Below are 60,948 nucleotides of genomic sequence, written 5' to 3' on the forward strand. Positions count from 1 at the left end.
CACTTCATTTATGACATTGCGATCCCATTCAGAACTGTTTACTCCAGAATATAAAGAATTATAAAGCTGTTTTTCTGCCATTTTTTTTTCATGTTTTTATTGTACAGAAAGCATGCACACACATATGATGTCATAAAGATGGAAGTCACTGCAGCAGTGTTACAACATTAGTGTCCAGCTTGAAACTAATCATTATGTATGTTAAATTTTTTAATAAAATCAGACCCTGGGTTATATATTGTATTGAGTGCTCATCAATTTAATATTTGCCATACTTACATTCTGTGGGACTTTTTTTTTTGTCAGAACCCAATCTAAAACATCCTATAAAATATGAGCATTGTGTTCTAGAAGGGTAGTTTTAGTTAGCCAAGACAAACCCAGTTTTCATTAGAAGTGGGAACTCAACAAAGCAAAGACTGATTAGTGTGTGTCTCGTTATAAAATGACCATCATACGCATCGATCTTGAAACTTTTTTTTACATTTTTTTATCACTGATCACTTAATTTGGTCAATAATAGATTTTAGATAAAAAATGAATAGTGATTCAAATATGTAAAACATCTGAATATGTAAACATGGAGTCAATAGTGATATAATGCAGCTTCGTTTGCACCCTTCACAGTTACCAGATTTCACTGGATCATGCTCACTTTCCATTCCATCCGTTACTCTGATGGTTTTTATGAGCGGGTTTCCAAGCACCTCGTGTGTGGTCTGTCCTCAGGGCAGTCTCTGAATATCACTATCACGTAATCAGTCATCCTGTTGTTATTCTAAAGCTGTATTACTAGGGCTGGATGATATGACCTCAAATCAAAACCTCAATTAATTGAAAACATTTTTTATTTTATTTTTATAATTATTATTTTTTTTCTTTTTGCCCTCATAGTTCAGTGACAAGGTTTGTACTGTAAATAGGCTCAACTATTAAAAGGTGGGATATTTTTTTTTTCAAATGAATGAGTGCATTGTGATTTCAAAATAATGGAGGGAAAAACTAACTATTTATGTTTATTTATTGAACATTTCAAACAACTGAAATCAAAGCACAAAGAACATTGCTTGAATGTAAAACATCACATTCCAGTTTTAATGTAAAAACCAGTTTCCTAAAATAGTAGAAAATTAGAGAAGATTATTTTAAATATTGCCATGTCAAAAGAAGAAAATAACTTGTATCTCTTGTAAATAAATTTTATTTTAAATAATGCAATGTGAAGTAGAAAATAATAACTTGAATCTCCTGTACACGTATATTTCAAATAATACCATGTTCAAAACTGTAAACACAACACTGCTGCCATCAGTGGGGAGAGAGATTTGTTGACAGCCTCTAACAGTGGTCTCAAACTCAATTCCTGGAGGGCCACAGCTCTGCAGAGTTTAGCTCCAACCAGCTCCAACTCACACCTGCTTAGAATTTTCTAGTGATCCTGCAGAACTTGATTAGCTGGATCAGGTGTGTTTGATTAGGGTTGGAGCAAAACTGTGCAGAGCTGTGGCCCTCCAGGAACTGAGTTTGAGACATCAGGTCAGCCCAAGATGGAACTTACCCTGCGTCTCAGTGTTCATACTATCCATCGTAAATAGTATCTGAGATTAGAATAAGTGTGTCCCAAAGCATAGTATGTTGAAAAGAGTATGCCAAAAGTCCCCGGATGGTCTACTATTTCAGGTTGATTTTTGAAGTGTGGATCTGTGCACACTCTAATGGCTAAAATTGCCCACAATCCATTGCGATTTGGCGAAGGATTCGGTCAAGAACTGCAAACACGAATAAAACGTGTTAGAAAAACTACAAATGTGGCGGATGCGCGAGATCGATGGTTAGAGAGGTTTACAAAAAGGGTTTGAGTTACTAATAATCAACATTTAACCTTGTTAAAAAAATTTTTATTTATTGTTATCCATGTTATATTTCATCTGCAACAGCAATGTGAACTTTTATAAACATCCATTTGGTCATTAACTTTTAAATGCATCATTATGCAGAAAATGAGCAGAGTTCTCTGCATGAAAGACCCCGCAACTGGCAGATCAACAAGCTACTTATTTTCTCTCCACTACGGTAGGAAGTTATTTTAAATTAAATGTGAAGGATGTTAACTGTGACGAGATGATTGACAGGCCAGTTAACAGTGACATGCTGCGTGTAACGGGTGTGACAGAGCGGTCCTTTAAAGATGCAATTGTTTGACGTGATAGTATGTCCCAAAGCTTGCCTACTCTTCTACTACACACTCAAAAGTGTCTACTTTTTCTTCACCAAAAGAGTACATACTTTAAGAGTGTAGTATAAGTAGTAGGGTGACCAAACGTGCCATTTTCCCAGGACATGTCCTGGCCAGGATTTCTATATTGCCTAAAATATCCATGTTTTGGCTTGTTTGTGCCGCGCAGACCAATTGTTGTATGACAAAGTACCATGAGAGCTGTAGAGAGCAGACGGCTTCTTGTGCTTTTAAATCACTCTCACAGTACTTTGATGTTATACACCGACCGGTGTGCTCAGTGCTGCTTTAAGTCCAACACTAATATGTACACATATTTTTTTTTTGCATCGCTTTGACCATTCTCTGTAGATCCAACCTTCTCACGCACCACGATTAGTCAATTACGTACAATATCTGCATGTTATTGGTCAAACGATCATTACCCTCATTAAGTATGAAAACAGAAAAAAATAAGCCAAAACCTGGATATTTTAGGCAATATAGAAATCCTGAAAATGGCATGTTTGGTCACCCTAAAAGTAGGCACATTGAGACGCAGGGAAGGTGTCTTGATTTTTTTTTTTTTTATCATCAGCAAGGACCTGTGTGATGGGTTTTCTTTTGCTCAAGGACCCTTGCAGTCATCATTTGCATTGATCCCCATGGTGACACATGCCATTTTCAGCTTGAGTTGTTGCAGTTTCAGCTCTTTTTGCGCCTTCACTAATGCTTTTTTTTTTTTTTTTTTTTTACTATACGAAAAGGCACTGACTATGTTTTTGCATACCCTCTTTGCCAGCTCCACATGCTGATCTTTCATTCCATATTCTGAAAAAAAAAAAAAAAAAAAATAATAAAAAAAATTACTATTATATTATTGATGGTTTCACTTACATCTGAAAGCTTTTTAGAAACTGAAGCAAAATGAATAAGAGGAGAAATGCCTCTTAAACTCCTTAATACTGTAATATCAAGCACATTGCAACATTAAAAAAGTAACTATACAAACAAATATCAATCACACATTTGATACATGTAAGTTTACACTGTAATATCAAGCACATTGCAACATTAAAAGAGGTGCTATATGAACAGTGTTTAATGTTACAGTATTTATTTAGTGTGCTGAAGTAAAATATTATTTATACTGCACCTTTTTTACCACATGTAACAAACAAGAACACCTGTAACACATGCTTAACAAGAACACTAGTACATAAAAGTGTCCATCCATTGAGCTGTGCAGCTTTGACAACATTAGCGCTGTTGTGTCATAATGCTCACGAGCTTCTCTTCCATGAGATCCCACACAGAAAGTATAACTCTCAGGCCCTGTGCAATCATCTCTGTCATGTGACTGAGTGGAAAATATGCTGTCTCAGGGCATTTGTTGCGCAACTTCCATTCATCGTCAATGTAGTGCAAAGTAAGGCTCAACTCCGGGTCCATCCATCGTCCTACTTGACCTGAGATCAGATGTAGCTGCAAAAGTGCTGAAACAGACTACAGACTTCAGAAATGTTTTGTACATGTTGGGCAGTGCAGTTTGGAAAAATGTGGATCATGATGACACAGTGTTTAAACGCACTGTCCCAGATAGCACAGGTTCATCTGCAAGATGTCTGTTAAAGATCACTTCATCTGGAAAGCATCTGCTGTGTACAAACATCTGATAGATGTCTTTAAGATGTCAGTTTTACAAGCATTCTAAATCATAAACATCTTCTAAATGTCTATTTGACATCTGATAGGAAACACAATATAAACATACTGCAGATGAGCAAATACTCTTAAAAAATACAGATGTAAGTGCAGATGTAAATGCAGACGTCAAATAGATGTACGTATGTTATCAGAGGTAGCTGTAGGAGCCATTTCCTCGTGGTAACAGATGGTGTTAGTTTTTTCCATCTCCTTGAATCATTTTCAGACTGTGTAGGATGTGTAAATGCTTGTGTTATCGACACCTGCTTGGAGGCACTTGTTGCTGGTCACTTGTCAGTCTCTTTCTCTTTTTGAGCCATGCACTGTTCATATTCAGTTACGTGATTGCTCTCCAAGTGTTCAAATAGATTGGCGGTATTAGGCTACTTTTGGTTCTTAAAACCTTTTTTTTCTGCAGTGTTTACATTTGACTTAATTTTGTTCAGTGTCTACTTTACTGAAGCCAAAATGTGTTTATTTTCATTCAGTGAATGCATGTGACACTCAAGCAGCTCCATATATAAGTTAAACTGAAACACTGTGGTTGGATTTCTTAAGATCTGGAAAGAAATAGAGTTTCATCTTCTGGTGGACAAACAACTTGCTCAAGCCAATCTATAGCTAGACATTTGGTTAATGTGTGTTAGTCTGTGGCTATTGTGCGTGGGAGTGAGTGAGTGAGTGAGCAGAATACAGTTATAAACACTTCCGCAATTTAACTTCCTTGTTTTTAATGTGAAATAAACTTTAACTCTTAACTAAATGCTCATGCATCACAAAAAAAGATTCTGTCAAATCAAGTCGTTACTATAAAATATGAACATATGTATATGTGATATATTAAGAATGATATTCTATGGCATATGCATCCATCTCTCACTCTTTAAATAGATAAACTGTATTAGTTTCCATAGTTATTTTCTGCACTAGCAAAACATTGCATAAGTTCATTATAATTATTCTATTCTGTTCTAACTGTTCTAATTGTTTTTTTTTCTGAAGAACTTATCTTATATTTACCTGTCAACATCAAGGACAAAAACAAATTAAAAATTTTAAGAACAAATGCAACATCTGACTTGCTGCAAGCTGTAAAACTTTATGGTGTATTTTTTTTTTTTTTTTTTGTATTTGCATGATAGTTGTTTTCAAAGTAGTGAAGCTTTCCCAGTAATATATATATAAATTTTTACCACTTCCTCAATTTATGCAATAGCACATGAGTCATAATTTCATGTAACAGATCACTCATGGATCGCGGAAGCGTGGGGCCGCCTGGCCAGGTTACTTTTGAATTCTGATACAAAAATGACATATGAAAAAATAAACCTATATCACAAATGAAGCATATAATATATCTTGCATCTAACATATACTCTTATTAGCAGTTTTTTTTTATATTAATAAGTGTGTTAACAAATATCAAAAATATTAAATAAATCGCCATTGGTTCATTCAGCCCGCGGTCATTGAAAAACTACCAATTATCGTGTATGTTGTGTCTAGAGTGCGTAAGCCATTATAGCGCTATTACATTTTTCACCATCAGGGCCGAGCAGAGACCTTTGGAGGGGCATGTGCTCAAATTATAAAAGGGGCACATAGAACGCGGCTTTTAATAGGACCGTGCTCCTAAAGTAATAATAAAAAATTATTCATAATCATAACTTAAGATAACCTTAACCAGAAATCCAGCTCATAAAGCTTAAAATATAACGTGCATACACAATAGTAAATAGTAATATTCATTTAAATGTTTTGACTGAACAGTTGTTGCACGTTCATCATGTTAAAATGTTTATCTGTTAAATAAACTTCATTCCATCAAATTCGCCCCCTCATTCAAGTCATCGGTTCACTCGTGCTCATAATATCAGCACAGCATCAGTTTTAGCATCAGTCGAGTGCCCTCACAACTCACACTCAACACTTTTGTTTGTGTTTCCAGGTGTGTCTATGTGATGACAGTCAGTGATGGAGGGAGATTCAGTCACACTAAACACTGATATCACCAAAAAATAACATGACAAGATGCTGTGGTAGTTTGAAGACACTCGCACAGTTCTGATCAATGGACGTCCCCAGGCTCTGATTAATGCACAGGCTTGCCTAGGCTGCAGCCTAGGGGCCCCACATGTGCAGGGGCCTTGGATTGTCAGGACTATTTTTTATTATTCTAAATTTTCTTCAGTGCAAACAAAAAAAGACCCTCATTGGCCCATAAGAAACATCAAAGGAGGATTCATTGCAGAGTGTCTGACAAAATTAATGTCTTGTATTGTAGAATGCATGCTCAGCAGTGCCAAGAGTTTGCGTGATCGTTAAATCGAAAGAGCAAGTAAAACTCCCACGTGCATTAGAAAACGATTTTAGGGCTACATAACATATCTAGGCTGTTATTAGTATAACAGGTTCTACATAACATATCTAGGCTGTTATTAGTATAACAGGTTGTGTAGTTGTATAGCTCTGTATCATGCTTAAAAAACTGGTCTCTATTTGCACTTTGAATATGTATAGAGAGGGCACTTATTGAAAGAAATAACTTATTTATACTGTTTTTTTTTTTCTATGTTCAATTTGTGAACAGGAGTTCAGTTAGGAGGTCAAACGTTATAGAAGCTCATAATTCATCTACAGTTCTAAGGTCTGAAGAGACTCACATGAAATAAAACACAATAGAATCCAACCAGTTGAACACAACCTTTTGCAGAGCTTGAGTGTTGTTGTTTTTACTGCATATGATGCATTGGGAATATTTTTTTTAAAAATGTGTAAAAATCTTGTGCCTCATCTCGTGTCTTGAGTTAAGTGTTGACATTAATGATAATCAAACAACAAAAGACTCATGACAGAATGGCATTTGTAGTTTATATAAGAATGTATATAGTGTAAATTGTTCCCTACCATCACATTCACATCTATATATATATATATATATTATACAAGCTGCTTATATAATGTTGAAGGCGGGAGATTCAGAGACAGACTGAAGGTGGACTATGAGACTGGATCTCTGACCATCACAGAAACCAGACCTGAACACGCTGGACGTTATGAAGCAGAGATCATCAGAAGAGAGAGTTCAGGAAAAAGGCAAAGCTTAAACAGAAACCGCAAGTGCGACAGCACAAAAATCACCAAAAAAATCAGCATCACTCATGATGACACCATAAAAACTTTCAGTATGATCGTGACTGGTGAGTAGCTCAGTGTTATTTACCCTTAAGTATTTTTTTTTCTCGAATAAATTAAATATTAGAAAATTAATCAGTGATTTTTCTGTTATAATAATAAAATAAATAAATAAATATCTTATATATATATATATATAATATGATTAAATATATGTCATTACTGAAATCCTGTGAGCTTACATAACACAAGTGGATTAGATTTGTAGATCTTAAATGGATGGATGTTATTGACGTTACAAATTAACTGGTCTTTTAAGAACCTTTTTATGATGACCTAACATACTATCATTTATCACTGGTGGTTCATGTTTCTTCAAAGATTATTTCAATTTTTTATGGACTTTTGCAGTAAGTGATTTTTCCATGCATGTCGTTATTATTATTATTATTATTATTATTATTATTGCTTAATTAATGTGCCCTCATAATCTTTAATCCCTAATTTTTTTTATTTTTTCTTTTTTGAGTCATTTCACTCTCACACAGGAAAGAAAATACCACAACTTTCAGTGTACAGCATATGCAGCTATTATTATTAATGTGGCATGGAGAATGTTTTCTAAAAGGTTTTCCTGCAGTTATACAAAAGAACAGAACATAATTTTTCAACATCAATTCAACATCAATGTTTTATTTTGTATTTCTTTATTTTTATTACTTTGTTTTTCAGCTTCTCTGTCGGATCAAGTCAGGACTGATAAAGAGCCCCATGTGGAGAAGAGGAAGTTTGACTTGAGTATCTTTGCTGTACAAACAAATTTAAAGTATGATGGCATTTTACATGTGACAATTACATCATGAGGTCACAGAGAGTCAAAAGGCGTCTCTTGACATTTCTGGAGGCCAACCTCATAGTCTTCCTAAACCTTACATGAACTATTCCAATATGGAATAATCCCTATTTTTTAACAAAGGAATACGCCCTTTGGACATTCAAAAGTGTCCATAGAGAGAATATATTCAGTGAATGTATAAACACACTGTGAAATTCTTTCACACTCATGACTGTCTCTCTATATCACTCCAGATTCAGGTCTGTCTTCAGCTGCTGTAGCAGGAATATGTGCTGCTGCTGTTCTGCTGCTGGTGACTGTTGTAGCTGCTGCTGGAGTGATTTACTATTGCCACAAGAGCTCCAGAAATGGTGAGTATTACATGCAGATACTATAGTGAGAGGAAAACATCATGTGCTTTATGCAAAATGAATATTTAGCTCTCTGGAATACTTGATTCTGATTGGTCAGTTGCAGCATTCCAGATATTTCCTGATAATGACCGTCATCATTTAAATGTGTGCGTGTGTGATTTGTTATTTTTTTTTCACAGTAGAAAGGCAGAAAAACCAGTATAAAGGATTGCCCACAGATGAGGTAAGATACTGTACATCACACTAAGATCTGTGTTTGATTTTACCTGCACAGACAAATCATCCTAATGCCAAATAAAGCTTTTCAACTGAATCTAATTCACTGATAGATGACAGATGTGTGGACTGGGTCTGATTGTGACTGCAAACAGCACTGTTTGTCTCTCTAACTTTACCCTCTGTGATTCATTGTTTTCTAACAGACGATCCCAAAAGTGTGATTATAAAATGAGAAAGAATTGCTGCAGAAACAATCTTCACTGTAAAGCATAAAACTTTTCTGGGTTTTGTTTAACTTGATGAAACACTAATTGCAACACTGGAACACACAAATTGTAAGGCAATTAATGCTACCTCTTAGCTTCAAGAGAGTAATTATATCCTCCTGGGACCCACGCATAGACTTGTGTCCTCTGTGATTCTTTATAAACCACAGACACAGTGTAGTTACTTATTACAAATTACATGAAAAATGTTTTAGTTTGTAATGTAATCTAGATTACTTATTTTAGGCAATGTATTCTGACTACTTTAAGATTACGTTTGAATCAACTTAAAAAGTCTCAGGGGATTTCAACTAAGTATTTTAGGTCAAAGGAGTTTGTCTGAAAAAAAAAAAGTTTGGGAATTCCTGCATTACATGAAAACAGCAATGACAGCAACGAGTAATTGAATGATTTTGTCCAGATCAATGATAAGTGAAAGTCAGTGGATGCCATTGTATGAATAATATGTAATATATTCATAAAACCTGTACTCTGATTATGAGGATTTTAAAATGTAATATAATGGAATCGGATTATGTAATCCAGATTACATGAAAAAATACAACAAAAATCAATCAGAGGAACATGAAGTTTTGTATCACTTGTTCGTTATGTGTTCTTTTACCTACTAGGTCTTGTTTTTCTTGTACAAATGTGTTTTTTCCGTCAAATCAAAGTTTGTAATGTTGTACTTCATCTGTATGCATATGCTTCAGAAGACATTTTTAATGAATTCTTTATGGAGAAAATGAATGGGACAAATACTTGAAGAACAAAAATTACTCTGTAGAGAGCGCTGGTCATTCACTCCTCCACCTAGAATCCCTGCCAATACCGAAACTTGAACCCGTGACCTTTGGGTTACAAGTCCCACTCTCTAACCATTTGACTTGATTTCTTTCATACGTCTACAAAAATTCTTATTGAGAAAGACCACTGGGAGGTGGGGAAGGGGGGGCACCAGAGGGAGACTGGAACAGAGATTCACCTTTTTCTCGACTAATTTGGTCTAGGCCTATATTACTTTTGTATTGCTTTTGTATATTAACATGCTTTTTAGAAATATTTTATTTGTTATTTATACTAGTAGCCTATTTTGATGATTTTTTCACGACCCAGATTTTTTGGTGCCCCCCCAAGCACTTGGTGCCCTACGCGCAGTGCGTGATGTGCGTGTGCGGAGCGCCGGCCCTGATAGTAAATGAATGTAGGGAACAGTAAAGGGTTTAACAGCTTTGTAATGTGAAAATTTTCTTTAAATAACATGTTTTTGGGTATTCATAGTTACATTATTTATAGTTACATTTATTTATTAATTTTATTAATATTTTCTGTATTTCAAAACTACAGTAAAATCTGTAAAATTAACAAGAAATCTACTGAAAAATCATTATCTTATTTTATTTTTTTATTGTGTAGTAGTACATTTCAAAGATCTTCCCTCATCATAACCATAAGCTGGTACAGACAAACTAAGTAAAAACATTCAATTTTAGTTTATATTGTATCGTTAGGTAGGAAAGTGATAGTTTAATTTTATGGTGTTTTATTGGCATGACAAATATTTCTACATTTGTGTTTCTAATAATCATATTATTTACATTAGCAGTCAGAAATAGAGAAAAAAATACATAAAGCACATCATACACACATTTCTATCACACACCCCAGTTTTCTATTATAGATTTCAAAATCTTTACAAAATAATCTTTACAAAATCTTTAAAATGTACAGGTGTATGAAATATTGCCTTTTTCCACTGTGTGTTTTTAATGTTTAATGCTGTTTTTATTCATCTGTCATTCAGTCTGATTCTGAATTCATAGTTTATTCTTATTATGACACCCCTTCAATTAAAATTTAGGCATTTATATGATTCATAGATCTTTCATCTTTCACCAGTTTGTAATATTCAGTTTTCAACAAAAATTTTACCCTTCAAACACAAATTTTACCTTTGTATTTGTTGGGTTGCTGCATATAGTAATAAAACAAAATGAAAATACAGCATAACAAATTAATAAAAAATTAACAGTGTAGTTGAAAAATAAATGTAAAATAGGTGGCATTAAAAAAAATGAAATAAAATATTAAAGAATATTCATCGTTTTGTCTACCAGATGATGATCTCTAATACACCAGATTCGGGTAATGAACCTTTTCCGATTGAGTTCAGAGGAAAGCATTGTTAAGCAAAGCTTCATTTCACAATCACCAAACAATGAGACCACACATATATTTTCATCTTTACGATTAAAACTCCAACATATGTCAGAATATTTATATCTGTTCTGTTTTCTTCTTTTCACCTCTTGTAAATCTGATGTCATTGATCAGAAGCACAGCAGCAGCCGCAGCAGCCACGCCCATCAGAACAGTGACGACCAATCGGATCACAGCTTCGACAGTATCACAACAATAGACAGGGACTTCTGGAAAAGTGAGTAATGATAAAACATAATTGTGATATTAAACAAACAGATTTTAGGTGATTTTAGGAACTGAGTTGAAATTGAAATTAATCAATCAATCAGGAAGAAAATAATCAAACCTGTTTAGAAAGACATAAATAAGGTAATTGATGACATATGCAGTGTTGCCAACTTAGCAATTTTGTTGCTAAATTTAGCAGCTTTTCAGACTACCCTAGCAACTTTTTCTTCTGAAAGCACCTAACAACAAATTTGGCAATTTAAAAAAAAAAAAATATCTGGCAACTTTTAGCAACTTTTAATAAGTGACTCAGACAATAAAAAGGAACAAGTTTTCCATCCAAATTTCACAAAAAGAGGAAACCGAAGATGCCTAGCAGTACACACATCACATGAATTAAGTTAGCTGCTATTTGCAATTGTTCAATTTAATAATAATAATAATAATAATAACATTATCCATTATCCACTGTAACCCGAAAACACAATGCGTAATTTAAAATGCAGGTAAACAAAAACAATACGGAAAATTATTTCATATTACCATACTAGATCATGCCCTATTTTTACAGACATTTCGTAGAGTGTAGCATACTAACTAACTACTAATACACTGCTTAAAGCATAATTGTTGAGAATGTGTAGTATTACTAGTTTACTAGCAATTAAAAAAACTTAAATTATAATTTTAAAAAATGTGTGTTCAATAATTCAATGTATTTAAAAATTGTTTTACAAACAAATCTAAATTGACATATATAAAATATAGTTTTTTTTTTTGCTGAGATTTGATGTCGTGAAACAATTTTGCATCGTAATTACACAATGACGTCATCGCGCAATGACATCACAACGTCATATAGCAACTTTTGGCAAAAAATCGAACTTCCTTTAGCAACTTTCTCTGAAAATTAGTTGGATAATATCCAGATTTCAGATAATAGTGTTAATTTACCTGGTTATTGAAAGTGACGTGACATACAGCCAAGCATGGTGACCCATACTCAGAATTCGTGCTCTGCATTTAACCCATCCAAAGTGCACACAGCAGTGAACACACACACACCGTGAACACACACCCAGATCAGTAGGCAGCCATTTATGCTGCGGCGCCCGGGGAGCAGTTGGGGGTTCGGTGCCTTGCTCAAGGGCTCCTCAGTCGTGGTATTGAGGGTGGAGAGAGCGCTGTACATTCACTCCCCCCACCTACAATTCCTGCCAGGCCGAGACTCGAACTTGCAACCTTTGGATTACAAGTCCGACTCTCTAACCATTAGGCCATCACTAGGAGCCTTAAGAAAGCCTTAAGAAAGTTCACCTGAGTCCCAGGATCCTTCTGGAATTCTACCACTGTACCATTGAGAGCATACTCACAAACTGCATCTCAGTATGGTACAGCAATTGCTCCGCATCTGACCACAAAGCACTCCAGCGGGTAGTGAAAACTGCTCAACGGATCACTGGCACCCAGTTAAAGACCATTGAGAACATTTATCACAATCACTGCCTGAGCAGGGCAAGGAACATCATCAAGGATGCCTCTCACCCTAACCATGGACTTTTCACCCTCCTTCCATCCGGCAGGCCTTACAGGAGCCTACTATATTTTGCATAGAATACATTAACAATACTATACACACAACCAACTGTATTTATTACCACTGTTCTTACGTTGCTGCTGTTCTTAATATACATATAATCCCTACATTACATTCCTATTTTTATTCTGTACATATTCTGTTTAATACTGTATATAGCAACTCCACTGTACATTCTGTAAATCATAGCGTCACTTACTCTGCACTTATCTTTATATAAAACACTATATTCTTGAACTTTTGGTTAGGTGCTAACTGCATTTCATTAGCTCTGTACTTGTACTCTGCATAATGACAATAACGTTGAATCTAATCTAATCTAATTATTAGTTCTTATCTATCTTAAATTATTAATATCTATAAAATCAACAAAATTACTCAGTGAATAATGCAAGTATAAGCGCTGCTGTACCTGCACATGTGTGACAGAGTTGAGTGATGTCCAGATGTTGAGTCTGATTAGTGAATGAATTTTTGAGCACACAGCTGTAGGTGTTTTTATCCTGATATTCCACCTCCAGAGGTAGAGAGAGACTGATGCTGAGATCATACACACTGATGCTGGACAATAAACTGTTTCCTTTGTACCAGTAGAGAGTCACATGACCCACATTCACCACTGAACACACCAGTGAACATGATGATGATGATGATGATGATGATGAAGAACAGTCTCTGCTGATGACAGGAACAGACAGACGAGCTGAAAACATGAGAGAAATAAGAATAGATCTGAAAAATGTGGAGCTAATCTCGGAAAGGTGAATTCCTGTATAGAACACAAGATGACGCTCTAGTAGTATAGTCTAGTAGACGTCACGTCCATGGACTGTTGGCTAAAGTGGAAACACTTCAGGAGTGTCGAAGTCGTCATCGGATTGGTTGAATTCTACAGGATTTCCGGGAGATGTGTGTGTCGCATTCTTTTACGCGGGACTACTAGTAGTATAGTATGCATGCATACTCTTCCCTCTAGTGGTCAAATGCTGCTTGTTTAATTTCTGAGGTTATGCCAAAGCCAGCATAATAACACCTTTTACAATACCATTGCAAATGCTTTATAGAAAGCATATTAAATGCAATAAACAAATTATTAAACAGACCTGTTTTTTGGAGGGTTTAAGATTCAAGATTGAAGATTTTATTTGTCACATACAAGTTGTATAACATACAACAAGCAGTGAAATGTAGGTCTGGCATAATCTTTAATAAACTGTGCAAAAATCAAGAAGAAAATTAAATACAAAAAAATAAATATACACAATATATTAAAAAGAAACTGCTGCACAGATGATGTGCAGAGATGTAAACAATGTGCAGTGAGGATGAGTAACATACCTAGCTCATCTCAAAAAAAGAGCAGTGTGCAGAGTGTTAGTGAGTAACCCTACCAGAGTCTCTAAAGTGCAGTGTGTTTAATATCCATGTTTAATAGTCTGATAGCGTGAGGGAAGAAACTCCTTCTGAGCCTCTCCGTTTTTGCCATCAGGATGCGGAAGCGTCTGCCTGACTGTAGCAGATGAAACAGTGGATTTCCAGGGTGGGGAGTCTTTGAGGATCTTAACAGCCCTAGCTTTACATCTTTTAGTGTGGATGTCTTGCAGAGACAGGGAGATTATTTCTGGAGTCAATATACTTTCTATAGCCCCGATATAGAAAGTTTTCAGGATTCCAAGGATTCCAGGGGAAACCCTGAATTTTCTCACGAGTCTCAGGTGGTACAGTCCTTGTCTGGCCTTTTTTAAAGGGGTAATATGATGCTGCTAAAAAGAACATTATTTTGTGTATTTGGTGTAATGAAATGTGTTTATGCGGTTTAAGGTTCAAAAAACACATTATTTTCCACATTATTGTTTCTCCTCTATGCCCCACCTTTCTGAAACGTGCAAATTTTTACAAAGTTCATCGTTCTGAAAAAGCAAGGTGTGCTCTGATTGGCCAGCTATCCAGTTCATTGAGATTGGCCGAATGTCTCAAGCGTGTGACGGAAATGTTACACCCCTTAACATACTGTGCTGTCACCCAGGCCAGCAGCACGAGACTCAGTCCAGCTGCTCTGCTCGTGCACATCCCATCATCGATTTCTTTTATCATTTCAGACAATGCACTGTTAGGAGTAACTAAATAACTCGGGATATTGGTTTATTTCGCATCAGAGGGAGTGTAAGGCACGTTTATAAACCGAATAACTTAAGTAATTTGTGGATTAGTGTGTATTGGAGACGCAAAATTTTTCAAACGATTCAGATAGATTTGGTGAACTGGTTCAACCTGTTCATTAAGAAGATCCGGTTAAATATAAAGATTCGTTCACGATCCAGACATCACTAGACGAGACAAAACCAATAAAACCCATTACAAACGAGGCATTTATTGTATACAGTGGTGACATAATTACTGATTATAATGACTTATACTGTCTTTTTACCCATTGCTTTGCATATCACGTTGCGTATCGTGCTGTGTAAACATAAAACCATGTCTGCATTTGTGATCTGAGAAACAAGAAACAACAAGCCTACTCTATTGCTCAAAACTTGCGTTTGAATCATCATTGTCAAATTATTTAAATATAAAAAAACTTATGTGCAGGCTGTGAGTCAGAAGCGCCAGACTGTCCTTGCAAAGTTTGAACTGCCCCACTTTATAGAAACAGCCTTTGTGCCACAGATGCATTGCAGGCTTTTGGTTCAGGAAACAGTCCTCATCCTCTATAAAATGTGCAGCATTCACCTGAATATCTGGGTTGAACTGTTCTGGAACAGTGTTGAAATTTGACCACAACTAAACCAATGATTTCTAGTTGTGTCCTCTTTTGGAAGGCCAAACAAAGTAGTTTCGCTTTCACAATGCAACACACAGCGATTCGACAACATGGCAGCAGTGGCAACATAGAGAATAAAAGTTACGACTTCTTTCTTTGCGTGAACATTTGGGCGGCGTTATGCAAATCTTCCCACATAGTGACGTAGAGATGTGGGGGTGTGTTAGAACGAGCCGTTTTAGGAGGTTGTGGTTGATCTCTTTAGATTTGAGACTTTAGTCTTTGCAACTTTACAGATCTTCTTTATGCATCAAGAGCTTGTAACACTCCAAAGAGAAAGGAAAAATTTAAATCGTATCATATGACCCCTTTAACTTGAGCTTGAATGTGATTAGTCCAGGTCAGGTCCCCTGAGATGTGTACACCAAGGTATTTGAAGCTGCTCACTCTCTCCACTGGGGTCCCATTAATTAATGAGTGGGGTGTAGATCCACTGCTGCCTCCTCCTGAAGTCCACAACCAGCTCCTTGGTTTTGCTGACATACAGAAAGAGACAGTTTGTTTGGCACCATGATGTCAGTCTTTCTACCTCATCAAGGTAGGCAGCCTCATTGTTGTTGGAGATGAGGCCCATCACCACTGTATCATTCGCATGATGATAGAAGTGGAGGTGTGAGAGGACACACAGTCATATGTGCAGAGGAATTAGAGCAGCGGGCTCAAAACACATCCTTGTGGGGCTCCTGTACTCAGGGTGATTATGTTGGAGGTGGTCTGACCCACCTTCACTACCTGAGGTCTGCATGATAGAAAATCAAGAACCCAGTTACAGAGTGGGGCATTCAGTCCGAGGTTTCTGAGCTTGGAGACCAGATTGTGGGGGACTATAGTGTTGAAGGCTGTGCTATAATCTATAAACAGCAGCCTCACATAATTCCCTTTATTGCTGTCAGTGTGGGTGAGAGTGGTGTGCAGGAGATGGGAGACAGCAGATTCAGTAGACCTATTAGGGCGATAGGCGAACTGGAGTGGGTCAGTGCTGTTAGGGATAGAGAAGGAGATAGTGTTCTTGATAAGCCTCTCAAAGACCTTCATAATTACTGATGTGAGTGCCACTGGTCGATGGTCATTTAGGCAAGATGGATTGTTTTTTGGTACAAGAACGATGATAGATTTTTAAAAGCATGTAGGGACAACTGACTGAGCAAGGGTTCATTAAAGATGGACGTAAACAATCCAGTCAGCTGATCAGCGCATGATCTTAATACATATGACCAGAAATTCAGTTTTTCCTGAAGTTCACAGAGCTCGACGAACCTCATCCTCCGATACAGTGACTGTGCACGCATCACTGACGCAGCAGTTCTTTTCCTCTGTGCATGTCGGCTGACTGACGATGGTTAAGTTAGTTTGACATTTGACATTCATTAGACATGCATTTTTTTTTTTTATAATATAAAACCAATACTAAAATGTTCGGAAAAACATTCATGTTATTGCACAAAGCCCTGTTTTTGGAATTACCATTTTATGTGTTTTATAATTATTTTAAAATGTTTAATGTATTCAATAATATAAATCCATTAAACGACAACACCAGTTGATCTAAAGGTATCAAACCAACTCTAAAATATTCAGAATATTATTCCCTATAATGCACAAGGCTTGTTTTTGTTTTGTTTTTTTCAGATTATGCCTTTATTGTTTTTATATACAGTACTGAAACCATATTTTTCAAGTTTTTATATACAGTACCCACTTAAACTGACACAGTATCAAAATCAGTAACATCTCTAAAAATTGTAGCAACCTCAGTTTTATATGGTTAAATTTATTCTGACCAAGTTTTTTTTTTTATTTATTTATTTTTAAATTAAGCATCGTTCTTAATCATGATAAACACAATTAAAACCACACCTCAATACCATGGTAAAAATATAACTATATGGTTTTTGAAAAACAGTAGTCTAAAAACATTCAGTATAAATGCACACATGCTATTGCTTAATCACAAATACATACTACAATTTTATACTCCTTTAATAAAATTCAGTGTGAATATCCCACATTTCAGCCACAATGCCATGTTACTACAGTACATCCATGGTAAATGATGGTGATGTGTAGATGTGTCTCGTTGCACACAGTGTTTCTCCTGTTCAGCTTTAAACTGTTTTAACTCACGGAGTCATTTGTGTTCATCGCTGAATACAAGCGCTTCACACTGGATCTCACAGCGCTGCTTAATGCTCACGTGACCGAGTAAACACATCTGTTCTAGTGAGCTCACGCAGCGCGGAACTGGAAGTTTGAACTTTGATCCCAGATGATAAACGGACTGTGATGCAATTCAAATGAGTCACGCTGTTTCGTTCCGCTTTTGGCGCATAACCATTAAACTGAACATTTATCGAACTCTTCATATCGTTTTATCGCGATAATTATCGTTATCGAATTATCGCCCAGACCTAATTCTAATTAACTCATGCAATGTTTTGCTATTGCTGAAAATAACTATGTAAACTAATACAGCTTATCTATTTAAAGAGTGAGAGACGGATGCATATGCCATAGAATATCATTCTTAATATATCACATACAAATATGATAGGCCTATGACATATTTTACAGTAATATAACGGCTAGATTTTTTTGTCAAGCATGAGCATTTAGTTAGTTAGTAACTTTATTTATCCCCTTGGGGAAATTTTGTTTCAGTGTCTTGTTTCAATATGTGGTTCTCACAAAAGAAAATACAACATACATTTCACAGTAGAACAATACAAATTTCACAGCAATTAATCAATAAATACTAATACTGAATGAGACCTGCTTATTTAAAGAGGGAAGAGAAAAAAAAAAACTTTTTCTTTCCTATCTTTCATTTAAGAACTTCACTGCCTGTGATATAAAAGATTTTTTCCCTCTATGTTTAAAAAACACTGGTATCTTCTACCTGAAGGCAAAAGCTCAAACTCATTATACAGTGGGTGCCTACCGTCAGATATAATTTTCTAAACTTTACCAAGATATCTAGTCTGATAAATTTGTTTTAAACCCAACACAGGGATAGAAACTAATTTACTCGCAGCACTTAGAATTAAGGGAAACACTTACAATAATGATCCATTAGTTAATTTTAGTTAATGCATTAACTTTTGATTTTAATATTTTCATAATTTTAAATAATTATTTTAAAAAAATATATAAAAATAATAATTGTTAAAATGAACACTAAGAATCATAAGTGCTTTACAAGTGTTTTTTCATTGTTTATGTTAGCTAATGTTAAATAATGGAGCCTCACTGCAAAGTGTTACCAAATTAAGCATTTTGTGAAATTCTTTGAGGGATAGTATTATTTAAGGACAGATGACAAACACACTAAACTTTTCATAGTTTATGAAGTGATGACCATCAGTTTGTCATTGAAAATTACAGTGTCAGATTTTCATGGACATTATTTGTGTTTATTCTTGTTAGTGCTGCAGAGACAGAGTCCATCAAGTGTTTTTGAGCTGGGGCTCATTATCTCTGCTATCAGTGTTAAAAAGACTACCATTAGTGTAGTTTTACTAATGTGTAGGCTACTGTACAGAACAGGCAAACCTGTAATTGTGACTCACCATAGACAGTAACGTTGAATCTGTTTGTGGTGATTTTCCCACTCTTGATGGACACTTCATAAAGTCCAGAGTCTGTGGTTCTGGTGTCTGTGATGGTCAGAGATCCAGTCTTCTGATCCAGCTGCAGTCTGCCTTTGAATCTCCCATCAGGAACAACAGATGTGTTGAAGATTTTAGCCTCTTTATTAATGTAAGATATAATAGTCTCTGGTTGTCCAAATTTCCATGTTATAAAATAATCTGTCTTGATTTCAGTAAGACCAGATTCTAGAGTGACTGAATCTCCCTCTGTCACTGACTTCACTGTATCTGAACCAGCAAACACACCTGAAGAACAGAGACACATTTCTCATGAATCAAGCTGTAACTCTAAGCTTGTAGTTTTAAAATTATTACAAGTTTTGGAAATAATTAAGATCGTCTTAAATGACAAAAGTGATAATTTGAGCTGGTTTGAGTCTAGTTCAGCACATAAATCTGTGTGGGAAGGATCTTTAGACATCAGAAGTGAAATACAGCTTCATGCAGTCGTTACAGAACCACAGCAGCTGTTCTGAGTACATTTAACTGAACAGCAGCATCTCTGGGGAGGATTTTAGGCCACCAAATACTTACAATAAAACTTCAGATGTTGTCAGGACATTGTGACAATTATACAATTATACAAAGTTCTGTGTGAAGCATTGCAAAGATATATCATCATGATCAGTCATAATCTTATAGTTTGTGTGAACATCGTGACAAACTGAAGTCAAAGCAGCTGTTGTGCTTTTTATCTTTCACACAGCCACAGTTTCAACACATGAGATGATTATGTTCATCAAAACACTACAGAATGATCTTCTTTCAGACTGAGTTACAATGATCAGTTATTTCAATAGAAAATAACCTAAGAGGTGTTGAATGAACTGTATTACAGTAAACACATATACTGTACATTACCTGGCTAATGTCATATAAATCTTATACTGTATTAACTACCTTTGACTTTAAAAAAATATGAAGGGAAATCTTTGTTTTACTTGTTTAAATAATTTATGCCCTTTCCAGATTGAAATTTTGATGGGACATAAACTTTATTTGTTGAAGATATACCTTCAGATGGAAACAGTCAACTGATGCGAAGACGTCAGATATCATTTAATATGCAATAAGATAATAGAAAACTAATTCACTCAGTGTGAGAGCAGAGTAGATCTCACAGTGATATCATAGTTTGATTTATGTTTCTGGTACAATTGAAAATCAAATTTTTTTTCAAACTTACCAACCAGATGCCAAAAGCACAAACAGCAAAAAATAAACGAGTGAAACATTTTCTTCAGCAGTTCAGAAAAGGAGAAATGTTGAAAAGTCCTGTTGTGAATCTATAATCACGGAGATGAAAACTACTTCTGTGTTAGTACGTGTCTGTTGTGTGTTGTACTCCAATTCTGCCTCTTTTTTTCTTTCTAAACCACAGTCTCTCATGTTTTCACAGAGCTGTGTGTCTTTGCAAAAATCCACTGTAAGAAAAAAAATGTGTAGAAAAACAGACAATGTCCTGTCAGAAAATTACTAGCATTCTCTATTAAATTTACAAACATTTCTTTAAACCCAAAAACATAACACAGTACAATACATTATTTAAAATACAGGTAAAAATACTTCATATTAACATATATATTTCAATGAACAGATGACGCACAGGAGTAAATTAACTTCTACATTTAACAGAAGAAAATACACATTTTGAAGCATATGAAAATTCTGATAAACTGAAACAATGTTTTGCAAAGAGAAATTGTGCAAGATTCCTCCTGACTGTTGTGTTGCAATTACAGGAAACATTTAGTGGAAGTTACAGGACCATTTGTGAAAATGTATTAATATGTTTCTAACTATGTTTGTCTATTGTGTGCATGGCTTTTGTATTTGACTGTCAGTTAAATAAACTAAATATAATTTGACCTTATTGAGAAATCTGACATAAATAAACTAAATCCATGCACGTATAGGCATTAAGGGAGATTAAAGGGTAGACAAAATAGCCATACAAGCTTTGAAAAAATAAATTATAGATACAGATATCAGGCTTTTGAGATCAGAAGGGAAGATTGCTGTGTGGGAAAGAATAATTAAAAAATGGCAAAAACAGTGGGATCAAGAATCAAAATGTAGACATCTCTACATCAAAATGAGTTGGCACTGTGAAGAGTAAGGGAAGAAACATTTCATGTTACAGGAAAACATCCAACTGGATTCTGAGATCATCATGAACGACTGTGCTTGTTATTTGTAGGGAATATGAAACACACACACACACACACACACACACACAGAGGACATGATAAAAACATGGAAGAAAATTAATAACAGGATGTTGAGTAAAGAACATACTTTAATGTAGGTGGGAGTGGACAAGGAAGGAAATACCTCATGGACTACTGATGAGAATGTGACGTGTATATATATTGTGGACTTGATTGCTCAGACTAAATCGAACTGGATGATGACGTCACTGAATCAATTAGTGATGGGAAGTTCGGATCATTTTACCGACTCAGACCTTTGAGTCTCGATCAGCAAAATGAACTAATCTTTTTTCAAGTCATTTCGTTCATTTTTGCAAAATATAATTAAAATTACGTGTTACTTCCCTAACACATCAACTACTTACGCAAACGTTGATCACACTACAAACAATACAAAACTATAATTCTATAAGAAACAGAAAAGATTAATTCATTGTTTACCTGGATCTATGATTAGCTCACCTCACCTCTTATCTGACAAGTCCTCGGGTTTGAGTCATTCGTACATTGTAATATCAAGCACATTCTAACATTAAAAAAGGTGCTTTATGAACAGTGTTTATTGTTACAGTATTTATTTAGTGTGCTGAAGTACAATATTATTTATATTACACCTTTTTAAACACATATAACAAAGTGCTTAAAAAGAACACCAGCACATTAAAGAAAAGGAGAATAAAAAACAAGTAATATATAAAAACATGCAGACATTTTCATTTATGACACATAAAAGCACAAAGAATATAGTAGCCAGTCATCACTCATCACTTAAGCTGATGTGCAGTAACCAACATCTAAACAGTGCACCGAAACACTGTTGCCGTGTCCATCCTTTGAGCTGTGCAGCTTTGACAACATTAGCGCTGTTGTGTCGTAATGCCCATGAGATCCCACACAGAAAGTTTAACTCTCAGGCCCTGTGCAATCATCTCTGTCATGTGACTGAGTGGAAAATATGCTGTCTCAAGGCATCTGTTGCGCAACTTCCATTCATCGTCATTGTAGTGCAAAGTAAGGCTCAAGTCCGGATCCATCCATCGTCCTACTTGACCAGAGATCAGATGTAGCTGCAAAGTGCTGAACATACTTCAGATTTCAGACATGTTTTGTACATGTTGGGCAGTACAGTTTGGAAAAATATGGTCATGATGACACAGTGTATCTTCTGTCGAAAGTTTTAACGCGGTGTTTAAACGCACTGTCCCAGATAGCACAGGTTCATCTGCAAGATGTCTGTTAAAGATCACTTCATCTGGAAAGCATGTGCTGTGTACAAACATCTGATAGACGTCTTTAAGATGTCAGTTTTACATGCAGTCTAAATCATAAACATCTTAAAGACATCTTCTAAACATCTATTTGACATCTGATAGGAAACGTCATAGACGTATTGCAGATGATCAAACAATACAATATGTCTTGGAGATGTAAATGCAGATGTCAAACAGATGTCTCCGTGATGTACGTCTGTTATCAGAGGTAGCTATAGGTGCCATATCCTTCGTGATGTAGTAACAGATGGTGTCAGTTCTTTTCCTCTCCTTGAATCATTTTCAGACTGTGTAGGATGTGTAAATGCTTGTGTTATCGACACCTGCTTGGAGGAACTTGTTGCTGGTCACTTGTCAGTCTCTCTTTTTTTGAGCCGTGAACTATTCATATTCGGTTACGTGATTGCGCTCCAAGTGTTTAAATAGATTGGAGGTATTATCTTTGGTTAAAACTTTTTTTTTTTTCTGCAGTGTTTACATTTGACTTAATTTTGTTCAGTGTCTACTTTACTGAAGCCATTTTCATTCAGTGAATGCATGTGACACTCAAGCAGCTCCATATATAAGTTAAACTCTAACTAGCTGTGGTTGGATTTCTTTAGATCTTTAAATAAATGGAGTTTCATCTTCTGGTGGACAAACAACTTTCTCAAGCCAATCTACAGCTAGACATGTGGTTAATGTGTGTTAGTCTGTGGATAGTGTGCGTGGGAGCGAGTGAGTGAGCAGAATACAGTTATAAGCACTTCCGCAATTTAACTTCCTTGTTTGTAATGTGAAATAAACTTTAACTCTTTTAACTAGCTCATGTTTGACAAAAAAGATTCTGTGAAATCAAGCCGTTACTGTAAAATATGAAAATAGGCCTATCACATGTGTATGTGATATATTAAGAATGATATTCTATGGCATATGCATCTGTCTCTCACTCTTTAAATAGATAAACTGTATTAGTTTAAGTAGTTATTTTTAGCACTAGCAAAACATTGCATGAGTTCATTAGAATGATTCTATTCTGTTCTAACCACATTCTGTTTTCTGAAGAACTTGATGTTTCCCTGTCAACATCAAGGGACAAAAAAAATTAATAATTTTAAGAAAAAATGCAACACCACTTACTGCAAGCTGTAAAACTTTATGGTATTTTATTATTATTATTATTATTATTATTATTATTATTATTCATTTGCATGATTTGTTTTTAAAGTAGTGAAGCTTTCCCAGTAATATTATTTTTTACCACTACCTCATTTTTATTTATTCACAACCACATAATGTCATGCAACTGATCACTCTATATAAAACAGCTTTCATCAGAAGCCTATTTTAGAGCCATAAATAAATACATTCCAAAAACCCCATGACTGCATTTAAACGGCCGTAAAGGGAAAGGGTTTTTTTTTTCAGCAAAAGTGGTATAATTACCTCTCTTTGCTAACAAGGCCATATTACCCAGCTAAACCGTGACTGCTGGATGTAATATCATGGATTACATTGTTAGACTAGCGCTCTCTAGTGTTCACAACAAGAATTCACCAAAAATAGGGGGCGTTTATATCTCTCTCAATATTTATTCATAACCTGCTAAAGACGCTCTTCATCACTGACAGAAAACAGAATAAAATGATACGATATTTTAGTTCAAATGACAGCAGGTAAGGATTCACTTCATCTAGCCCTCATTTTGCTCTCTACATTAAATAAAGTAATTAAATAACTCAAAACTATTTGGCTACTAAAAAGTGTGATTTAAACACTAGTGACGCTACCACTGATATGTGAAGTTAAAGGACGACGCTGACTGGTTGTCAATAAAAGGCTGATAAATTTATTCTTACGTGAGTTGCTAACTCTCAAGAAAAAGCCAGCTGAACCCCAATACCTGTTTGCACTTCTCCCTTCAGACAGACGCTAGATCTCTGTGCACTAACATCTAGGCATAAAAACAGTTTTCCCCTAATGCCTTCTCCAGCTTAAACAGATAACACATGAATCATTACCTGTGTTCTGTTATTCATTTCCGTAATTCATTCTACATCCTTAATTTTTGTCTCTTCCTCAATTATAATGTAAATACATATGCATATCTCTTTATTTTTCTCTCTTATTTATCTATTTACAGTTCTATAAAGAGTAATTAATTCACAAATCTGTACATCTGCTCTTCCAGATTCATACACATTATGTTTTGTTAAGTCTTACTATTAAATTTTTTTTTTTTTCTGTTCTCATGTCAGATGTGTATGTATGTATGCATGTATGTACCAGGAGCACCTTAAAGCGGTCATATGACCTTGCTAAAATTAACATTATTTTGTGTATTTGGTGTGATGCGATGTGTTTATGCGGTTTTTACAAAGCTCATCGTTCTGAAAAGCGAGGTGTGCTGTGATTGGCCAGCTATCCAGTATGTTGTGATTGGCCGAATACTTCAAGTGTGTGACGCAAATGTTACGCGCCTTAACACTATTGTCTCAAAGCTCTTCATGAAGTACCCCCAGCACTGCACGTTTTGTATGTCTCTCTATATCTGACATGTCCACTTGAGGTCTTGAAGTGTCCACTAATGAGCTGATGAGTTAAATCAGGTGTGATAGATGAGAGACATATACAAAATGTGCAGGACTGGGGGTACTAACCTCTCCTGGCACAACAAGACAAAAACAATAAAACCCATTTCAATCAAGGCATGTGTTGCATCCAGTGGGGACATAATTACTGATTATAATGACTTCTATGGTCTTTTTACACATTGAGTTGCATTGCGTACAGCACTGCGTAAACATAAAACCATGTCTGCATTTGTGATCGGAGAAAACAACAAACAACTAGCGCTACTCTACTCTACTCAAAACTCGCGTTTGAATTTTTGAAAAGGTTACAAGTTTGTTATAAGACAAAAGAGTGCAAAAGTTGACAGGACAATTTTCAAGTGGCCTTTGGAAGTATTTTCCCATTTGTTTTGTCAATAGAGATTTCAAAAAATAGTTCCCATTTTTCAAAACGCTTATAAACCATACAGAATGAGTTTTTTTGAGAAAGTAAAAATGCACAAAGTTTCCTGTAAGGGGTAGGGTTAGGTGTAGGGCAATAGCACATACAGTTTGTAAAGTATAAAAACCATTACGCCTATGGAATGTCCCCACAATTCACAAAAACAAACATGTGTGTGTGTGTGTGTGTGTGTGTGTGTGTGTGTGTTATCTTACATTGTACTTTATTTTGTTACTGATGAGTCTGTGGTTGATTTGTTTTAAAGGTATTTATAGAATTATAAAAAACTAATTTCTCTATTGGAAAAAAAAGGGATCGTCACTTCCAGAATAAACCGCTGGCTTCTTTAACAGTACAAATGCAGCAACTGAAGTTTCGAAGTCATCTATCCAGTATATCATTTAATTATATAAAATTATATAATTATAATGCTATTTTTTTTTTTTTTGTGCATAGACCAGAAAATTAATCCTCAAAATACAAAACCTGTTGACCAACTATAGTCTATGAACAAGAAGTCAGATTGCCTCGATCATCACACAGCTAAAATTATCCACAGTGGCTGTTAAGATTTTCTCAATATATTATTGGTTGCATCTTATTGATGAAGCCATGGCCTGCCAAGAGCTTACAAAAGACATATTGGGGATCTTGTTTTGAAAAGGTAGGAACCAATCAGGAAAAGGGTGCAAAAATAACTGGTCACTTGCTGCATGCGACAACAGCTTTGTGTATTCCTCATACAGTATGTCTGGGCTTTATGGGGTAGGGTGGCCAGACGGAAGTCATAATTTACCAAAAAAGAAACACCTAAGGGACCATTCACACAGAATACATTTTTAGTTTGAAAAAAGAGAAAAAAAAGGAGTAGAAGGGCGGTATGTAATGAATGTTGTAAAAGATGTGAGTGCTGCAGTCAAACACGTCTGTCTAGCATGTGATCACACAGAAAAACATTCGGAAAGTACCGCAGTGGAATGGAAAACAGGTTCAGTGTGAAAGGCCCCTGAGACTATACCTTAAACCATGTTACTGTCTGATGAAACCAAATCACAGACCATTTGACATAAAACCTGCAGGCCTCCATTAAAATCTGAAGATGAAGAAGATTTTAAGTGAATAAAGAATGGCTTCAGAAGAGGAAAGGTCCAGTCTGAGGCGCCTAAAAAAAACAAAAAAAAAAACTTGAGGAATGTCTCAAAGAGGGCTGTAGACAGGAGATCCCCTGTAATACGATCAATCTGGAGCTCTTTTGCAAGGAAGAGCGGTAAAAATAGCCCAATCAAGATATATTCAAAAAGACTGGCTGCTGTATTTAATGCAAAAGACGTATCATCCATATATTAGTCAAGGGAAGTACACTCTTGTGCAACCAAGTTAAAGTCTTTTATTTTTAATTATTTTTTTCTTGAAAGTGTCTATTTATTTGTTTTATTAATTTTGATGCTTTTAATACTGCATTAAAGGTGGAAAAAGATCTGATATGATTTAAGTTGGATTCATGTCTTACATCTTAAAAGCCTGAAATTGTAACAAAGGTGTGTAAACATTTTATAGCCATTGTGTGCTTCCAGTAACAGGTGATTTAAAATTTCCCTTAGAAGTAAACAGGTAAAGTGCTTTGTCATTAAGAATTTTCTGAAGTTGGGATCTTCTTGAATGTCCTGAAAAAAACAAACAAAAAACATTGCAATTAAAAACTAATTTTGCACAATAAATGATATTTTTCTCTCACTATGATATCTGTAGGTGATCAGTCACACCTCCTGTGGCGATAGTAAATCACACCAGCTGCTGCAGACGCCAGCAGCAGAACAACACATATTCCTGCTACAGCAGCTGGAGACAGACCTGAATCTGGATCAGATAAAGACAGACAATCATTACTCATCTATAGCCTTGTGCAGACTGGTTTCTGTGGCAATGGCATTGCATTGGTAGGCCTGCTCTAAAACAATAACAGCAATACAATCTCATGAGGCAGCAGCAGAAACACAGCGAGCTGGAATCCACCGATCTCAAACTCAAAGATGTGTGTATACCAGCAGTATATTGTTATTTTCCACTTACAGTAACTTGCACTTCACAACAATACAACCTTGTTTCTGCAAAGACATTAAAGATGTTTTCTACAAACAACGTCTGATGTGCTTATGTTTTACGTGGCGTGAGTCACATGGGCAAAAAAGCAATACTAAATTACACTTACTAATGACAGTAACATTGAAGCTCTTCACACTGCTGATGCTGCGGCGGCGACGACGACTGCTACTGCTGCTGATCTGTAGTTCATAAACTCCAGAGTCTGGGATTCTGATGTTCCTGATGGTCAGAGATCCAGTCTGACGATCCAGCTTCAGTCTGCCTCTGAATCTCTCAGGACAATGAAAATCTGTGCAGGTCTTATTGGGCTCTCCAGTGATTTGAGCGATGCGCGTGTCATTAAAAAACCACGTCATCACATGATTTGGCGTTTTCATTACACCAGGATCTAAAGTGACAGATTCTCCCTCCTTCACTGACTTTCTCTTCATTTCATCTCGTTCAGCAGCAGAAACACCTGAAACACAAACCAACAGCTGCTGGAGGATCTTTTTGGGGAAAGAAACTCTACAACAAGAAAAAAAAAGCATGAAAATAACTGTGCAGATTCATGTTAAGTTGTTTGGAACTTCTGTTTTGTGTATGTGTGTGGCCCCAAAATAACTAATTATTGCCTAATTTGATCAGTTTCCAAAGGTAAGTGGTGTTATAATCAAAGCAAATTCAAAAAAGTTGAATTTCAACAAAAAAGTCCACAGAGTTCAGTAATTAAACATTGTTTTTTTTTGGTCCTGTTTGCGTCAAATGTGCTTGGATTGCTAATGAGCTAGTACAAAATATGAGATGCATTTAAACAGAAGATTAGAGAAGGTGATCAGATGTGGTATGATGAGAAACTGACATCTCCACCAGAACACAACTGGAGCTTCTTTGCCTTTATTTATTTATAGAGTACAGTATGGACAACAGACAGGTGAAGTGGGAGAAAGAGGGAGACGAGATTGAAAAGGACCACAGTTTAAGCTTTTAAACATGTATAAACTTGATTTAAACATTTGTTTAATGACTCACCATGGACAGAAACGCTGAAGGTCTTTTCACTGATGCTGCTGCTGCTGAAGACCTTCAGTTGATAAAATCCTGAATCTGTGCTTCTGGTGTTCCTGATGGTCAGAGATCCAGTCTGATGATCCAGCTTCAGTCTGTCTCTGAATCTCTCAGTACCTTCATTACACTGAACATCTGTACAGGTCTTACTGGGATCTCCATTAATTTGAGCGATGCGAGTCTCATTGAAATACCATCTAATTCTGTCTTCTTGGGTTTTTTTAATATCAGTGTGTAGAGTGACTGAATCTCCCTCCATCACTGACACCAACACTCCATCTGTCTCAACACCAGACACACCTGGAGAAAAAATAAACAAACTTTTCAATTTTGGGATGATGGGAAAAAAAAATATAGCAAAAAAGTGCAGTGGACAAGCAAAACACCCTAGCAACCATATAATAACACCTTAGCAACCATCCATAATACCCTAGCACCACTTTAGCATCCACCTAGCAAAACTTTACAACTGCCTACCATTCTGACCATCAAATTTCAAAGTATTTTAAATTTGAGTGCTGGGCAACAATTAATCGTGATTAATCGCATCCAAAAAGAAGTTAAAAAAAAAAAAAAAAAAAAAAAAAAAAATATATATATATATATATATATATATATATATATGTGTGTGTGTGTACTGTGTATATTTATTATGTATATATATAAATACACATGCATGCATGTATATATTTAGGAAAAATATATTATGTTTATATATTAAATATATTTAAATATAATATTTACATTTAAGCATTTAGCAGACACTTTTATCCAAAACAACGTACAGTGCATTCAGTCTATACATTTTTTTCTTTTCCAGTATGTGTGTTTCCTGGGAATTGAACCCACAACCTTTTCCGCTGCTAACACAATACACTACCACTGAGCCCCAGGAACCAATATAAATATATGCATGTAAAGATTTTCAATATATATACTGTATGTGTGTGTACATATACATAATATATATACACAGTACACACACACACACACACACACACACACACACACACACATATATATATATATATATATATAACAAAACAAACCACTTTTGTTTGATTTATTCGACCCCCCACCAAAAAAAAAAAAAAAAAAAAAAAAAAAAAAACAGTTACTCAATCAATGTTCAATAAAACATTTTAAATATAAAAAAAGGAAACCAAACCTACAATAACAAAACTGAAAGCAATCTATAAAGAACAACAGTAAACCATTTAAAATCAAATACGGTAGAGAAAAGTACAGAAAAAACACTGCCCCCATATTTGGCCCAGACCCTTCATTAAATATTTCCATTTCTCAATATGACTCAATCTGAGTCTTAAATTGTGTGACATCTTTTCCATCGCATTAATCTCCCTCCAAATCTCCTTAACCATTTCTCAAGTGTTGGTAGCATTTTTAGCAGCAATTAGAAGTATTCATAAAAAATACATTCTGTTCTCACCTTGTATTAAAACTGGCTTAACTCCTTAATTTTCTGTTAAGAGGTTACCACTTTTTTTTTTTTTCTCAGCAAACATTTGTGCCCCGCACATAAAATTAATTTACTGCCATTTTTAACCACATTAAGACTCAAATAATACACATCAAAAAATGTGTTTTTAATATTCTCTTTTACAGTTTGAATGCCCGTGTAAATACCATTCACACTTTTATGTATTTGGCAGAGGCTTTAAAAGCATATTATCCACATCAACAACATTTTCTCAGGATATGGATGAGACGTGTTTTTATTCACTTTACCTATAAGCATTTACAGGACCCCATTTTCAATAGTTTTGTATGAGGCGCCGCGTAGGATTTAAATCAAACTTCGCTTATGAATACATGTATAAAACACGTGCATATACACCTATACATTACTCACATATACATGCATACTACTGGATGTTCACAAATACATATATTAAATACACATGCACACTAATATGAAATCGATACCAATACATATAATGTTAACAATGAATGCATACACACTTGTGAATAACTTGCGTATACATATAAACCTGACGCGTGCAAACACCAAAAGACACTCGCATATATGTATAAGCTCGATCCATGCATATACACCTACACACACTCGCGCATACATATAAACTCGCTGCATACAAACACAACTGCACATACTCGCACCTACATATAAACTTGATCCATGCATATACACCTACACACACTCGCGCATACATATAAACTCGCTGCATACAAACACAACTGCACATACTCGCATATACATATAAACTTGATCCGTGCATATACACCTATTAAACACTCGAACATAAATGTAAACTCGATGCGCGCATACACATCCATAAAACACTCGCGCATACATAAAAAATAACATTTAACTAACGTATACAGTTCAGATAAGAAAGACACGTGCTTTATTTGCTGTGTACATATATATATATGCAAGTGATTTCATATGTAGATGTGCGTGAACTTTTCAGTTTAAACGGAAGGCATTTCAGTGTAAACGGAAGGCATTTCAGTGTAAAAGGAAGGCATTTCAGTGTAAACGGAAGGCATTTTCAGTGTAAAAGGAAGTCGTTTAAGCGTGAACGGAAGTAACCTGTCTATATACCGCATTTGCAATCATGGATAGGGATCGTTCTACAACTGAAGCAATTAGCATTTTGAGAAATGTTCTTTCTTCGCCCACTATTATAATAACACGCAAACCATGCCAACATCATCCGCCGGTTGAGTTCACGGACCATGATATCACACTCGCCAGCAGTTAATTGGCAGTCTCGATCTAGAAAAAGGTGAGAATTTAACTTTTATGCAATCTTCATGAAATGCATCCAAACGCTATGCAAATTACACACACAGAGAGAGAGTAAAATGTCCTGCCTCTATAGTTAAAAAATATAAAATGTGTTCCCAACTAAGTCCCAGTTTCAATAGGGAGCTTAGCCATTTTCAGAATTAAGGATGTCAAGGAATTTTAAATGTGATTAATTAAAGTTTGCTTTTTTGTTAAGCTGTATTTATTTTTACAGGCCAAGGACACAATACCATCGGACTTTTAATAAGGATGTTATACTGTTGACCTCTCCTGACGATAATGTAGTGGTAAAGCAAAAGAAAAAAACAGCACTTGCATGAGATTGGACACATATTAAATGCGTTTGAATTTGACAAAGCATGGGATAGAAATCATAGAAAAAGTGCCACATGATTTAAGGTAAACAATATATATTTTTAAGATGTTATAGTTATTGTAAAATGTTTTACTGTGTGATGTATTATTTAAGGGTTTATTAGGGGTTTATTTATGAAGGGTATTACAATAAACTTTTGAATGGGGTCGTTTTTATAAATTCAGTTATTATTTTGTCTTGTAGAGTATATGTAAACATCTCATGTGAAATAGCTTATTCTGGACAGAACTAAATAAAAAAAATAACATGCAATTTTCATGATCCCTCAAATTTTGTTTCAACTATTAATATTTTGCACATTCTGCAAACTTATGAGGGAGGTTGTGGCCTAATGGTTAGAGAATCCAAAAGGTTGTGAGTTCGAGTCTCGGGCCGGCAGGGATTGTAGGTAGGAGGAGTGAATGTACAGCGCTCTCTCCACCTTCATTACCACGACTGAGGTACCCTTGAGCAAGGCACCGAACCACCAACTGCTCCCCGGGCGGCGCAGCATAAATGGCTGCCCACTGCTCCGGGTGTGTGTTCATGGTGTGTGTGTGTGTTCACGGTGTGTGTGTTCACTTTGGATGGGTTAAATGCAGAGCACGAATTCCAAGTATGGGTCACCATACTTGGCTGTATGTCACGTCACTTATGAGTACAACTGTATATGGCCTAAAATAACCCTAAACCCTATAAGGAAGCCCATATGGGAAAGAAAAAAAGTAAATCAATTAAACTTCATAACAAAAAAAAAACAAAACAAAAAAACACACACACTCCAGTCTTACCAAGAGTAGTGGTCTTAAGGGATTTACGTACAAGGCCTTCAGCTTGAACACCTTTAAAATCAAGCTGCTATCCAGTTCCTGACCTTCACTTAAGGCGTAATGAGCTTGTATGGGATACATCCCATAAGTATTTCCAAACTACACACAATTAAAACCAGTGGTACTAATAAACCCTTAAATAATACATCACGCAGTAAAACATTTACAATAACTAACATCTTTTAAAAAAAAAAAACATTTACCTTAAATCATGTTGCACTTTTTCTTTGATTTTTCTCAAAACCCCGTTCTATCCCATGCTTTGTCAAATTCAAACGCATTTAATATGTGTCCAATCTCATGCAAGTGCTGTTTTTTTCTTTTGCTTTACTACTACATTATCGTCAGGAGAGGTCAACAGTATAACATCATTATTAAAAGTCCGATGGTATTGTGTCCTTGGCCTGTAAAAACAAATACAGTTTAACAAAAAGCAAACTTTAACCACATTTAAATTGGTTGACATCCTTAATTCTGAAAATGGCAAAGCTCACTATTAAAACTGGGACTTAGTTGGGAACACATTTTATATTTTTTAACTATAGAGACAGGACATTTTATTCTCTCTTTCTGTGTGTGTGTAATTTGCATAGCGTTTGCAGCTATTTCACGAAGATTGCATAGAAGTTAAATTCTCACCTTTTTCTAGATCGAGACTGCCAATTAACTTACTGCTGGCAAGTGTGATATGGTCCGTGAACTTTGCCGGCGGATAATGTTGACATCGTTTGCGTGTTATTGATGCTTTTGTATACCAGGGGTAGAAGGCCGAAACAAAGTGTGCGATTCAGATTGTGTTTCTGCACATCTACATATGAAATCACTTGCATATATATATTATTTACACAAATAAAGCATGTGTCTTTCTTATCTTGAACTGTATACGTTAGTAAATGTTATTTTTTATGTATGCGCGAGTGTTTTATGGATGTGTATGCGCGCATCGAGTTTACATTTATATGCGAGTGTTTAATAGGTGTATATGCACGGATCAAGTTTATATGTATATGCGAGTATGTGCAGTTGTGTTTGTATGCAGCGAGTTTATATGTATGCGCGAGTGTGTGTAGGTGTAATATGCATGGATCAAGTTTATATGTATATGCGAGTATGTGCAGTTGTGTTTGTATGCAGCCAGTTTATATGTATGCGCGAGTGTGTGTAGGTGTATATGCATGGATCGAGTTTATACATATATGCGAGTGTCTTTTGGTGTATGCACGCGTCAAGTTTATATGTATACGCAAGTTATTCACAAGTGTGTATGCATTCATTGTTAACATTATATGTATTGGTATCGATTTCATATTAGTGTGCATGTGTATTTAATATATGTATTTGTGAAACATCCAGTAGTATGCATGTATATGTGAGTAATGTATAGGTGTATATGCACGTGTTTTATACATGTATTCATTCACTGCACACCGTCACACAGCTCCAACCTACCTCTTCATTAAGTTTGCGGATGACACGACTGTGGTGGGTCTCATTAGCAAAAGAGATGAGACAAAATACAGGAGGAGCGAGGTGAGCCGCCTGGCCGGGTGGTGCAGTGACCAACAATCTCTCTCTGAACGTGGAGAAGACGAAGGAGATTGTTGTAGACTTCAGGAGAGCACACACTCAGCACGTTCCTCTGACCATCAACGGTGCGACTGTGGAGAGAGTGAGCAGCACCAAGTTCCTGGGTGTGCAACATCACAGAGGACCTCTCCTGGACCGACAACACTGCAGCACTGGCCAAGAAATCACCAGCAGCGTCTCTACTTCCTCCGCAAACTGAGGAGAGCCAGAGCCCCACCCCCCATCATGTACACATTCTACAGATGCACCATCGAGAGCATCCTGACGAGCTGCATCACTGTGTGGTATGGCGCCTGCAACGCGTCCTGCCGAAAGACTCTACAACGCATAGTGAGAGCAGCTGAGAAGATCATTGGTGTCTCTCTACCCTCCCTCCAGGACATTTATGGAACACGTCTCACCCGCAAAGCCCTCTGCATCACAGGTGATCCCACTCACCCATCACACAGCTTCTTCAGCCTGCTACCATCAGGGAGGAGACTGCGGAGTCTCCAGGCCAGGACCAGCAGACTGAAGGACAGCTTCATCCACCAGGCTGTCAGGAAGCTGAACTCCCTCCCCGAACCTGCCCCCCCTCCCCTCTTCTTCCCCAGGCACCACTGAACTATGAACCCCCCCCCCCCCCCCCCCCCCCCCCCCCCACACACACACACACTAATTATATGATGACATGCACGAGTCACTTGTGCAGCATTGGGGCTCTGCTCACTCACCGCTCACTACCTCATTCGGCATGGAACTACCTCATCAGTCAGTTAAATAACTGCTCTTGGTCACTTGTCACTTGTCACTTTAATCAGACTTAAGATATTTTTTAATAAGTGATTTTTTTGCACTAAAAAATCTTTTAACTGCACTGTTTGTTCACTTCATTGATTTGCCACTATATCTGTCATTTACCTTGCGCTGCTTTATTTAACTTTATTTTTAACTTGTATTTTTATTATATGTCTTTTATATTTTATAAATCCCTTATTGTATAATTGTATCTACATTTTATATTTGATCTAGTTATTTTTTTTAGGCTTTAATGTTAATGTTATCTGTATGCACCGGAGACTGAGAGTAACGCAATTTCGATTCTCTCTGTATGTATGTACTGTACATGTGGAAATTGACAATAAAGCAGACTTGAACTCTAACTCAAAAATTCACATAAGCGAAGTTTGATTTAAATCCTACGCGGCGCCTCATAGTTTTGCCATACAAAAAATAGACCTATACTTTGTCATTAATTCACGATCTGAAATTGTTCTTATTACACGTCGAAAACTGTTCGTGTCCACATCTTATAAGCGATCACAAACATTTCACTTCAAGTCATCCTGGATTTGAAACAGTTCTGTCTGACACAAAACGAAACACATTCGTCACATTCGTTTGTTGCAGTCGATTGTGAACTATTTTACCAAACACAAACTCAACCCAGAATTCAAGTGATAAAAACATTAAACTTATGTCGAATACTGAGCAATTAGGCCTAGTTCTAAAACAAAATAAAACCGTCCATCTTCGTTCAGTTTATCGACCGGAAAAGAAATTGTATATATCCTAATGTCTTACCATGTTCAGGTAAAAACAAGCACACTGACAGCAAAATAAAGTGAAACTTCATTTTCACCACTTTTAACAGAAAAATAAAACTAAAACTAAATAAGAATTCAATGTAGACTCAAAAGTGCATCTCTTACGTATAATGCTAAAATGAAAGTAACACGTGACACATAGCCTACCGGAAGGGAGCGGCGCGCAAAAGACAAAACACTTTATAGCCTAATTAGTGATGCTGTCTAACATGGATGCGACACAACAAATCCCCGACAGTAAACTGATGCTCTGTTTATGAAGTACTGACGCATATATAAATGGTTTGCAACGTTTGTATTTTCACGTCCAGTGTAAACAGCCTATAGCTGATGATAGGAGCTTTCGGAACACTTCGTGAAGCTCTTAAATCTTTCGTTTCGATTCAGTGGTTTGGAACTTTGGTTTTGAAACATTTCGAAATTCCGAAGTTTCGCCGCCAGATTGCTTTGATCTGGTAAACGCATGAAAGGGGGTGTATATATATATATATATATATATATATATATATATATATATATATATATATATATGTATATATATATTTGCCTTAAATAAATAAATAAATAAATTAAAAAGGGGAAGTGTCTGCTGCCTTTGATGTCAAAGCTCCGGACTGTACAGGGACAGTTTTTTTCTGATGCCATCATCAGCCAATCAGCTCTCATGAAGTCATTCTCCTGTGGCTCACAAAATGCGATGAGCAAAAAAAGTTGCTTATGCAGACGCGCACACACTCACACACACACACTGACACACACACACATATGTCAGCTGGAATGAGAAAAAAAGAAAGCAAAGAAAGTTGCTTATGCACACACACACACACACACATATTTATATGTCAGCTGGAATGAGAAAAAAAAAAGTCCAGAGCTTCACGACATGCACAAGTTGTTTGTTCAAACAACATCTCTGTCAGCCCACAGAAGGTTTCAGTTTGACTCAGAAGCTGAAGTGTTAGTGTGGTTGTGTAACTGATGATGTGAGAGGATGGACGGTGTCAACTTTTTTTGTTACACCAAAGACAACAATAAATAATCAAATTATTATAACTGTTTTAAAGCCATTGACTCTGTTATCATTAAATTCAAGGAGATTCACTCAATATTCTTCTACTTACTTATTTATCATAGATAGGCAATTAGCTTTCAATCTAATTAGCTTTTCAAACTATCAGTGTTAAATGATAAGGAATTAGGAATGTATTGTAAGTCTTAATAAGGACCAAAAGAACATTTATGTATTATATAACCATACATGAAGCATTAAATACCATATAAATATACACCTGTTCAAAGAGTGTGAGGATGATATATAGGAGGGTCAGACGCTGTTGTGGGAGGATTCAGGTTCACACAGATTAACAGACAGCTTTTGGGGGATAGTGGTATAGTTCAGACAAGGAAAATGTTTTATATGTTTGTTTTGTTTTGTTTGTGCTGGTGGCGTCTGATTGGTAAGTTATAAAAACATTTTATGCCTTCATTTATTTTATCCATTCAGAACAAGCCACTGCTACAAATTTGACCTTTCATAAGATATATTTGTGAGATCTACTTTGAATTCAGGTTTTGGTTTGTGATTTCCATTTGGGTAGAAATCTGAGAGTTCCAGGCCTAGAAAAGTCATTGAAATGTATAGAAACGTTCATAATTTTCCATGTCTATTAACATTTTATATTAATAGTCACAGAAAAGTAATGGAAATTTCTAAAGAGAATGTAAACTAACGGAGGCTCAGAAATCCTGAGTTCCATTCAAATATCAGGTCGTTGTGTTTCTGCTGCTGTTCTTCATTTCACAATTCAAGGTTACAAACTACAGCTGATGTGATGCTTTATAAACAACAAACATACAAAAATATGTTTCTTTTTCTTCTCCAGGTGTGTTTAGTGATTCAGTGTCAGTGATGGAGGGAGATTCTGTCACTCTAAGCACTGATGATACTAAAAAACATGACGATTACATTCTGTGGAAATTTGGAGCTGAAAAGTCTCTGATAGCTCAAATCAGAAAAGAGGATGGAATCTTCAGCACATATAATGATGTTCCTGATGGGAGATTCAGAGACAGACTGAAGCTGGACAATCAAACTGGATCTCTGACCATCACAAACATCACTACTCAACATGCTGGACTTTATCAACAAGAGATAACTGGAGCAAAACAGTCATCACAAATTTTCAGTGTTTCTGTCTATGGTGAGTAGAGATAATTTGTCCTTTCCTTCTCATATTTTATCATTTACATACTGAAAAGTTTAATTTTATAGTTTGAGATGACAGACAAACTAAATAGTGACTTAAAACACTGAACTAAAAATAAGATTGATGATTAGATTCATCCAGGTCTCTCTTTATTCTCATGTTTTCAGCTCATCTGCCTGTTCCTGTCATCAGTAGAGATTGTTCATCATCATCATCATCATCATCATCATCATCATCATCATCACAGCAGAATTGTTCACTGGTGTGTTCAGTGGTGAATGTGGGTCATGTGACTCTCTCCTGGTACAAAGGAAACAGTTTATTGTCCAGCATCAGTGTGTCTGATCTCAGCATCAGTCTCTCTCTACCTCTGGAGGTGGAATATCAGGATAAAAACACCTACAGCTGTGTGCTCAACAATCCCATCAGCAACCAGACTCAACATCTGGACATCACTCAACTCTGTCACACATGTTCAGGTACAGCAGCGCTGAGATTAGTGATTATTTACTGGACTGATCTCCTTATTTTATTTTTTATAGATCAGACTGACACTGTTTCTCTTTTGACGGTACAGCACAGTCTCCTTCACATCCTCCAGACTCTGTATCTCTGATCGTGCTTATCTCTGCTGCTGCTGCTGCTGTATCTCTGTTGATTGTTGCTGCAGTCGTGATCTTCTGCATCTACAAGAAATGTAGAAAAACTGATAAAGAAGGCAAGAGTTTCCTAACAGCTTTTAACAAGTATTATAAAAATAATACTTTAAATGCATACTCTAAATATTGTAATCAATTGATATCCCTAATTATTTATTAATCATGGTTATTCTCATCATTGTAGATGTTGCCCTCTAGCCCCATATTTCTGAATATCATAATATTACCGATATATACCAACTCATACCAAAATACATACAATATCTATATAATGTCACTTTTTTCAATCTGCATCAAACAAAAATGCAAATATGCATCACTTCAGTAATAAATCAACTTCTTACAGACTTCATGAATATAATCTTACCTGTGTAAAGATGCAGAGCTCCACTGGTGTTCAAATTAAGATTTCTATGAGAATTTCACTAATGGGTGATATTTCAGTTGTTAAGCTTCTGTGAATATTAAATTGCATACAAAAAAAAAAAAAAAAAAAAAAAAAAAAAAAATCCAAATATTAAAACCTTGTAATGCAGCATTAAACATTAAATTGCATGCTTTAACAATCTAAATTTGACAGCTCTAATAACACATGTGGTAAAGAAACAGATCTAGTAAAGATTATGTTTGCTTGTGTTAATGTATCTGTTGTTATTGTTGTGCAGACGAGATCACGTACGCTGAACCAACGTTCTACAAACGAAACACACAGAAATCGGTAAGATCGTTTATGACTGTGTACTGTGTTGTCTCTGCATCAGTTCAATGGTGATGTGTGTTCTTGTCAGTATAATACAACTCTTACATTAAAGCACTGAAGCAAAACAACTGCCATTTCCACCACAGAATAAAAAATATAAAAAAATAATGTAATAATAAAAAATATAAATATATAAATATAAAATATAAATATAAAAAATATTAAAAAATAAAATAATAATAATAATAACTTTTTTTGTCTTGCAATTCTGAGTTGTGAGATATAGTCATAATTACCTTTTTGATTTTTTTTTTAATTCAGTGGCAGAAACAGCCTTCCATAAATAATCTTCCATACAAAGCTTAATGAAAATTATTATTATTATTTTTTTTATTAATTTGTATGAATTATTATTATTATATTTTGTTTTTACAGAAAATAAAAGCCGAACATCATGGGGAAGAGGATGACGTTGCATATGTATCTGTTGCCATGAGTAGATAATCAAACTTAAACCTTCCAAATCCCAGCAGACACACAGCAGAATTCAATTCAATTCAATTCAATTCAATTCAAGTTTATTTGTATAGCACTTTATACGATACAAACTTTACAGAAAATGAACACTATTAACAGCAATTATTATATGATGCAATCAAACTTATAGCAAAATGTGGTAGTTCTGTATGTTGTCTCTGGGTTAGCATCATCTGAGGTCTTCTGAGGGATTGGCATCATCTCTTCTCAGGTGTTCTGGATCCAAACTGAAGCTTGTGTACATCCAAGTTACCATTGGGTGTCAATCCCGTGGCAAAAACAAAGAAACAAATAGAGACATGATTAGCATAGCTGCTGTTCCAACCAAGTAAAATTAATTAGTTTAACCCAAGCTAAAGAATAATAATGCACATTTGATCAGATATAACTGCAGTCCAAAATTTATGAGATGCATTATTTGAATGCTTGGCCAAAGAGGTGTGTTTTTAATCTAGATTTAAACAGAGAAAGTGTGTCTGAACCCCGAACATTATCAGGAAGGCTATTCCAGAGTTTATGCGAAAATGCGAAAAAGCTCTACCTCCTTTAGTGGACTTTGCTGTCCTAGGTACTATCAAAAGTCCAGCGTTTTGTGACCTTAGGGAGCGTGATGGGTTGTAGCGTGGTAGAAGACTAGTTAGGTACGCAGGAGCTAAACCATTAAGGGCCTTATAAGTAAGTAATAATATTTTGTAACTGATACAGAGCTTAATAGGTAGCCAGTGCAGAGACTGTAAAATTGGGGTAATATGATCATATTTTCTTGACCTGGTAAGGACTCTAGCCGCTGCATTTTGGACTACCTGTAGCTTGTTTATTGAGGATACAGGACAACCACCTAGCAGTGCATTACAATAGTCCAATCTAGAGGTCATGAACGCATGAACTAGCTTTTCTGCATCAGGAACAGGTAACATGTTTCGTAGCTTGGCAATGTTTCGAAGATAAAATATGCTGTTTTGTAATATTGGAAATATGATTTTCAAAAGACAAGTTGCTGTCTAATATAACACCCATATTTTTAACTGTAGAGGAAGTAACAGTACATCCGTCTAATTGCAAATTGTGCAATGATTCTGAAGCGTCTGCAGTATGACATTCAGAGATGGACCAATGAAAAGACTTTGCTTTATAATTCCGTGACTTCTAACACATTATCTAAATCTTGTGTCTCACTGGAGCATTTTCATGTTTGACATTTGAAGCCTCAAAAATATTTTGTTTTCTTAAACAACAAACAAACACTTTGCTTCCTCACAATAAAATACATCAGAGATTGTACAAAGATAGTTTTGATCTGTTTGGTGGAAAAACATGTTGTGTGTGAGCATTGTCTGTTGCTGGTGGGCTGTGGTCAGTTTGCACACGTATACCTTGATGTGTGATTAGCGTGTGGTTGAAAGGTGTTTTTCCATTCCTGCCCATATGATGCTCACAGTTTAATTTTCGTTTTTGGTTTTTTATTTTATTTTATTTTATTTTTATTGCTAAAATACTGAACCCACCAATTCTGATGTATGACAACAAAGGTCTCAAATCAAACTGTAAAATATGAAAATATCATTTGTGTGCATAAGCATCATGCCCTTACATGCTCATGTTGTGATTCTGCTGATAAGCCCTGCTTCACTAGTTATTTCCAGCTACAGCAAGAGGAGTTGTACTTTGTAAGAAGAACTATTCTAGACATCACAGCTTTGTTTTTAGAAAGAACACAACTTTTGTCTGCCAGTGTCTGTGAGTGATTTTAAGAATAAATGCGATGTGTGATTCATTGTTGTAATATCCTCGTATAGGCATCAGCTGAAATGGTCGAAGACAAAAAGGGCTCAGATGAAATTTGCTAAGACAAAAAAAGCATTTTAGGTCTTAAGATGTCCTAAAATACACACTGTACATTTGTGGTTGTTACAGCAATTTGTAATCATGTAATGTGTCAACTGAGCCGTAATGACATCTGACTGATGACATCAGCAGCAGACAAGGGAAAAACACACACAATACACAACTGGAACAACAGCAGATCTACTTCTGTCAGATAAATAGATCTCGTGGTAGTAAACATGAAAGTATTCGGTTTAAGTGAGATCTGGCTCAAAACAATCCTTGAACTGTCTGAACCACAAACCGATTCTTATTGTATTGCTAACCCATGATCAATACATTGAAAGGAACCAACTTAAATAAGAGATTCGTTTACGAATCGAGAATAGCCTATATAGACAATTAGCGCTAATTAATATTTTAACTACTGAAATGTGATTTAAAGGCTGATGAACTATAAGTCGCAGGACTCTCAAGTTATATCAAAAGTTTGGAGTGAGATTACATCTGTTATAGGAGGAGCCACTCAAATATTTGCAGCTCCGCCCAGTTCTCTCAAGTTTTTGCAAGCAGTTCAATTTGACCTATTGTTCGTAACTGACCAGCAAAAAAAAAAAAAAAAAAAAATGTAACAATTAGAAAATCTGCTAAAAGACAAATTCATCCAAATAAAATTAAAAAAAATTGTATATATTTCAAAAATACAAACGTATCAAAAATAAAAGGAAATGTATCCCCAAACAGGCCAACACGGTTATTTAATATATTGTTTATCTGTTAGGGTTAGGGGTAGGCATAAGGAGGTCTTTATAAGGCGGCATTTATTTAAAAATTTTATTAAATATAATCATTTACACTCAGTATTTTACAGAATATATTGTGGCATACTATTTTATAATGTATACATTACTGAGGAGCAAATATCTGCCACTAAGTATAAACAGCATCTATACTAATATTTACACTTAGGCCTACTGCAAAGAAAATACTGCTATTCTTATGTAGCGTAAATAGAATCTATTGTTCATTGCATTTGTTGTAAATAGCATATTGATAAGAAAATACTGCTATTTTTACATTGTGTAAAGAACACTACACCATTCTCTTGGAAGATAACAGAAATTCACAGAAGGTAAAAGAAATGAACAATGATATATACACCCTTTTACTTTGATCATCAGTGGTATGATGATTCTTAACTCATAAATGGTGCCATCCGGTGGGTTTCTAAAGAGCATTAAACCACTTCCAGCTCAACCACTACTAACATCCTACACATGTGTCATGGATGTAGTTTACTACATATGTCATATATTTGAGTTTTGTCTTATTGGAGACGTGATTTTTGAAGTTAAAAGCTCAGATTCACTAAGACACCAACGTCTGCAATGAAATGCCAGAGATCTCATTACGAACTCAAACATTTCTCACCAAGACCAAATCTCACTGGCAGCCAAATTTGAACTTTTATTTTGTTTAAACTGAATTAATGAGATTTTGCAGGCTTCTCTTCTCATTAACTTTCACTGTTTAAATTCTTGTAACAACACTGGGGAAAACATACATGTGATTCACTGAATGTAGTGTGACCAGCTCATTTTGAGTCTGATTTATCTTCATCTGATTTCTCTTGCGTGTTTATTATTAGATGAATGAGGTCAGTGGTTTGTGGCCGAAGCGTTTCTTCATTTTCTCTCCTGCTAATATGAACCAAAATGTTCTGACTTCTGTTCCATACAAAACATATATTTAGAGTTAAATAAAATGAATCCAACAGTCAGAGTCAGAAGTCAAGATAGTATCATGCATCACTGATGAACTACACAGATAGACATCTGATCATCTCACAACACCATCAGTCACTCTAGAATCTGGTCGTATTGAGGCCATCTGGTGGCCAAAACCATGAATATTCTTTAATATTTTATTTCATTTTTTAATGCCGCCTATGCAACATTTATTTTCTCAAATACACTGGTTATTTTTTTATTATTATTAATTTGTTATGTTGTATTTTCATTTTGTTTTATTACTATATGCAGCACCCCAACAAATACAAAGGTAAAATATTTAATGTCATATTTGTTTTGTTTTGAATATTACAAACTGGAAAGATGAAAGATCTATGAATCATATAAATGCCTATATTTTAATAGAAGGGGTGTCATAATAAGAATAAACTATGAATTCAGAATCAGACTGAATGACAGATGAATAAAAACAGCATTAAACATTAAAAACACACAGATAGTGTAAATGGCAATATTTCATACACCTGTACATTTTAAAGATTTTGTAAATATTATTTTGTAAATATTTTGAAATCTATAATAGAAAACTGGGGTGTGTGATAGAAATGTGTGTATGATGGGCTTTATGTATTTTATCTCTATTTCTGACCGCTAATGTAAGTAATATGATTATTAGAAACACAAATGTAGAAATATTTGTCATGCCAATAAAACCATAAAATTTAAACTATCACTTTCCTACCTAAAGATACAATATAAATTAAAATTGAATGTTTCTACTTAGTTTGTCTGTACCAGCTGATGGTTATGAGTGAAGATCTTTGAAATGTACTACTACACAATAAAAAAAAAGAAAAAAAGATAATAATAATAATTTTTCAGTAGATTTCCCGTTCATTTCCCATTCACACATCATCTATATAATCGTATAAATTATATAGTTTTTAATTATAATAGTTTAATGTCTGGATGAGATCAGTGAATCAGGTCACTATGTGATGATTATGTCATTATCAAAACATAATTAACAATACCTGATTTTCTCGTAGCAACCAAAAGCAAACACTGACCACCATAATTGTGATTTTCAAACCAAACATTTCCAATAAAACATTAACATCTAAACCTGTTAATTTTGAAAAAGAACTTTTGTAGACGCATGAAAAAAACTGGTTTGTAAGTGAAGTGTGTAATGCTGTTTATTCATCTTCTGTTGAGATCTTGAGAGGTTTAATGTCTTCAGTCGTGTCTTAATGGTTAGAGAGTCGGACTTGTAACCCACTGCTCTGTCTGTCTGTCTCTCTGTGTGTGTGTGTGTGTGTGTGTGTGTGTGTGTGTGTGTGTGTGTGTGTGTGTGTGTGTGTGTGTGTGTGTGTGTGTGTGCACTTGGGTGGGTGAAATGCAGAGCACAGATTCTGAGTATGGGAAACCACACTTGGCCATGTGTCACATCACTTTCACTTCTTTTATTTCAGCTGATTTCATGTAAGTCTGTGGCTGGAAGTCAGTTAGTTGTGATGTAGGCTTAATTAAGTAATTCAATTGAATTTTAGATACACAGAGTATTTGAGCGGTGTTTAATTTTATATTAATTAATATTTTTTATTTAGTGGACTTGAATGAAATAAGTTTGCAGTAATAACATTACTAACACAGTACAGATATTAGTTTTTGAATGGTTTAAAGCAATTTACAGTGACATTTCTTACAGTGAAATTACTTATAGCTACATGAATTTGAATTATTTTTATTTAATATTTAATGAAATAAAAATACACCAAAATACAATTTAATAATAAAAACAGCAGTGACAAACTGCAGGAAATCTAAAGAGGACAACAGTCGTTTTATTATAGACATACATTTATCATGTTTCTCATGCATGAATAAATATGATAATACAGCATAAACTGTGACAGAGTAAATTTTTGTTCAGGAAGTATTTGTCCCATTCATTTTCACATTTGTACAAGAAAAACAAGACCTACTGTAGGTAAAAGAACGCATAAAGAACCTGTGATACATAACTTGTAATGTTTCTCTGATTGATTTATCTTTAATTTTTCACATACATACTCAGATTCCAAAAAAATTGTACATGCAATTATATTACATTTTAAAATCCTCATAATCAGAGTACAGTTATTATGATTATATTACATATTATTCACACAATGGCATCCATTGACTTTCACTAATCATTGATCTGGACAAAAGTCTGGACAAAATCATTCAGTTACTCGTTGCTGTCATTGCTGTTTTCATGTAATGCAGGAATTCCCAAACTTTTTGTCCCCTAAAATACTTAGTTGAAATCCCCTGAGGCTTTTAACAAGTTGATTCAAAAGTAATCTTAAAGTAGTCAGAATACATTGCCTAAAATAAGTAATCTAGATTACATTACAAACTACAATTTTCTTCATCTAAGATGTAATAAGTAACTACACTTTGCAAGTAATCTCCTCAGTGCTGCTTACAGGTCTGTGGATTATACAGAATCATTAATCAGTTTCTCAATGGAGGAAATGAATGGGAATGCCAGAACTGACTTCCAAATATTGAGTAACATTATAAACACTACATTTCAATGTCTGAGGTATGAAGGAAGTAACAGTAACAGCTACATCATCCAGACATTTACAAATGATTTCTCTCCCCAGAACCTTAATCTGTTCTGTTGAGCTGTAATTAGGGTTGTCACGGTGAAAGAATTTCCCTTGCAGTAATTTTGAGAGGCTCAATAGCGCGATATGTGGTATTATCACCTCAGGTTAGGTAAAGCAAGTCAAATCTGTCCTATCACATAAGCATTCAAATTTTCATTCATACAAAATAGATCACAGAAGACTTCTCTGTGGTCTGTTCTGCTCAAGTTTAGAAATCAGAGTCTTTTGGCAGGCAAGCTCCTTAGTTAGAGTTAAGCATAAGTTTATTGTATATAGGTTAAATACATTACAAACAAAATACTAATATAAAAAACAGAAATAAAAACAAAGATATATAACTTGCAAGCTCGGTTGTTTAGAGGCATCAATGATCCACAGAACCAGCATCTGCTTTCCTCAGTGCACTTCAGTCTTTTATAGACAGCAGGTGGATTCCAAAATCTTGTGACATGAGGTCTGGAAATTCCCTAAGAAGCTTCTTATTAAAAAAACTCCCATTTTCGCATATATGCTCACAGCATTCTACAATAACATCCCTTTTCTTTTCATTTTCCTTTAGCAAAGCATTTACTAATACTAATTTCATTTCTAGCTATACTTTTCTTAATATATGCTATAAATATTTGTTCAATAAATGCTTTAAAACAATTACATTACATATGAAGTGTGGTGTCTTTCTTAATAAACCACTTTCCAAATAATAACAATTACAAAATATGCGGTTACAATACAAAGGTATAACATATAAAGAAAAAGGCAAAATTGCAATAGGACAATTGCATATATATATATATATATACAGTACAGACCAAAAGTTTGGAAATATTACTATTTTTAATGTTTTTGAAAGAAGTTTCTTCTGCTCATCAAGCCTGCATTTATTTGATCAAAAATACAGAAAAAAAATGTAATATTGTGAAATATTATTACAATTAAAAATAATTGTTTTTAAATTTATTATACTTTAAATTATCATTTATTTCTGTGATGCAAAGCTGAATTTTTAGGATCATTATCACATGATCCTTTAGAAATCATTCTAATATGATGATTCATTATCAAAGTTGGAAAACAGTTCTGCTGCTTAATATTTTTTCAGAACAAGTGATACTTTTTTAGGATACTTTGAATAAAAAGTAAAAAAAAAAAAAAAGAAGCTATGTTTTTAAAATATAAATATTTTGTAATAACAATATACACTACTGGTCAGTAATTTGGGGTCAGTAAATTTTTTTTCTTTCCTTTTTTAAAATAAAATCAATACTTTTATTCAGCAAGGATGTGTTAAATTGATAAAAAAGTGATAGTAAAGAAAATATATTATTAGAATATATATTATTAGATTTTTTATTTTATTTTGAATAAAATGCAGTTCTTTTTAACCTTTTATTCATCAAATATATTAGACAGCAGAACTGTTTCCAACACTCATAATAAATCAGAATATTAGAATGATTTCTAAATGATCATGTGATAGACTGGATGTTACATGTGACACTGAAGGCTGGAGTAATGATGCTGAAAATTCAGCTTTGCATCACAGGAATAAATTGTTTTTTAAAGTATATTCAAATAGAAAACTATTATTTTAAGTTGTAATAATATTTCACAATATTACTGTTTTTTCTGTATTTTTGATCAAATAAATGCAGGCTTAATGAGCAGAAGAGACTTCTTTCAAAAACATTAAAAATAGTAATGTTTCCAAACTTTTGGTCTGTACTGTATATATATATATATATATATATATATATATATATATATATATATATATATATATATAATCTGAGTGTATGTTACAACACAAAAAGGTCATATTCAGAAACCAATGAAACCGAAACCAAATAGCATTGAAACAGAAAGTGATTTAAACAAAAGAGAATGACAAAATAATGGTCCACATAACAGAAAATAAACCTGACAATTAAATCGTTAGGCTATTGTTAGCCTATAGGTAGAACAATTACTTCTGATGCTCGAATCTGACTAGAGACTTTCTATTGATATTTCCACCTGCGCTCTTTCTGGACGGGCTGTCAGTCAGTGCAGTTACATTGTTGTTCCACAAGGTGGCGGCAAGGGACTATGTTTGAATGAGTCTTTAAACCATTCACTCACTGTAAAACCTGATAAGTTAAGAATACTCAAAACATTTTAGGAAACTTATTGCCTCAAAATATTTAAGTAAACAAACTCAACTTTTTTAAGTTAATAGAGCTAAACATTTTAATGACAAGTGGGGCGGGGCCTCGCTTCCATGATCCCACCCCACTCATCACAATGATAATTATATACAACTTACTTCCATTACCAGCACATTAATTCAGATTTTTATAATTTAGTGTTAGTTAGAAATAGCACACTGGTATGTATTAATATAGTGATCAAAAACACTCACAATACTTGCATGTAAATAGTCAAACAACATGCAGTATATATAGCCAATAAGTTCTACTGTCCATCCTCAACCTAACCACAGACCCTACTCTTCACCACACTGGTAACACTACAAAACCAACATAACAGAAACATATGTAAATCCTAACATAACACAACATTTAAGAACTAACTTATGTCTCTCTATGTTAATCTTGTGTAAAAACACACAAAATAACACTTTATTTCTACATTTATCTTCCTTGTTGGCTGATGCAAAGCATGCTGGGAACAAGAAAACGCAATCATTTTAAGTTCACCTTACTACAACAGCATTTTGAGTTTACAGAACCCATTTCAATTAATTCCAATGAACTTTCATTATTATTTGAGTGAAATTAACTAATTAATTTCACTGTTGGGTTTTACAGTGCTCAACTACACGTTCAAAAACACTGATTCATTCAAAGAGAGATGTAATGAAACATGCTGTTGAAATCATTTTAGAGGGCTTAGCTGACCAGCAAGAGATTTCGCTTTCCTTGGACATGACAACCTATTTTCACAAACATATATGACTTGCAAGTCATCCTACATGCTCAGTTGATCTCTCTCTCATTCGCTGTCTGTTTATAGGCAAGGAGCCTTTGAACAAATCAGCATGGCACACATTATATTATTATTACTAACTTATTTAATATTCAGTACACATGCACAAAGTGTAAAATGAGAAGGTCATAACCCTATAAAAAAAGAAAGCACGCAAAAATCACCTCTTTGCTCGTCAATAGATATTGCGATATTGCAGTTATCCCGACAGCCCTAGCTGTAATGCAACAAGTATCTGTCCTTCATCTTATTTTAATAACTCCTGTGATAAAGTGCTTATGATGCTCATCTGCTAATTTGTATTAAAACATGTGCTAAATGACTAAATGTAAATGTACTTATTTTACAGCTAGTTTCACAGTGAACAGATGGTATGATAAATAATTGTAGCTGCATACATTTCAATGCATAGAATCGCCTGTACTTCATCCCTATTTCATCTGAAGACAATGTCTCTTACTCATGAAGACAAATAGCCCTGGAAACCACACAATTGGAATATAAAATAACAATATAAAGCACAGTAAGAGCATGGAAAAATAATAATATAAACATAAATGAATGATTACATGATTACACATGAATAATAAAACCAAACTAATGCCCCAGCCAAAAATAAAAAATAAAAAATATAATAAAACAACCCTGTAAAACTCATATTCCCTTACAATTAGTGATCCAGTGTTGCAATTAGTGTTCCGTCAAGTTAAAGAAGACCCAGAGTAAATACATTCTTGTAAATTTGCATCCATGCTAACATTTTTCAGTGTAACATGCTTTACAGTGGAGATTCTTTCTGCAGCAATTTTTTTTTTTTTTTTCATCTTATAATCACACATTTGGGATCGTCTGTAAGAAAACAATGAATCACAGAAGGTAAAGAGCAGTTACAATCAGACACAGTCAGCACATCCGTCATCTATCAGTGAATTAGATTCAGTTGAAAATGTTTATTTGCCATTAGGATGATTTGTCTGTGCAGGTAAAATCAAACACAGATCTTAGTGTGATGTACAGTATCTTACCTCATCTACGGACAATCCTTTATACATGTTTTTCTCCCTTTCTGCTGTGAAAAAAAAATAAATAAATCACACGTGCACACAATTAAATGATGAAGGTCATTATCAGGCAACATTTGGAATGTTGCAACTGACCAATCAGAATCAAGTATTCCAGAGAGCTAAATATTCATTTTGCATGAAGCACATGATGTTTTCCTCTCACTATAGTATCTGCATGTAATACTCGCCATTTTTGGAGCTCTTGTGGCGATAGTAAATCACAGCAGCAGCAGCTACAGCAGTCACCAGCAGCAGAACAGCAGCAGCACATATTCCTGCTACAGCAGCTGAAGACAGACCTGAATCTGGAGTGATATAGAGAGACAGTCATGAGTGTAAAAGAATCTCACAGTGTGTTTATATACCATATTCACTATATATATTCGGTCTGTGGACACTTTTGCATATTCAAAAGGCTTATTCCCCTATTAGAAAATGTATGTGACCTCATGATTCATCATGTACTTTAAATTTGTTTGTACAGCTGCATGTTTCTGCTTGCCTTTACAGTACCATGTATGCATGATTTGTTGAATTACACATTTGGAGGAAGCATGTTATGAGCTTTCCAAGACTGCAATTGTAAACAGTGTCTTTTTTTATTCTTCTGACATCTTTATTATAAGCAGCAGGTGTTTAGGATAAAGTTTGACAAACATTATTCATATTATTCATTATTCATAGTTCACACATTATTCAAATGAAATTCATGTTTAAACAACAGCAAAAACAGCATTTTAAGTGAACTAGAAGGTCAAGCTCTCGTTAAGAACAATGCATTTATAAATATACTCTACTACGTTATATGCAAGATAAAAATGAAGGGGGAAAATATACTCAAGTCAAACTCCCTCTTCTCCATACGGGGCTCTCCATCAGTTCTGACTTGATCAGACAGAGCAGCTGGAAGACACAAATGAATAAAAAAAAAATAAAGAAATACAAATAAAACGGGTAATTACAAATAATTGATGTTGAAAAATTAAGTATTTTTGGCAGTCTATCTATTTTGATTTCATAGTGACTTGAAAGAAACTTGAACCACCAGTGATAAATTATAGTATGTTAGGTCCTCATAAAAAGGTTCTTAAAAGACCAGTTATTAAATTATAAATTCAATAACATCCACCCATCCATATCTAATCCACTTGTGTGTTATGTAAGATCACAGGATTTCAGTAGTGACATATTTAATCAGAAATGCCATTTTAATGTTGAAGAAGAATTAAATTTACAGCATGCCAGTAAAGTTGATTGAAATTTTGTTATATATTATCTCTACCATTTTATTATAATAGAAAAATCACTGATTCATTTTCTAATATGTAGATTCTTAGGAAAAAGAAAAAAAACCTAAGGGTAAATTACATTGAGTAACTCACAAGTCACGATCATATTGAAAGTTTTTATGGTGTCATCATGAGTGATGCTGATTTTTTTGGTGATTTTTGTGCTGTCGCACTTGCGGTTTCTGTTTAAGCTTTGCCTTTTTCCTGAACTCTCGCTTCTGATGATCTCTGCTTCATAACGTCCAGTGTGTTCAGATCTGATGTCAGTGATGGTCAGAGATCCAGTCTCATAGTCCACCTTCAGTCTGTCTCTGAATCTCCCGCCTTCACCATCATATAAGCAGCTTGTATTGGGACGTCCATTGATCAGAGCTATGCGAGTGTCTTCAAAATACCACAGCAACTTGTCATGCTCTTTTTTAGTGATATCAGTGTGTAGAGTGACTGAATCTCCCTCCATCACTGTCACCACATCATCACCAAAAACACCTGGAAACACAAATAAATAGTAACTCAATAATGTTGAATTAATATCTAAAAACGAAAAAGGAAATGACGGTAGGCAGGGTTAGGGCTTTGGGATAGGAAATATAAAAACAATAGAATGGAAAGCCCCCACGAAAATACAAAACCAAGCCTGTGGGTCTGTGATTGTCACGATATGCTGCCAGAAGGAGCAAAGGAGCGATGGATAAACAAAACTGTCATTTATTAAATTCAACACACAGGGACAATCCACACTTGGAAGGGAAGGAAGACACACGTACACAACTGGTAGACCTGACAAACACTGCCAGAACAGACCGGGGCTTAAATACACCGGATAACGAGGGAATTGGGAGGCACACCGGTGAACAGAACGACTAATTAAGAGACAATGTGGACAGGAACAGGATCAGGAACGACCAAATAAGGGCACATGAGGGGTCACGGGGAGCAAAACACAAAGACTGTCCAATCCTGACAGCTGTTTATCAAGGACAATGTTGTTTAGCCACAGATCTTAGCAGAAAAGGTTCTGGCGGTCACATTATAAAAAATTTAAGGGGTTCCCATCATGGAATAATTTTAAAGATTTAGTATTAATTAATTATTTAAGTTTATTTTTCTTTAAACATTATAAATTTATATATATATATATATATATATATACAGAAAAATATATAATATATATATATATTTTTTTTTTTTTTTTTCTTTTTTTTTTTTTTTCTGGAGAAATCTAGAAAAATGAAAGATTTCTTGAGGTAGAGAAATATTTACAGCCTTACATATGTCGACATTGGTAGATGAAAAATCTATCATTTTTACATACTCTCCTCATGCAGAGTTTTATATTTTAAAAAAGTAAATGCATCAATGCATTAGAGTATACAGAACCAGAACAACACAGAACAGTTTTTTTTTTTTTTTTTTTTTTTTTTTTACATTCTCTCTACATGTTTAAACCAGTTTTGTAAGAATGAGAGATGTAGGTGTAATACGAATAAAGCGATCATGTGGAATGTAGGCTGGCTGAGGCACTTTCCGCCTACAGTCCGGAACAGGAAGAACTAAATAAAATAAAATAAAATAAAATAAAAACGTCCGAACACATAGAACAAGGCAAATCGTGGCACTTTATATTCCTAAAATATACTAAATTATTTAAAACAGCGACAAATACAATCCAAGATAATACTGAAGTGAAATTTTCATTTTCCATCGCTGAAAACGCGTTGAAATGTTAGTTACAAATGTAATAAATGTCTTACCAAGAAGGAGCAAACCGAACAGAGTGAGCACAAAACAGCATCCCATCATGTCAACAGCTGTGCCTGTTAGAATTAATTCCAATAGTGTTGCTCTATTTTAGGATAATTATGGTTTTCTCTTCCTTCCTCAAAACGCCCGCAAGAATTTGATATCCAGTGTGTGAATATAAATAAACTTAGGATAATAAAAAAAACATGACCTATTTATCCAGATAAAATGACAATAATCGTTATTTTGTGTGTCAAAATAAAATACACGCATATTTGTTGCGATTCTAGTTAAGAATGAAAAAGAAAGTAAAATCTGCGTGATACCAAGCCCAGCTGAGATTCATTGGAAGTCCCTTTGAATAAAAAAACGGAAATTCATTGATTAAGCGCAACACTGTGCTTTTCCTTAAAAAAAAAAATACGTGATTCACTGAATCAAGCAGTTTAGACAAAGTGAAACCTGCTGTAATCTTAGTTATTCACACAACTGTAGGCTACAGAAACAAACTTAATCTCCACTCCATACAAACTGTAACCCTTCCCAGTGTGTGCAACGAAACATTTACAAAGGGGTTGCACATTGGATTTATTCTGATTCATTTAAAATTCAACATGTGTCAAACTTTAAACATACAAATACCATTCTATAACTCAGCAGGAAATGATTAGAACAATATCTCCGCTCAGTGTCGTGCACAGAAATTTTGAGGGGCAGGGGCTCAAGTGGAAAAAAGGACACTTCTCATATTTATTTCAATTTATTTCTAAACAAAACGTTAAATATATTAACACAACTCTGACTTACCAATTTATTTTAATTCCCTCACACTCACCCAATTGTTTCATGTTGTTTCATTTTTCAACAGATGTCTACAAAATAATCAGTTCACAATGTTGTATAATTACATTACTGCACACACACGCACACACACAAACTGATGGTGACAAGAACTTTGTTTCACATTTGAGGGAGGGTTGGTAAAATCTATCAGCATACAACATACTAATAGAATGGATAGTTATTAGATGAGGAGCCGGAGATCAAAATTATGAAGTTATTTTTTAAGGCAGGACACTTCATGTACTGTTCAATTTGAGATTTTGGTCTATTTTGCTTCCATGTCTTCTTTTGCTCTAATGGAAAGGACATTTCCAAAATTCACAATTCAAGGGAAAAGACTCTTGATGTAAGTTAATAACTAATAACTGGGGAAGTTCTGTCGTGATAGGCTTTAGTTATTTTGTTTACCCTATTCATCTGCAATGCCTTGTGTCAAATGTGTACAAATTAGCGCATTATACTTAACGCCTAATGTGCATATCAATGTGGCGATTCTGATGACGTAATTAATTTTACTGTATTCAGCTGTCGTTTCTCCATTAAGTTAGCCTGTATGCCCATGATATATTGTCTTAGCTAAACTTTGGCTAACTTATTACATGGTAGCTGAGTCATGGATGTTAGCAAGACATTTTTTTAACTATATTTGCCTTAGTCTGTTGTTCATCACCACTCACCTCCACACCAAGACAAACACCACTGGACAGGGAGGGAGGGCTTCACTTCTGCGGCTCTCTGTCTGTCTGTGACGTGCCGATCAATGTGTGCTACACTGCTGTGCTGCACGGAGACACGGAGGGGAGAAAGGCATCGGAACTCAACAGAGTCTCAACATTTCCCGCCCCGTCCTGACCAGATATTTAGTTTCTTTATTTGTCTGAACAAGAAAGCTGTGCGCAAACAGAAACACACACATATATACATATATTAATTTATTTAAAAAAAAAAAAAAAACAAACAAAAAAAAAAACTCCCCAGAAAAAAGGGCACTTTCTCTCGAGGAAGAAAAAGGCAGGTGCTCAAGCACCCTTTGATGTCAATGTGTGCACGTGCCTGTCTCCGCTACATTCTCCATAAACAACATTCGTATTATCACATGAACTATGCAGACTCATACATCAACGCATGGCCCGATTAATACCAATAGACTTGCTTCACACACTTTTCAAACACCTCGGGAAAAATACACACAAACACTATAACATATCTCACATATTTCCCACCAGCTTACCTGAAAAGCATGAATGAATAGTTTTGGTAGTGCATGGCTCACACGCATCACTCGCTCTCTCAAGAAGATTCAGCCTGAGTGCAGTTCCACAACCCACCACACAGAGTATATAGTGTACTCCTACATACATTTCTGCCTGTTTCACACATACTCCGTCTGCAGTGCGTGTGCAGTCCGTTTGCGTTACGTATGCGATGCAGAAACAGCACGGATTCACTGTGCTTTCACACAGGACGCGTTTGCAGTCCGCTACTGATCCGCGGCTGTTTACCACAAACACAACGTTTGTCCATTATTTTGATTTAAAATCATGTAAAAAAATAAATAAATAAAAAAAAAATAAAAAAGCTTTTTCAGCATTGTGATACTCTATCACAGTACAGTAACAATCTGTCATAGACATTAGTTTAAACTAAAATATAAACAAGGTATTACTTATGCATTTGACTTAGGTTTGTATAATAAGTTGCTCAAGCAGGCGGCATTTAAACATAAATATTTAGCCCTACTTTTCTTGTTAGGCTATCACAAACATTTAAAATTAAAACTCACCACTGACAGAAACAGTCGACTCTTGATTCTTTTGCATTTAAATCTTTATTACAAGCAATCCCAAGGGTCTTAAAGAACTTTGTTTTTCTGCCTCCATAAAAGTGCATATATTGTTGCCTTGTTTATCTTAAAGTGCCCTTTTGTCTTGTTTTTAAAATAGCCAAAAACCACGTGTTGACTGTGAAACACAGTAGACTTTAATTGTATCAATTTATTGTGAAATTACTGCATTTCCGTGTCAATCCATGTTCATTTTTAGCGCAAACAATGCGCTGTCACTTTAATTCAGCGCGTGCAGTACAGCAAAAATAGACTCGGTACGTAAACGATCACTGCACTGCTGCAGTGCGTAACATGGGTGCGTAAAAAAATACCCAACGCATACGCACTGCAGACGGAGTATGTGTGAAACAGGCGTTACTCATTGCCTTACAAAAGCACAATTTCAGTTGAAATGCAGTGATGAATCCCTCACTAATTCTGGGGAAAAACGGAACCGGCCAGGATTCATAAGCTATACCCTTCATGGCATCATTCATGAACTCTTAAGTTTAAGGACCGGTTATTTTAACCTTAAACAGAACACAGTGTGCAATGAAAATCATTAAAAATACAGGTAAAACCTGTGTAATATCAATGCAGAAAAATTCCTGCACATCACAAAATATACATTGTACCCTATTTGTGGAAAAAAAGATACATCCGATTTGTGACCCACTTATGTTTATAACTATGTTAAAGTTTCCTGTTAGTAAGAGCAGTGTTTTGTGGCTAATGTGTCATAGGCCTCTGTGGTCACAGCGCTTTATGTGGAGGGTGGTCAGATCCTGTTGGGGGAGGATTCACACACTAGTTTGTTATCTCTCTTCTAGCAGTCTGTTTTCAGCATTTATAATCATACTGTGCTGAAAGAAAATGGTTTATGTTGTTATTTTGTTCTGCATGTGTTTGTGCAAAACGCTTGGTAAGTAATAAATGTACATGTTTTATATGTTTATATATATATGAATGTTTTTACTGATTTAGCTCATGCTTTAGTCGAATAAGATGGATATACATTCGCTATTATTTTCAGATATTCTGAAATCGAACCAGTATTAAAAATCTGGTTTGGATTCGAATCTATCATCTCAGAATAATTTAAGGACAGACTCAGATTCTCCTACCTTTCATATTTTAATCTTGTGTTAATTTATTTCTTCTTTTATTTAGCTTCTCTTTCTTGTCTGTGGTGCTCTTTTGTGTTCTTCATTTTGCTTTTAAATAATTACAGTGTATTAAAGTAAACCAACATAAAGTTATTAACCCTAAATCTGTGACAAACTCTGTATTCTTTGCGTGTGTTTGTTGATACAGATGGACTGAACCCAGTGTCAGTGATGGAGGGAGATTCAGTCACTCTAAACTCTGGTCTTACTGAAATGATGGATGATGATCTGATTCAGTGGAGGTTTGGATATAACAAGACTTTAATAGCTCAAATCAGTGTAATGGAAGACAGCATGACTGTATATGATGATGGTCCTGACGGGAGATTCAGAGACAGACTGAAGCTGGACAGTCAAACTGGATCTCTGACCATCACAAACATCACAACTGAACACGCTGGACATTATCAACTACAGATCAACAGTGTGATCAAGAATTTCAGTCTCACTGTTTATGGTGAGTTTAACATTTTTAAATCGCTATAATTAAAATATATCCTAGTTAATTTTTAATCTTGAAATTATATATCTTGAGAGACACATGTTTGACTTTTCAGGCTTCTGAATACTTTCCTTTTGAATGATTATGAAGTCAGCGTCTCAAAAAAAAAAAAAAAAAAAATAAAAAAATCTAATCACAATCACAAAAACAGCCCTCTTATTTACTAATAATATAATTTAATCCGATTTTACTGATCTTCCTCAGCTCGTCTGCCTGTTCCTGTCATTATCAGTAACTCTTCACAGTGTTCTTCATCATCATCATCATCATCATCACAGCAGAATTGTTCATTGGTGTGTTCAGTGGTGAATGTGGGTCATGTGACTCTCTCCTGGTACAAAGGAAACAGTTTATTGTCCAGCATCAGTGTGTCTGATCTCAGCATCAGTCTCTCTCTACCTCTGGAGGTGGAATATCAGGATAAAAACACCTACAGCTGTGTGCTCAACAATCCCATCAGCAGCCAGACTCAACATCTGGACATCACTCAACTCTGTCACACATGTTCAGGTTTGACAATGGTGATATTAGCATTTATTCACTGATCTCAGTCTACTGATCATGTGCTGAAAGGATTGGACAGTTTACCCTTACACAAAGAAATTTAGAGGGTGAATTACAGTCAAGTTGGTGCAATTTGATACGCAAATTAGTAGAGTGAACCAACAGTTGTTCTATCATACATTCAGCTACTCTAAACACACACAATGTGTTTGTATCTATTCGGCCACTTCTTTATAACTGAACTTGCATGAAAATAAAATGCACACATTAAAAACGGCTGCTTAGAAAGTAGTTATGAGTCAGAACTAAATGGTATTAATCTACAGGCCAAAACAGGCTTCCACACACAGTTTTCAGTACATTCAATCCCACTTTCTCTGACTTTGCCTGTGAAATTTGACCATGCAAATGTGTATGTAAATGTGACTCTGTAATAAAGGTGGGGTAAACGAGAAGGCAGGCAAAGAGACTAAATGCAAGATCTAAATGTAAGAGGTTATTATAAAAAAAAAAAAACAATGGGGAAACACAAATGAGGCACACCTGGGGAGAGAATCACCTGAGAAAACTACAAAGAACTACAAACCATGGCTCCCGAGAGACAGGAAGTACCAAGACATAGGGAACATGTAGCATTTGATATTATGTTGTATTCATGCCATGTTGTAATTACCATAATTCCGAGTTGACAACACGTGACATTTTACTTAACGCTTTCCATGTACTTGGACTCAGAGGTAGTGCCTAAATAAACCAGGCGGTGGATTTTCAATTATCGTTCAGACTGACACTTTCACCCACACTAATGATTGTGTCTCTCTATCATTACAGGCTCTGGATCTCTCATAGTGCTGATCTCTGTTTGCTGCTGTTGCTGGATCTCTATTGATTGTGGCTGCATTCGGGATATTTCTCATGCGTAGGAAGTGTAGAAAAACCGATCAAAAAGGCAAGTTGTTTGGCTGTTATCTATAAAATGACATTGGGCAATGCTCTTTACTCGTCTAGCTCAGAAAAACAGATTCTGCATTTCTCAAATTGCATTAAAACATACTGGAAATACAAAGACAGAAATGCAGTTCTGCAGTAATTTAATGATACAGTAACTAACTTTGACAGCCCTGTGATAACAACACATATGTTATGAAGAACCAGATCTATTTAAGATGGAGTAGTTGTTGTTGTTTAATGCATCTATTATTATTTTTCAAACAGTTCAGACTCCTGAAGAGATCATTTACATTGAGCCAACATTCAACAGAAGTAAAGCGCATAAAACAGTAAGATTTCCTGTTTCAGCTGATGATATCACTGTTCAGATTTTTACTCAACAACTTAATGTATTCACTCTCAGGTGCAACAGCCTTAAAAGGAACCTATGTACCTTATTTACCACTAAAAGCTTCATAGTATGCACCTTTTAGGGGCAGATAAGATACAAAGTTGTCCTTCTTAAGACGACTGCTCCAGTCACAAGATGTTGCACCTCTATATTTTTTGCATACTGTACATACTGTCCTTGGCTGCATTTCCCAAAAGCATTATTAGCTTAGGTAGATTGTAGAGACCATTTATGGTAGGCCACTTCTCAACCTGATCACTGATCACTGTTACAAGAAAAAACAAAATTCACACTGAATCTCCAATGTATCATCAGAGTTTTTATAAATATATGTATTTTAATATTATTATTGTATTTTTTTTTTTTTTTTTACAGAATGTAAAAGAGGAAGCTCAAGTAGAGTATGCACCACTTGCCATGAGAAGATAACATATTTTTTCTAAGTACCCAGACCTGACAAGCAAGTTCTTTAAAAATTATAAATGGAGTATTGGGATTGTTGACAATCACTACATGTAGTATCTAAAGTCCTGTTCACACCGGCAGTGACTAAAACCATGCACTTTTCCACGATTTCCAATAAATGACAGGCTTGCACGCAGAAGTTTTGGATCTGTTGTAAACTTCGGATGCAATTAAATATTTTCCGAGTACTGTGAATTCGGATATGCTTCTTTGTTGCATACAGATTCAGTTCTACTAATGCTCACAAATCTGTGTTTTTATAACAGTAAAAAGTCTTTTCTTGTAGCCTAATCTTAATGTAATATCGTGCCATGACTATCAATATAAAACATTTTATAGACGCACCTTATGGTATTTAAATAGGATTGAAACTTTATACTTGATCATACAGACACTGCAATTAAACAGGAATATTTACTGAAAAGTGTTTCTGTTGCTACAAGAAAAACATCTGTGTATTTGACACACATTGCATAATCCACTTAATGTGGTAAAGTAGCCCACGCAAAAAACATGCTAACGTCAGTACAGGAAACAGAAAGTGTTCGATGTCAGGTCTCTGTTTTTAATTCCTCTCCCAACTGAAGGAGGCAAATCTCACCTTTCGGTTAAATGCTTCTGAAGATGAACACACCTAGAGCCAATCTGGCTAAAGCAATGAGGAAACACGCCATTTAGTAGTGGTCAGTGACTGCTATGTACAGAGTTGTCAGACCCTCTTTGGAGGCCCCTGGCAGCTCTGGCCCCACATCAGCTCAGATTTTGAGTCAGATTGAAACCTGCTGTGCTCGGATTTCTTTACAGCTATATAAAAATTATGGTCAGAGCTGTTGGGCGTATAAAC

General features: G+C 35.2%; 3 protein-coding genes and 3 long non-coding RNA genes across 7 annotated transcripts in view; 3 read left to right on the forward strand and 3 right to left on the reverse strand.

Moving 5' to 3' along the window:
* LOC109091633 overlaps positions 1-234 on the forward strand; it is a 2,172-nt gene extending 1,938 nt beyond the window's left edge. The window contains exon 2 of the long non-coding RNA XR_002018103.2: positions 1-234. This exon is cut by the window's left edge and continues 59 nt beyond it. This is a non-coding gene — a long non-coding RNA (uncharacterized LOC109091633).
* A 6,615-nt stretch (positions 235-6,849) lies between these two features.
* On the forward strand, positions 6,850-8,890 carry LOC122134989. The gene is made up of 3 exons (XR_006153238.1): positions 6,850-7,122; positions 7,790-8,263; positions 8,446-8,890. It is a non-coding gene; the product is annotated as an uncharacterized LOC122134989 (long non-coding RNA).
* Positions 8,891-10,128: 1,238 nt separating this feature from the next.
* On the reverse strand, positions 10,129-13,287 carry LOC109091634. The gene is made up of 2 exons (XR_002018104.2): positions 13,194-13,287; positions 10,129-11,183 (listed from the first exon to the last, which is right to left on the reverse strand). It is a non-coding gene; the product is annotated as an uncharacterized LOC109091634 (long non-coding RNA).
* Positions 13,288-26,924: 13,637 nt separating this feature from the next.
* On the reverse strand, positions 26,925-36,180 carry LOC109091624. The gene is made up of 5 exons (XM_042712362.1): positions 36,010-36,180; positions 28,845-29,180; positions 27,940-28,290; positions 27,494-27,587; positions 26,925-27,394 (listed from the first exon to the last, which is right to left on the reverse strand). Exons 1-5 carry the CDS (start codon positions 36,059-36,061, stop codon positions 27,358-27,360), a joined length of 870 nt encoding a protein of 289 aa, XP_042568296.1. The 5' UTR covers positions 36,062-36,180; the 3' UTR covers positions 26,925-27,357.
* A 14,003-nt stretch (positions 36,181-50,183) lies between these two features.
* LOC109054492 lies at positions 50,184-55,679 on the reverse strand. 2 transcript variants are annotated; one of them, XM_042712365.1, is made up of 6 exons: positions 55,532-55,679; positions 51,808-52,203; positions 51,263-51,328; positions 50,614-50,730; positions 50,387-50,427; positions 50,184-50,210 (listed from the first exon to the last, which is right to left on the reverse strand). In XM_042712365.1, the coding sequence occupies exons 1-6, from the start codon at positions 55,659-55,661 to the stop codon at positions 50,193-50,195; spliced, it is 768 nt and encodes a 255-aa protein (XP_042568299.1). In that variant the 5' UTR covers positions 55,662-55,679; the 3' UTR covers positions 50,184-50,192. The 2 variants fall into 2 exon arrangements, with proteins under 2 accessions (XP_042568299.1, XP_042568300.1); XM_042712366.1 differs by lacking the exon at positions 55,532-55,679 and adding an exon at positions 53,469-53,760.
* Positions 55,680-56,908: 1,229 nt separating this feature from the next.
* Positions 56,909-58,867, forward strand: LOC122134984 (SLAM family member 5-like). Its single transcript, XM_042712369.1, has 3 exons — positions 56,909-57,047; positions 57,440-57,748; positions 57,998-58,867. Exons 1-3 carry the CDS (start codon positions 56,999-57,001, stop codon positions 58,336-58,338), a joined length of 699 nt encoding a protein of 232 aa, XP_042568303.1. The 5' UTR covers positions 56,909-56,998; the 3' UTR covers positions 58,339-58,867.
* Positions 58,868-60,948: the final 2,081 nt, after the last annotated feature.

Source organism: Cyprinus carpio, chromosome A22 (genome assembly GCF_018340385.1).
Source record: "Cyprinus carpio isolate SPL01 chromosome A22, ASM1834038v1, whole genome shotgun sequence".
Lineage (NCBI taxonomy): Eukaryota > Metazoa > Chordata > Actinopteri > Cypriniformes > Cyprinidae > Cyprinus > Cyprinus carpio.

Excerpts from the sequence above, each read along its gene's own strand:
- LOC109091624 (XM_042712362.1), bottom strand. The coding sequence starts at position 36,061 with ATGAAGTTTCACTTTATTTTGCTGTCAGTGTGCTTGTTTTTACCTGAA. Across the intron at positions 27,588-27,939 it reads CTTCAATGTTACTGTCATTA|ATTCAGGTCTGTCTCCAGCT; the intron begins GTAAGTGTAATT and ends TATCTGATCCAG. Across the intron at positions 27,395-27,493 it reads ATTTACTATCGCCACAGGAG|GACATTCAAGAAGATCCCAA; the intron begins GTGTGACTGATC and ends TGTTTTTTTCAG.
- LOC122134984 (XM_042712369.1), top strand. The coding sequence starts at position 56,999 with ATGGTTTATGTTGTTATTTTGTTCTGCATGTGTTTGTGCAAAACGCTT. Across the intron at positions 57,048-57,439 it reads GTGTTTGTGCAAAACGCTTG|ATGGACTGAACCCAGTGTCA; the intron begins GTAAGTAATAAA and ends TTGTTGATACAG. Across the intron at positions 57,749-57,997 it reads TTTCAGTCTCACTGTTTATG|CTCGTCTGCCTGTTCCTGTC; the intron begins GTGAGTTTAACA and ends GATCTTCCTCAG.
- LOC109054492 (XM_042712365.1), bottom strand. The coding sequence starts at position 55,661 with ATGTATGTAGGAGTACACTATATACTCTGTGTGGTGGGTTGTGGAACT. Across the intron at positions 50,731-51,262 it reads GAAGAGGGAGTTTGACTTGA|ATTCAGGTCTGTCTTCAGCT; the intron begins GTATATTTTCCC and ends ATATCACTCCAG. Across the intron at positions 50,428-50,613 it reads CCACAAGAGCTCCAAAAATG|AAAGGGAGAAAAACATGTAT; the intron begins GCGAGTATTACA and ends TTTTCACAGCAG.